Below are 71,681 nucleotides of genomic sequence, written 5' to 3'. Positions count from 1 at the left end.
ATGGGAAAGACTAGAGGTCTCTTCAAGAAAATTAGAGATACTAAGGGAACATTTCATGCAAAGATGGGCTCGATAAAGGACAGAAATGGTATGGACCTAACAGAAGCAGAAGATACTAAGAAGAGGTGGCAAGAATACACAGAAGAACTGTACAAAAAAGATCTTCATGACCCAGATAATCAAAATGGTGTGATCACTCACCTAGAGCCAGACATCCTAGTGTGAACTCAAGTGGGGCCTTAGGAAGCATTATTACAAATAAAGCTAGTGGAGGTGATGGAATTCCAGCTGAGCAATTTCAAATCCTAAAAGATGATACTGAAAGTGCTGCACTCAATATGCCAGCAAATTTGGAAAACTTAGCAGTGGCCACAGGACTGGGAAAGGTCAGTTTTCATTCCAATCTCAGAAGGCAATGCCAAAGAATGTTCAAACTACTGCACAGTTGCACTCATTTCACATGCTAGTAATGTAATGCTCAAAATCCTTCAAGTTAGGCTTCAAAAGTAGGTTGAATGAGAATTTCCAAATGTACAAGCTGGATTTCGAAAAGGCAGCAAAACCAGAGATCGAATTGCCAGTATCTGTTGGATCAAAGAAAAAGCAAGGGAATTCCAGGAAAACATCTACTTCTGCTTCATTGAGTACACTATAGCCTTTGACTGTGTGGATCACAACAAATTGTGCAAATTCTTAAAGAGATGGGAATACCAGACCACCTTACCTGCCTCCTGAGAAACCTATATGCAGGTCAGGAAGCAACAGTTAGAACTGGACATTGAACAACAGACTGGTTCCAAATTGGGAAAGGAGTACATCAAGGCTGTATATTGTCACCCTGCTTATTTAACTTATATGAAGAGTACATCATGAGGAATGCTGGGCTGGAATAAACACAAGCTGGAATCAAGATTGCCAGGAGAAATATCAGCAACCTCAGGTATGCAGATGACACCACACTAATGGCAAAAAGTGAAGAGGAACTAAAGAGCCTCTTGATAAAGGTGAAAGAAGAGAGTGAAAAATCTGGCTTAAAATTCAACATTCAAAAAAACTAAGATCATAGCATCTGGTCCCATCACTGCATGGCAAATAGATGGGGAAAAAATGGAAGCAGTGACAAACTTTATTTTCTTGGGTTTCAAAATCACTGTAGATGGTGACTACAGCCATGAAATTAAGAGACACTTGCTCCTTGGAAGAAAAGCTATGACAAACCTAGACAGTGTATTCAAAAGCAGGAGACATCACGTTGCCAACAAAGGTCCCTCTAGTCAAAGCTGTGGTTTTTCCTGTAGTCGTATGAGAGTTGAACCATAAAGAAGGCTGAGCACTGAAGAATTGATGCTTTCAAATTGTGGTGCTGTAGAAGACTTTTGAGAGTCCCTTGAACAGTAAGGAGGTCAAATCAGTCAATGCTAAAGGAAATCAACTCTGATTACTCTTTGGAAGGACTGATGTTGAAGCGGAAGCTCCAATATTCTGGCCACCTGATAAGAAGAGCTGACTCATTGGAAAAGACCCTGATGCCGGGAAAGATTGAAGGCAGGAGGAAAAGGGGTTACAGAGGATGAAATTGTTGGATGGCATCATCAACTCAATGGATATGAGTTTGAGCAGACTCTGAGAGATGGTGAAGGACCACGAAGCCTGGTGTGCTATAGTCCATGCGGTTGCAAGTGTCAGACACGACTGAGCAATTGAACAAAACAACAAAGTTTCCACGTCAAGGTGCTTCGCTGTAAGTGACTGGGCTACTGCTTTTCACACTATTCTGTTAGCAACCTATAAAGCAAAGAAGGAACCCACAACTGGACTTTAAGAGAAAAACGAATTTGGACATAGTTGTTTAAATCAAATAGTTTCAACTTGTTACATTGAAATAATTTTAGACACATAGAAAAGTTGCACAAATAGTACAGGGAGTCCTGTTTACCCTTTATCCAGCTATGCCTAATATTCACATTTTATACAACCATAGTACAATGATTGAATCCAGGAAATTAATGTAGACACAATACTTTTAGCTACTCTAAAGACTTAATTTGAATTTTGACTGTTTCCCCACTAATATCCTTTTTCTTGTCCAGAATTCAGGGCAAGAGCTCACATTGTCATGTCTCCTGCTGCTAAGTCACTTCAGTCGTGTCTGACTCTGTGCGACCCCATGGATGGCAGCCCACCAGGCTCCGCCATCCCTGGGATTCTCCAGGCAAGAACACTGGAGTGGGTTGCCATTTCCTTCTCCAGTGCATGAAAGTGAAAAGTGAAAGTGAAGTCGCTCAGTCCTGTCTCCTCCAACAGTGACATTCTTCAGTCTTTCTTGACCTTAACACTTTTGAAGAGTACTATCAGTTAATTTTCCTCAGTTTGTCTGATACTTTCTCATGATTAGATTGAAGAAATTTATCTTGGATAGTATACTGATGTTGATATGTGTTATTTATAGGTGACTCAGATGGTAAAGAATCTATCAGAAATCTGGGTTCAATCCCTACGTCAGGAAGATCCCCTGGAGAAGGAAATGACAACACATTCCAGTTTTCTTGCCTGGAGATTTCCATGGACAGAGGAACCTGGCGGGGTCCATGGGTTCGCAAAAGAGTCTGACACGATTGAGCAACTAATGTTTCCACTTTTTCACTTTTCACTAATGCTAACTTTGATCTCTTGGTTAAGGAGCTATCAGGTTTCTCTGCACTAAAGTTACTATCTTTCCCCTCTGTAATTAGTAAGCATCTTCTATGGAGATGCTTTGAGATTTTGCACGTATCCGATTTCTTATCTTTTACCGATTTTAGCTTTCATCAATAGTTGTTACTCTTGCCTGGAGAATCCCAGGGACAGGGGAGCCTGGTGGGCTGCTGTCTGTGGTGTCACACAGAGTTGGACACGACTGAAGCGACTTAGCAGCAGCAGCAGCAGCAGCAGCACTTATTATGATGATGTTTGCTTAGTGGTGATTAACTAATTCAGTCTCTCCTTTTACATTTTTTAAATTGAAATTCTACTGTAGTAAGGCTGTCCCTCCTTCCCATTTATTTATTCACTTATATATTTATGTTAGTATGAACTGGTAAATATTTATTTTATTGTATGGGTTATAATCCAATACTCATTATTTTATTTTGCAGTTCAAATTGTTCAAACTGAAGCCTTTGGGAGTTCTTTTAAAGTCTTCTCCTATATCCTTCAACAGGTCTTATTGTTTAATAAGTAATAGCATAATTAATGGCAACCCACTCCAGTGTTCTTGCCTGGAGAATCCCAGGGACGGGGGAGCCTCATGGGCTGCTGTCTATGGGGTCGCACAGAGTTGGACACGACTGAAGTGACTTAGCAGCAGCAGCAGCAACATAATTAAGATGTAATTCACATAAAATTTATCCTTTTATAGTGTACAGTTCAGTGGCTTTTTGCATTTTAACAAGATTGTGAAGCTATCACCACTGTCTAAGTCTAGAACGTTTTAATCACCCCCCCAAAAGAAAGCCCACAGCCATCATCAGTCATTTCACATTTCTCCTTCCCTCAGGCCCTGGCAACCACTGATCCACTTTTTCCTTCTGTGGACTTGTCTATTCTGGACATTTCGTATAAATGGGATTGTACAGTATTTGGCCTTTTATGTCTGTTTTCTTTCACTTAGCGTAGCATTTTTGAAATCCGTCCATGTCATAGCATGCATCAATTCTTTTTTATAGCTGAATAACAGCTCAATATATGAACATAATACAAGCTGTTCATTCACTTAGCCAGGTAATGAACATTTGGGTTGCTTCTACTTTTTTGCTGTTATGATTAATGATGTTATGAGCATTTGTGTACAGCCTTTTGGGTGAACATATGTTTTCAGTTCTTCTGGTTATACACCTACTAGTAAAATTTCTGGATCAAATGGTAGCTCTATGACTTAACAGTTTGTAGAACTGCCAATTTGTTTTCTGAAGTAGCTGTACCGTAAATCCCCTTTGGTAATGTATGACCATTTCAATTTCTCTACATCCTTGCCAACACTCGGTATTATCTTTTTTAGTATAGCCACTCGAGTGGGCAGGAAGTAATAGTTCCTTGGTGGGTTGGATTTGCACTTCCCCAGTGATTAATGATGTAGCATGTGGGATCGGGTTCTCTAACTGAACCTGGGCCCCCTGCATTGGGAGCATGTAGTCCTACCCGCTGGAACACTAGGGAAGTCCCTAGTTATTTCTAATACTTTTGTCTTTTAACCTCTGTCTTAGAGGTAACTGGTTAACCTGCCACCATATTATATATTATAGTATTCTAAACTTGAATATATACTTACCTTTACTGGTGTGTTGTATTTTCATATGTTTTCACATTAACTAGCATTATGCAAACCGAGAACTGCTAGATGTCCAAGCTGGGTTTAGAAAAGGGAGAGGAATCAGAGATCAAATTGTCAACATCTGCTGAATCATAGAGAAAGCTAGAGAATTCCAGAAAAACATCTACCTTTGTTTCATCGACTACGTCAAAGCCTCTGTGTTGATCATAATAAACTATGGAAAGAACTATGGAAAGAGATGGAAATACCAGACCATCTTACCTGTCTCCTGAGAAACCTGTATGCAGGTCAAGAAGCAGCAGTTAGAACCCTGTATGGAACAACTGATTGGTTTAAGAGAGAGAAAGGAGTACAACAGAGCTGTCTGCTGTCACCCTGTTTGTTTAATTTGTACGCTGAGCACATCATGAGAGATGCCGGGCTAGATAAGTTACAAGCTAGAATCAAGATAGGAGGAAGACACATCAACAACCTCAGATATGTGGATGATATCACTCTAATGGCAGAAAGCGAAAAGAGCCTCTTGATGAGGGTGAAGGAGGAGGGTGAAAGAGCCAGTTTAAAACTAAATATCAAAAAAAAAAAAAAAACCAAAAACTAAGATCATGGCATCTGGTGCTATTATTCCATGGAAAATAGAAGGGGGAAAGGTGGAAGTAGTGACAGATTTCCTCTTAGGGCTCTAAAATCACTGTGGATGGTGACTGCAGCCATGAAATCAGATGTTTTCTTCTTGGCAGGAAAGATATGACAAACCTCGACAGTGTGTTGAAAAACAGAGACATTACTCTGCTGACAAAGGTCCATATAGTCAAGACTATAGTCTTCCCAGTGGTCATGTACAATTTTGAGAGCTGCACCATAAAGAAGGCAGAGAGTGGAAGAACTGATGCCTTTGAACTGTGGTGCTGGAGAAGACTCCTGAGAGTCCCTTGGACACCAAGGAGATGAAACCAATCAATCTCAAAGGAAATCAACCCTGAATACTTGTTGGAAGTACTGATGCTGAAGCTGAAATTCCAGTATTTTGGTCATCTGATGTGAACAGCTGACTCATTGGAAAAATCCCTGATGCTGGGAAAGATTGAGGGCAGAAGGAGAAGAGGGTGTCAGAGAATGAGGTGGCTGGATGGTATCACCAATGCAATGGACATGAACTTGGGCAAACTTCAGGAGACAGTGAGGGACAGAGAGGCATGCTGCAGTCCATGAGGTCACAAAGAGTTGGGCATGACTGGGCGACTGAATAACAACAGCATCTTTTAATTTCAGCTTAAAAAATGCCTTTCAGCATTTCTTATAAGGCAGGTGTAGAGGTAATGAATTCCTTTAGCTTTTGTATGTCTGGGAAAGTCTCTTTATCTCTCTACTTATGAAGGAATGTTTTTGGTGGATAGTATATTTTTGATTGACATTTTTTCTTCCAGCACTTTGGAATATATCACCCTATTCTCTCCTGATCTGTGAGGTTTCTGTGGAAAAATCTGCTGATAGCCTTATGAAGTCTCCCTTGTAAGTTACAAGCTTTTCTCTTCCTATTTTAAGATGTTCTCTTTGTCTTTGATTTTTGACAGTTTTATTATAGTGTGTCTAGAGAAGATAGATCTCTTTGAGTTTTTGAGGGTACCTAGGAGAAGGCAATGGCACCCCACTCCAGTACTCTTGCTTGGAAAATCCCATGGACAGAGGAGCCTGGTGGGCTTCAGTCCATGGGGTCGCTGAGGAGTCGGACATGACTGAGCGACTTCACTTTCACTTTTCACTTTCATGCATTGGAGAAGGAAATGGCAACCTACTCCAGTGTTCTTGCCTGGAGAATCCCAGTGATGGGGTAGCCTGCTGGGCTGCCGTCTATGGGGTCGCACAGAGTCGGACACGACTGAAGCGACTTAGCAGCAGCAGCAGCATGAGCTTCATGAACTTGGATATCTAAACAGCTGGGAAAAGAGCAAGGTGCATTCTCTCCCATCACCTCCTTTGTGCCCATGCATACATACTGAGGGCATCACACTCTGCACAAGTGTAATCACTGGAAGTGAGGACCTGCCCAGGAGGGGAGAAATAGGAAAAACTGCTTTAGAAGGAATTGAAACCAATTAAAATTTATAAATTATGTTTGCCATCAGTGAGGAGTATGTACACACATTGTTTTCAGCACTTTAATGAAATAGAAGAGAAATACTGACCCCATCTGGAGGCTTCCATATTTCTTCTGGCTTCCTTCCCCTGGGCTTTATTTGTAACCCTTCCTCATGAGTGCATGCTCAGTTGCTCAGTCGTGTCCGACTCAGCGACCTCATGGACTGTAGCTTGCAAGGCTCCTCTGTCCATGGAATTCCCTAGGTAAGAATACTGGATTGCGTTGCCATTTCCTCCTCCAAGGGATCTTCCCAACCCAGGGATCAAATCCATGTCTCTTGCATCTCCTGCATTGTAGATGGATTCTTTATCACTAACCACCCAGGAAGTCCCAAGGGGATCTTAATCCTCCCAGGTCCTCTCTGTGGAGCTTTCCAAATCTCCCCAAATTAACTCCAGTCTCTTACAGAATCTACAGTTGAAGCCTTTACGGAATGGTGTTTGAGATGCTTCCAGGAGTCTCCCCATCCTCTGTAAGGCTCAAAGTCAACTTACACCTCAAAAACTGCTACCCAATGGATAATTCTTCTTTCCTTTCTGGTATCTTGGTACTTAGATATTAAGATAGAGACCTATTTTCTTGGGGATGGTCTTGATCCCTCTTCCTATACGATGTCATGAACCTTCATCCATAGTTCTTCAGTTACTCTATCAGATCTAATCCCTTGAATTTATTTCTCACTTCTACTGTATAATCGTAAGGGATATGATTTAGGTCATATCTGAATGGTCTAGTGGTTTTTCCTACTTTCTTCAATTTAAGTCTGAATTTGGCAATAAGGAGTTCAGGATCTGAGCCATACAGTCAGCTCCTGGTCTTTTTTTTTTCCTGACTGTATAGAGTTTCTTCATCTTTCGCTGCAAAGACTATAATCAATCTGATTTTGGTGTTGGCCATCCAGTGATGTCCATGTGTAGTCTTCTCTTGTGTTGTTGGAAGAGGGTGTTTGCTGTGACCAGTGTGTTCTCTTGGCAAAACTCTGTTAGACTTTGCCCTCCTCCATTCTGTATTCCAAGGCCAAATTTGCCTGTTACTCCAGGTGTTTCTTGACTTTCTACCTTTGCATTCCAGTCCCTGTAATGAAAAGGACATCTTTTTTTTGGTGTTAGTTCTAGAAGGTCTTGTAGGTCTTCATAGAACCGTTCAACTTCAGCTTCTTCAGCATTACTGGTCAGGGCATAGACTTGGATTACTGGGATATTGAATGGTGTGCCTTGGAAATGAACAGAGATCATTCTGTCATTTTTGAGATTGCATCCAAGTACTGCCATTTCAGACTTTTTCATTAACTATGATGGCTACTCCATTTCTTCTAAGGGATTCTTGCCCACAGTAGTAGATATAATGGTCATCTGAGTTAAATTCACCCATTCCAGTCCATTTTAGTTCGCTGATTCCTAAAATGTCGATGTTCACTCTTGCCATCTCCTGTTTGACCACTTCCAATTTGCCTTGACTCATGGACCTAACATTCCAGGTTCCTATGCAATATTGTTCTTTACAGCATCAGACCTTGCTTCTATCACCAGTCACATCCACAACTGGGTGTTGTTGTTGTTTTGGCTCCGTCTCTTCATTCTTTCTGAAATTATTTCTCCACTGATCTCCAGTAGCATATTGGGCACCTACTGACCTGGGGAGTTCATATTTCAGTGTCCTATCTTTTTGCCTTTTTATACTGTTCATGGGGTTCTTAAGGCCGGGAGAAATACCAATAACTTCAGATATGCAGATGACACCACCTTTATGGCAGAAAGTGAAGAAGAACTAATGAGCCTCTTGATGAAAGTGAAAGAGGAAAGTGAAAAAGTTGGTTTAAAACTCAACATTCAGAAAACGAAGATCAGGACATCTGGTCCCATCACTTCATGGCAAATAGATGGGAAAACAGTGGAAACAGTGAGAGACTTTATTTTTGGGGGCTCCAAAATCACTGCAGATGGTGACTGCAGCCATGAAATTAAAAGATGCTTGCTCTTTGGAAGAAAATTTATGACCAGCCTAGACAGCATATTAAAAAGCAGAGACATTACTTTGCCAGCAAAGGTCTGTCTAGTCAAAGCCATGGTTTTTCCAGTAGTCATGTATGGATGTGAGAGTTGGACCATAAAGAAAGCTGAGTACCAAAGAATTGATGCTTTTTAACTGTGGTGTTGGAGAAGACTTTTGAGAGTCACTTGGTCTGCAAGGAGATCCAACCAGTCCATCTTAAAGGAAATCAGTACTGAATATTCATTGGAAGGATTGATACTGAAACTGAAACTCCACTACTTTGGCCACTTGATGCAAAGAACTGACTCATCTGAAAAGACCTGATGCTGGAAAAGATTGAAGGCAGGAGGAGAAGGGGATGACAGAGGATGAGATGGTTGGTTGGCATCACTGACTCAATGGACATAAGTTTGAGTAAACTCCAGGAGTTAGTAATGGACAGGGAGGCCTGGCGTGCTGCAGTCCATGGGGTTGCAAAGAGTTGGACACAACTGAGCGACTGAACTGAACTAAACTAATAGAAACCTCTCCAAGGTCAACCCACTGGACCACTTGAGAGGCCCCCCCCCCCCCCCATTCACATTTTATTCTACAGCTTCTTCCCACCCCCACCTTTGGAGAATGTAATGTAATTACTGGGATCATGTCAAGAAATACAACAGACTGGTTCCAAATAGGAAAAGGAGTACGTCAAGGCTGTATATTGTCACCCTGCTTATTTAACTTATATGCAGAGTGTATCATGAGAAACTGAGGAAGCACAAGCTGGAATCAAGATTGCTGGGATAAATATCAATAACCTCAGATATGTAGATGACACCACCCTTATGGCAGAAAGTGAAGAAGAACTAAAGAGCCTCTTGATGAAAGTGAAAGAGGAAAGTGAAAAAGTTGGCTTACAGCTCAACATTCAGAAAACTAAGATCATGGCATCCGGTCCTATCACTTCATGGCAGATAGATGGGGAAACAGTGGAAACAGTGGCTGACTTTATTTTTCTGGGCTCCAAAATCACTGTAGATGGCGATTGCAGCCATGAAATTAAAAGACACTTACTCCTTGGAGTAAGCTTCCCTGGTGGCTCAGACGGTAAAGCCTCTGCCTGCAATGCAGGAGACCCAGGTTCGATTCCTGGGTAGGGAAGATCCCCTGGAGAAGGAAATGGCAATCCACTCCAGCACTCTTGCCTGGAAAATCCCATGGATGGAGGAGCCTGATAGGCTACAGTCCATGGGGTTGCAAAGAGTCGGACATGACTGAGCGACTTCACTTACTCCTTGGAAGGAAAGTTATGACCAACCTAGATAGCATATTAAAAAGCAGAGACATTACTTTGTCAACAAAGGTCCGTCTAGTCAAGGCTATGGTTTTTCCAGTGGTCATGTATGGAGTGAGAGTTGGACTGTGAAGAAAGCTGAGCGCCGAAGAATTGATGCTTTTGAAATGTGGTGTTGGAGAAGACTCTTGAGAGTCCCTCGGACTGCAAAGAAATCCAACCAGTCCATCCTAAAGGAGATCAGTCCTGGGTGTTCATTGGAAGGTCTGATATTGAGGCTGAAACTCCAGTACTTTGGCCACCTGATATGAAGAGCTGACTCATTAGAAAAGACCCTGATGCTGGGAAAGATTGAGGGCAGGAGGAGAAGGGGACAACAGAGGATGAGATGGTTGGATGGCATCATCGACTTGATGTACGTGGGTTTGGGTGGACTCCAGGAGTTGGTGATGGACAGGGAGGCCTGGCGTGCTGTGGTTCATGGGGTCGCAAAGAGTTGAACACAACTGAGCAACTGAACTGAATTATATTAAAATTTTTTTTTAAACTGAGTTAGAAATTAGTGTTTTCCTTAAACTGGAAAAAAAATCTGCATTTTAAGATAAATTTACTAATAATAATGAAAATAGGTAAGATTTACTGAAGATTTGTCATATGCCAGACACTATGCTAAGCTTTACTTACTTCAAATTTCTAGTCCTCACAGCAACATTGTAATATAGATATTTATTCCCATTTTACAGATGAGGAAGCTGAGATTTAGGGAAGTTAAATAATTAAATTGTCTGTTCAAAGTCACATAGCTAGTAATCAGTATAGCAGGAATTCACACTCAGTTTCTGTTTTTCCGGAGCCAGGCCTCTTAATCGATCAGCATATTCTATGATTCTATCATATCATATATCAGTATATTCTGTCATAAAATATAAGTATCTTAATTTCTCAGCCCTGCCCTAGCTCCACACATATATGACACACGCACACACACACACACACACACACACACACGTTATTTTATCGGAGAGGACTTTTAAAGGCTATGCTCTCTAATAATAATTTTCATTTCTTCTGAGGGTCAATTAGGTTAATATAAATGGCTAACATCTACAAATAAATTGTCCAGCTTCCATTTAAAAAATTCTTCTGCTCCAGTAGAGAACACCTCTTTCTTTCTTTCTTTTTTTTCCCTTAATTTTCCTTTAGGTCATGGCACTGGCTTGAGTTTTCAAGCATGTTGTCCCCTTAACTTCACCCTTCCTCCAAAGAAAACCCGCAAGCTACTCACTGAGGATTGCAGAGAGAATAAAAACAAAAGAAGGCAAGAATTGTCTAAATTTAAAGTGCTGGAAAATCCAACATTTTATTTACTACATTTTGGTGACTACATAAATGCTGAAACATTTTAACACTGAAAAGCATGATGGCATCATCACTTGCTTTTTTTTCTTTTTTTCTTTTTTGCTTAGCAAACACAGCAGATGATATTGCACGGCATAAAGTGAGAACAGTAGCGAAGCTTAAAAAAAAAATGAAAGAAACCTTAATGCAGTACAGGAGATACTCATAAACAAACCAGGAAATGCCTAATGCATCACACTTTTTGTTGCTACACACAAAAATACAGAAGAAGCATTGGACAGAGAGAAAGAGAAAGAGACAAAATATTAGCAAACAACCATAACTGGGTACAATAATCATTTAGTCTGAAATGTAGATGCAACGTAGAAACTACCACTGCTTTCTAATTGACGAAGAAAATGACAGCAACGTTTGTCTTTTATCAAAAATCTTCTAAGCCCCTCATGGTTAGGTTTTAAAATTAATTATGTATTTACCTTTTTTTTTTTTTTTTCATTACTAAGGAAGAACTCCCTCTGCTCTTGGAAGATATTCTACTCTACTGATCTTTTTTTTTTTTTTTTTAATTTAATTTTTTTTTTTTTTACCTGATGATTGTCTTAGGCACCCTCCTTACATAATAAACCATCAAGCTAACTTGAACAGGGAAACTGAGTCACACTCAAACATGAGCTAAGGTCAAAGTTACTGAAAATAGAAGAGGGAGAAGGGACAGGTCTACATGAGTGACAGTTGGGCTGACTTTAGAAGGGACGAGAAACTCAGGGAGATATGAAGACAACTACCGAAGCAAGTGGAAGACAATGTTTTAAAGTTTATTTTGTTAAAAAATACTTGTCACTTGGTTCAGACGGCAAATGTCAAATGAGCCCACAATGATTATGTAATAAATGCAGAACATACCACAAAAAATTGAGACTAACACAGAAACAGAAAATACGACCTTATGAATACAACTCTGTTCAGCGTTTCATTGGTGATGGTGAAAGTCAACTCCCTCAACCATTTTCCTGGGCTTTCTGTAACTCACTACACAGCATTTGTATTAAAAACAAGTAATTAATCAATGCTTACCAATAGAGCACTGAATGATCCTGCAACTCAGAGCAGATTTATTGCCCTATTAAAATACATAACAAGTATAAAATGTTTCTAAGAAAATGTAACATTTGACCAAAAGTCTAAACCCTCCCCTTCCTTCCCCCTCCCCCAAACACCCCTGCAAAAGAAAATAAGGTAAAATTCTTATATTAGGAGAAAAAGTATTTACATCTATGGATTTATGTCATGTAGTTGAAGCAACTTACTTAGCAAAATTAAACAAAATAGTGGGCACCGGGTCTTCTGAGGACGCTCTGGTCAGCTGAGAATTCTGTGTGTGTGCTGATCTGAAGCAGGGCCAAGGGTATGAACAGCCTTGATTAAGGGGGTTTGGGGCAGGGACCCTCTTTAGTGTGGGCAAGAAAACTAGTGGGAATATGACCAGTGAGAAGAGACAGACAAGTCTGAAGTTCATTCTCCCCTGGGGCTGTGGCATTTGAGAATTCTTCTAATTTTTGTTGGGGGTGGTGGTTTGGGGAGGGAAAAGGGTAATTGTGGGTAGTAGATGCCAAGAATTAAAAAAACAAAACAAAACAAAAAAACATGAGGTGGAATCTGTATCTTTGAAACATTTTTCTTAAATTTGATTTCTGACTGGGGTTCAGCAATTGTGTTTTGCTTCTTCTGCAGGTTGGCTGGACAGGCAGGGGCCAGGTCTGCTGCTACCTAGCCTGACTTTCTCTCTAAGGTCACGGACCTGTGATGATCTCTTAGGTCTGCGAAAGGAACTGTCTCCAAGCCCTGCCCGCTGCCTTGAAGCACTTCAGAAACTTGGTGACACTTAAGAGGATTTCCAAATTCAAGTTAGCTTGTCTCTTTGAGTTTTTACACTTTTTACTTCTCATACCTGGGCAAATGTTTTTCTTTTTTTTTTTTAAAGTGGCAAAATATCTCACAAATGCCGGTGCTTTGAAACATTAAATAAGTCTTAAAGTCTTCGGAATTTCAGGTCTAACCTGCAAAGCAACCTTTTCTTAAAGAAAAAAAATAAAATATTGATAAATTAAAGGAAGAACATAAACAATGCCTTTCTTCTAAGTGACAGAAAAGACTACCTTGAAACACCCATTTTGGCATGTACAGATTTTTTGAGGGGGGAGCCTGGCAGTGTTCACAACACACATTGAAGTGCCTGCTAAGAAAAGCTGAAGATACACCCTGCAGTTAAGAGAAGTTCTTGCCTTCAGCTAATCTTAGCATAGAGAACAAAAAGATTGTAACATAAAGCTTTGGCCGTTTCCATTCTACTATATACATTTTAAAAACTACACAGTCATAAATTAACACAGTGATTAAATAAGCTCATATAAAATGTAATTTAAATTAAAAAAAATCACAGCACATTATAGAGAAAAATAGGAACCAGTTTCACAAAAAAAGATTATATATACTTCTTTACCCTGTGGAAACAAATTTACTACGAAAACACAAAAACTTCATAAGTAACCGTCAGAATGAAAATCATTTCTTATTCCATTCTTGCATTTTTACACAACCCTTCACCCACCTGGGGAACATTTCCAGAAATTAAGTCTTCCTTGAGCAACAGAGCAGTTCTTCTGAGAAAATAAACCCCGAACCAAAGTGGGGGTGGGGTGGGGGACATCCCAAACATACAAACTACAAAATAAATAAGAATTATAAAGTTTTTTTTTTAAAAGTAACCTTAACAATTATCAAACTAGTAAGTTCTGCCTTATCACATAGACTCTCTATACAACATAACCCTAAAATTTTATTACTATGAGGTATTTGGAGGAATTGGTAAAAGTGATGCACGGCCTGCCTGGGGAAGGGACTCGGTGAAGTTGGGGGGAGCTTTGAGAGGGAACCAGGAGGAGGAGCTTTGGTTTATCAGCAAGAAATTGGGGGGAAAAAGTCATCCTTTGGTATCAAAGAAAGTTTCATTGCATGGTTGCACGGAAAAAGCACCACGGTGATTAATTATTCCTTTTTTTTTTTTTTTTTTTCATTAGTGGCCTTTCTAAGAGGCTGAGGTATTCAAAGAGTATAAGGTGAGAGAGGTCAACAGCGGTTTAACACTTTGGTTCAAGCAAGGCACTCGTCCTAGGAGTTTACAAAGTTTGCAACATGTTTGCCTAGAGATTTACAAGTAGAACTAGCAGTAGTAAGAGTAGTATTTCCTAATGTTGTTGTTGTCATTATCGTATCATTATTATTAAGAATGAAGACAAGTTTACACACTGAGTGAAGAGTGAGGCGGGGAGAGGAGGTGGGGGGGGAGGGGCGGAGTTCCCTCTGCAGACCAAGGCCGTGCACGAAAATATCTTTGGTATTCTTTGGTATCATCAATGTGATTAAAATCACCAATGGAAATCGAGTGAGGTAGCGTCTTTGGTTCACACTATAAATAGTAGATCTTTACACATTTCTTTTTTTTTTTTACACGTGGAAGTAGCTATTTCTTACCTTCTGCTTCTTTGTCCTTACTATTTAGTAAATAGTTACCAAATGTACTGTAAAGCTAACCACACCACAAGAATAATCCAGAAGGCCAATCGAGTCTCAAAACGGCCTCTGGTGTTTGAATGCACCCTAAACTAGATAGGAAAGGGAGAAGTGCTTTCTCTTTGTTTGCTAAATGCATAGTTTTCATCCTTTATGTACAAAGAAGGGAGGCCCTTTCTTAGGGAAAATGTCTTTATAGCTCGTGTGAAAATGTCCTAGGACTCTTTGGTATAGCAAAGTCTGCATTTAACCTGCAAAGACCGGTTGTTCACCTGGGGTAGCAATAGGAGTGGCATGAATCTGAAAGTAATATAGAGCTTCATCTTTTTTTTTTCCTGGAAAATTAATTATGCTTTTGGGGGGTAGAGTGAGTGACATGTTCAGTTGGAACTTCTAAATTTCCCCACACATTTTCTTTGGTTTTTTTCTTTTGGGGTGTGGGGGTCGTCTATTCCAGGTGTATCCAGGAACTAGAATACTCAGTGCTTGACAAAAAGAATTCTTTTACCTGAACATTTACTGATGTCTGGGCTCTTGGGGTGTCCAGACATCGTAATTCCCACTCTTTCTCTTGGCCCCTTTTCAGGGAAGCTTCTAGTCATGAGAAGACCCGAATGATTTATGGCCAAAAACAGTCTAACTTCCATTCCACCAAAAAAAAAACACCAAAAACAACCCAAAACATGCTATTTGAAATACAGTTTTGGAATAAACATGCATACAAAGAAAAGAGTGCGGTATCTTTTTAGGTGATTTCACTAAAGGACTGAGAAATGATGGGTGAACAAACAGCACTGCTGAGTGTGGTAGGTGAAGACATTTGAGACGTAAATTAACGCCAGACTAAACAGGAATGGAAGCATTTTCTATGTGCCAAGTCAGAAGCAAGAAGGAATCAGTCATACATGATGTAATACATGTATTGCTTGTGAGAAGCTGAGTTTGTCCATTAAGATTTCTAAAAAGCAAAGGTTGTGAGTATGCCTAAATAGTCAAGTAAAAAAACTGCTTTTCAGGCTCTGATTTGTGCATCTGTTTATGAGAAAATATATCTCTAGGCCCTGAAATTGCATAATGGGTGCAAATTCAATGCTGGTATGAAAATTATCTTTGGTGTTAGCAAATAGGATCACTGGTTATTAAAAAGAAAATTATGGGGAAATCCATGGCCATCCAGTGGTTAGGACTTCATGCTTTCACTGCTGGGGGCATGGGCTCGATCCCTAGCTGAGGAACTAAGATCCCGAATGCCACAGGGCTTGGCCAAACAAAACAAAATATTGTGGTGGGAATATTAAAAGTGTAGCAATATTCCTTGAGACTGTGTCTATACTGTACCAAAATAATTGGTTGAAAATGTAAATCGCATTGGTCAAAAATGTAACCAACTAATCTGAGTGGGTAACATAGGGAAAATAAAGCAAAAGACACAGTTGTCTGAATTCAACTTTCGTTTTTCCTGGGGTATTGAATTTGGTAAGGTTGTGTGTAGACACAGCTTGAATTTCCCTGCATTTAAAACTCTCATGTTTTAAATAAAAAAGGCTTTCTTCCCTCCTAAGTGATAAATATATTGTATTGTATTATTTTGCCCCCCTCTTTTTCTGGAGAGAGAAAAAAATGTTCATCAGTTTTTTTCTTTTTCACTTACGTCATTGACAAGATTATATTTTTAGCAAATCTGAGAGGATGGCCATTTAAATGGTTTCTTTTAATAGCTGAACTATAATTGTGCCATATTTAGAAGGGGAAATTTAAAGATGGAATTTGGGGTGAGATTGAAAAAAAAGTCAAAGACAAAATGCGTCAAGGCAAATGCACAGTTTCATCCAAGGAAGAGTATGTCTTGGTTTCCTTTTCTCATCCCACAGCAGACATGAAGGAGACACTGATGGCTTGTGGGTTCATCTCTCCAGGTGCCTGCCTCTTCTAGGCCTGGACAAGATGCTCATATTTGATCCTAAGGAGTTAGGTTTTGTGTCAAAATGGTTCAATGTTTAATTTGGCATTTCAATGAGTCTCAATAAATAGCTTATTATTGAGATAATATTTAATTTTATATTTCTAGTTAGGTGTGGTGATTAAGAGTACCCAATTCTTTAACCTACTAGTACAAAAGGTATCCACTTACGTGCTTACAGTTCAACTGATCCCAAGAGGGTTTTTCTGGGAACCAAGTGATTCACTTGGGTACTACTAGAACAACTGTATTACCTTGGGTGGGTTTTTTGTTTTTTTTTTTTTGCCTTGATTTCTATAGCCCTGGTTTAAGTGATTTGGAAAAATAGAAATTTAAAATTTTGTATCTGGAAAATTTTCAGGTCTAGTTTTTAACCTGTCCCTGTTAAGAGGGTGGAATCTATGTTATAAAATTTCCAGCTTAATGCGGTAGCAAGAAAGAATGTAGTATGTTTTGGAGGCTATGCTTAGTGAAATAGATAGCTTAATACCTATGGAACCCAAGGTCTTACCTTCCACTATAATTCTTGCTTTCTCTATGCAGTTCCACAATTTCTTGGTTGCACATGTTATTTTTATTGGTGTCCAAGTCACAAAATTGGGATTGGCAATCAAATCAGCTTGATTATATTCTCAGGATATAATGAACTAGATAGTTCATTTTAATAATAATGTTAGTCTGCTTATTTTGTGTGTTTGTAAAGTATTTTAAATAGGTATTCTGTGTAAAATGGATAAGGAAAATTTTAGTCAAATTTACCTACGTATGGGGTGCTTCATTCAGTGGCATTTTACCAAAAAGAATGACTTTGAACAAATTTTCTAGTTTAGCTACCTGTCCTGTTAAACTTAGTTTTCTAAGTTTACAAATGGGTCCTACTTCGGAAGAATCACCAGGTTTTCTCAGCTGTGAACAGAGCATGGAGTCATGTCTATATGTTTACTTAAGTGACATTTATAGTTCCCGAAAGGGAATGTGCCATATGGATGTTCGTGTATACTGCACTGACCTCTCTGTTATGATATAAATTGCTTCCCTGAAGCTACATTCTTTCTTGCCAGTTCTGAAAACTAATATTTCAAATGCTTCAAGAGTCATAAATAATAGTCATGATTCTACGTGGTATGTGTATTACAGCTAGATCAGTTCATACGTATAACTTTACATAGTATCTTGTGTAAAAATAGCTTTGGTTATTAAAATCATTGCAATAAAATACCTGCACTATAATATTAAGTGTGTTCTTTGGTACCTAGGTGATTTTCTTTCTTTAATGGATGGACTCTTGTTTCATTTCTTAAAAAATATCTGAACATTCCTTAACAAACAAAGAGAATGCACTGGTTTAGGTGTCATTCAAATTTCTTTGCTGGGTTTGAATCTGCATTTAGGTTGTGGGCCTGGCAGGTTCAAACGCTAGGCTAGTTGAGCAAAATCAAGCTCCTAATCCCATGAACTCAGACAACCCCACACTATGTTGGTTGCACTCCTACAGCACAACCCTTCCTGAAGACCAGCCCTGCCTAAGTCCCTAACCACTGGTGGTGGTAGTGGTGGTGGTGGTGTGCATGTGTACGTGTGGGTGTATTCAAGCACACACCCACACACAGTACTGAGACACCATACACCTTCATGGTGCGGTGGAGTGGATGAGGAAGTCTGATCTTAAAGGTGTCCACTCGATGGCTCAAAATCACTATGCTCCAAACCACAGGACAGCCAAGCACAGCGAGGATGATCACGGACCGAAGCTGTGAGATCCAGTGGTGCCTTCCTGCTCATAATTTTTCTTGCCAAGTTGTCACCCGGCTGAAGTGTGTGTCTCCGAACAAAGTCAGAATGCAGGTGAGCTATGTCTTTGGTTTCTTTGGACTATAAATAACACTTTTTTTTTTCTTCAAATATTTCTAAGTATAAACCTGCTATCTTGAGGTCCTGGTCTTTAAAAATTTTTTCTTTTTATTTAAAGCTTTTCCACCGAGGTTTCAGTTCGTGGTTATTCCTTCATGCTTTGGTACAAGTGCTTGATGAAGAAGATGAGTTGCCTGAATTGGAGCCGCCCTCGTCCTGCCACTTGTCCAGACTCCTCCTCCTCGCATTCATGAAGAAGTTGCTGACGGTGCTCAGCTCCAACCCCAGCTGCTGGGAAATGGTGATTTGCAATTCTTTGGATGGACGCTTATTTTCCTTGAATATTGCATGTAGAGTTCGACGCTGGACATCTGTGAAGACCAACCTGGGCTTTTTGGGTGTGTTGCCTCTATCCTTCCCGTGTTCTTGCTCTTTCCTTTTGCATGCTGCAAAGAGACACAGAGGCTGTTAGAACAGACCGGCTGGGAGACTTGAGAGTAGAAAGGCCCAGCCCATTCAATCTGTTAGGCATTCCTCATGGCCACCTTCTATCTGCTGACTTCTAGTTTTAGCACCATCGTGGGCTGGGAGGGAAGTGTAACAAAGGCATAGAGAATGAGGAGGAGATAGAGTTTTGTGAGTAGTGGGCATGAGTCCTGGCTTTGACAAGTATCTGTGTTTTGTTGGTAGTAAATCAATTAACGGAGTGTGGACCTTGATTACTCATCTGTGGAATGTTGGGTTTTAGATAAATGAACTGACTATTGGAACCTTTTTTTTAATCACTATCTGTAAAGTAGATGTAAGAACATCTACCTTACTGGGTTGTGGTAAGAATATATGAAATAGTATGTAAAAGTTAACGTTAACTAGTGAAGTGAGTGAAGTCGCTCAGTTGTGTCTGACTCTTTGCGACCCCATGGACTGTAGCCTGCCAGGCTCCTCCATCCATGGGATTCTCCAGGCAAGAACACTGGAATGGGTTGCCATTTCCTTCTCCAGGAGATCTTCCTGACCCAGGGATTGAACCCGAATCTCCCGCATTGTAGGCAGATGTTTTACCATCTGATCCACCAGGGAAGTCAGTAACATTAACTAGAGGGCTTCACAAACACAAAGTCTTATCCCCTAGAAGTGGGTGTTGCCCTCAAAGGATTTACGGTCTGCTGCTAGTGGAATACTAAGAACCTAATTGAGGGTCTAAAAGCCAAATAAAAAAGGAATTGCATTTGTTCCCCTTCTGATTGTTTTTGTTTCCTAGGAAACAAACTAGGAAGAGTTAGTATGTAAGAAAACTCCGTAAAGAGTGTCCTACCATGCCCATCAAACAGTTTTCCACCGATTCTTTGGTGGAATCAGGACTTGGGGAGCAGGGATGAAGTGCACTTCGTCACCACTGGGGCTAAACTGTGACATTAGCCATGTTCACCTTTGGGGTGTCCCTGTGCCTCCTTTTTGTTCTTCACGTGAGTCTTGCTGTTGGAGTTGCCCTCTTCCCTCACCTCATGTCCCGCTGAGAAGGCCCATTTCCTGCCCATGCCCATACAGGCAGTTCCTATTTCATGAAGCTGCCTCATGGCTGCTAGAGCTATTCTGGTGCATCATCCCAATGTGGTCCTCAGGTCCCCAGGGTTTGGTGGTGGATCAGGGTCTCCTCACCTCAGATGCCATACTCCTGTTTCTCAACTAACTTGGCTCAGTGGCTTCCACCTGCCAAAGGGGCACTGAATTGCTAACGATGCCCTCCCCTCCCTCATCCGCCCACCTCCCCCATCAATGAATCCCCGCAGCCATCCCCACATAACCAGGCAACTGAAGTAACAACAGCGCTCTCTGGCTCTGCTAATTCACCTTTAAGACAAGGCTCCAGTGCTGTACTCCCAGTCAGTTTCCGGCCCCTTGCTGCACCTCCTCCCACTTCCTGCAACCTCCCCCACTCCCACCCCCCAACCCCATGCTGCCCACCCAGTGTAGAGGTTCCGGAGCAGCCTCAGTTATCTTCACAGCTGGCTAGTACACACTGTAAGGTGTACACTCCCACCACAGCAAAAGGCAGACAGGGCATCTTCCCGGTGGAGATGGGGCCTGCCTCTCTTTCATGTCGCTGTAGCCGGCTGCCCTACCTACTGCTGTCTCTTGCTCCCTCTCCCATCTTTCTGTATTCCAGGTTCCTAATTCCCTACTAGGTGGTTCACCACTTCTGGCTACGTGCAGCCTCTGTGCTCTCCCCAGTTAGCCCTGCCCTTCAGCCTGCCCCTACCTTTTGTACCCTGCTGTTCCACAAGGTGGATTCCCTTAAAGCTTTAGGTGTCCATTTAGCACAAATCAGTTGAGCAATCAGAGCAGCTAAAAAGCTATTGGGTACAGGTTGAAAAAGCCTCCAGTCTTCAGAGTGCAATCTAGGAGTCTCCAAGTTTTGTTTTTTTTTTAATTATGTGCTATTTAGTAAAGAATGCTTTGAGTATTACATTCCCTTGTGTTATTTCTTTATACATGATATGCATGTGTTACTATACAACTGTGTTACAGACATTATAAAGCAAACACAAAATATAGAAAATTTTAAAAGGGTAAAATAACATAAATAGATATAGAAATTCTTTTCTACAGTTGCATCAGCTTACTCAGGCCTCAGAGTGCATTTGCCTCACTCCAGCGCTCACAGGTCCATTATATTAGGAAATATAAGAACAAGAATTTCAGAATGGACATGAGGGATTGTTGTTTAGTTGCTAAGTCATGTCTGACTCTTTTGCGACCCCATGGACTGTAGCCCACCAAGCTCCTCTGTCCATGGGATTTCCCAGGCAAGAATACTAGGGCGGGTTGCCATTTCTTACTCCAGGAGATCTTCCATACCCAGGGACTGAACCCATGCCTCCTGCATTGGCAGGCAGAATCTTTACCACTGAGCCACCTGGGAAGCCTGGACATGATGGGAGGCCTCTCTTTTATGTCCTCAGTTATGAAAGAGAGATTTTAGAGCAGCCAGGTCTTCTGGTACCTTTTATAACACATTCTATAGATCACTGGCTCTGTCCTTTGCCCACCATGACAGGAAGCATCTACATAATGGGAAAGATTTATTAAATATCCAACTCCCTCAGAGCATTGAGCTGTATATCCTGAACTAAGTGAGAGAGTCCCTGCCCCCAGGGAACCCACAGCCTTCACTGGACAACCAGATTAAGTCCCTGAAAAAATAAGCTGACTAGACTAAAGTCAAGCCTAGTTAGTTTGTGTCAACCCAAGTAGACACAGCTTTACATAATACTGATGCACATGGCTGGTTGATTCATTCACTTACATTCAAAAACGAATATAACACAAGCCTTTCTCTTAAGGAAGTCAATCTAATGGTTATGTAACCTAATAACTGCAGGAGTATGACAAGAGCCTACAGGATATTATCTCTGCTTGAGGATATTAAAGAAGGCATCACACAAGAAGGATACTTATGCTAGGCCCTAAAGGATGAATAGGAGTTTGCTAGTGAGAAAAGCAGGAAAAACTCATTCCCAGCAGGGGGAGCAGCACTCGTGAAGGACTGATAAGTGTTAGTAGATTGGTGGCGGAGCAAGAGTGCACGCAAGGAAGAAAGCTGTGGGGGACAAGGCTTCACAGGTAGACCGAGATCAGAAATGAATTACCTTGTAGGTAAGGTTTTGAGTAAGTGTGCTGTGTGATTGAATTTTAGTTTAGAAAAACCCCTCTGGCAGTGTTGTGGGGGGCGAGGTGGAAAGCAGCAATTCAGGACATGTATGCTGACATGTGCTACTTTGACCTCCTTTAGGACACTCATTCTTGCACCTGTTGGAAGACGCTGGTGACTCTCAGCTGAGATCCATGCTGGGAACTGCCCTTGGCCAAAGGTTATGCCATCCCAGAGAGAAGCTGGAGGGCTAGACACATCCAGTGGGGGATTGGGGGAGTAGGGGATGGGAGTATGAGGGTAGAGGTTGAAGACAGTGGAATGAATTGGTTTAAGGCTCCCCCACACCAAACCCTTGCATCTAATAGGGACAACTTTGAAGCATTATCCAGCTCCAGAGTACCCTGTAGGATGGGTTGAGGCTATTTTTGCAACTTCGTTAAAGTTCAGCTCCATCTGCCTGGTCTTACTTCCTCCACACCCTTCCCCACTCGAAAAGGGTTAATCTCCATAGCCCTCTTTCTGCATGCAAGTCTCAGAGTCTGTTTCTCAGAAAACCTGGCCTAAGACAGAAGCCAATTAGAAAACCAGTGTAATGAGGACCCCAAGATAGACAATGGCAGTTGAAGATGGAAAAGAGGAAGCAAATTTAAGAGCTTCTTGGAAGGGAGAACCAAGAGGAATTAGTAACAACAACCCTGCTGGGAGGATGGAGTTCAGAACATCTCCCAGGCTTCTGATTGGATGGTAGTAAGGGGGCCATGAGGAATGCAGATGGAGGAATGAGTTTTATGAGAGCAGTTGTCACTTCTATGAGGGACAAATCCATCTGAAGTGCATGTTGGACATCCTGTTAAATATCTCCAATAGGTGGGTGTCCAGCAGATGGCAGAATACATGGGGCCTGGAGCTCAGGGGGAGAGATCTGTGTTAGGAATATAGACTGGGAGGCGTTAGATCTAGATAACTCTAGACACTTCCCTGTGCAGAAGCTGGAGTGGCTGAGTAAGAAAGTAGAGAGCTCTGTACAGTGAAGAGTGGACTAAATTACACAGAACACATACCTATGTAAAAATAAATAACTGAGCATTGGGTGCAGACTCTACTTATTTATCATTCAAAAGGCAGAACTAAGGGAAATCACAGAGATATCTATTTTCAACCCAACTAGGGTAACTGAGGGCTTTCCAGGTGGTGCTAGTGGTAGAGAACACACCTGCCAATGCAGGAGACATAAGAGACCTGGGTTTGATCCCTGGGTCTGGAAGATCCCCTGCAGGAGGGCATGGCAACCCACTCCAGAATTTTTGCCTGCAGAATTCCCATGGGCAGAGGAGCCTGGCGGGCTAGGTCCATAGGGTCACATAGAGTCGGACACGACTAAAGCGACTTAGCATGCACGTACACAGGGTACCTGAGTGACTTCAGTGTGGTCCTTAGCACTTGCAGGACTTGGCTGAAGCTACTCCAGAGCACCCTTTCCCAAATGGCATCAGAGGCATGATATTGTCTCAAACACGAGTTACTTGAAAAGATGGTTTGCAGGCCAAGTACTTTCAGAAAAACCTACTATACATAGCCTCTTCCTCAAAATGCGTTGTATGTGTTTAGCACATATAATTATGTTTCTCAAATTTATTTAATTCCAGAACTTTGTTTGGTAGAAACTGTCTATGTCTTATACAATACTAATTATGGGGAAATGCAGTTTGGAAGTTCCTGCAATGAGCTTTCAAGCATTGCAAATGTCACTATGTCAGAACCTGGGAAGTGAGATTCTCCTGGGGCAAGGAGCCTGGCCAACTCATTCTGTCTCTCCAGGGCAGGCTGCCATAGTGCTTGGATGTAAGGGGAGCCCAGTACTCATATGGGTACTGGATGGGGTGACTGTGATTAAATGTGTGTGGTTATATCTGGAAAGAGCTTTGTACAGAAGTTGGAGTGGCCAAATAAGAAAGTAGAGATGTCTATAGAGTGAAGAGTGGACTAAAGCTTGTTGAAGGTCAGTGTGTAACTTCAATGAGGTGCCCAGGAGAAGCAGCCCACAGAAACAAAATCATGCTTCTAGAAGCGTGTATAGAATTATAGTTGTGAGACCTGTTAAGAGAATATAAATGAAAGCAATGTTCTGGCATTTCCATGGAACTCATGTCAGGGTACACATTGTTGTTTAGCAGCTCAGTTGTGTCTGACTCTTTTGCGACCCTATGGACTGTAGCCTGCCTGGCTCCTTTGTCTATGGGATTTCCCAGGCAAGAATACTGGAGTGGGTTGCAGTTTTCTTCTCTAGGGTATCTTTCTGACCCAGGGATCAAATCCTCATCTCCTGCATTGGCAGTTGGATTCTTTACCACTGAGCCAGCAGGGAAGCCCCAGAGATTACCTAATATAAAGTTGAAAACCAGCAACTGGTCTATAAAAGTGTGCAGTGGACAAAGAGAGAGAATAAGAAAGTGGGAATAAAGTCTGACAACAGGAACCACTGCTTAGGGAACAGTATTGCATGTGTTTTATGGGAAAACTATATTTTTGTGTGGGTGTATAGTTTTCACTAAAAATAGAGTAGTTATCACAGAACCGGACTAAAGGGAAGAAGATTTCTATTACGTGAAAAAGGCAATACTGAAGAGGAAGATGACTCATCCCAAGTCACCTCCATGAAGGTGGGCAAGTAGATATGTTTGCAGGATGCAGTGGCCAAGTGTAATAGGGCTGTCTCAGGTGACTTTGATCTCTGGGAGCCAGGTCACCTACAGGCAGTACTGTATGGGAGAAAGAACCAGGTGTGGAAGATAGCAAAAGGCAGAGAATGATTTTGTGTATCACAAGAATAAAGATGATAAAGAATTGTTTTTTTAAAAGGCAATGCACGAGGATGTGGGCAAAGGACAAGCTTTCACCTCAGGCATGCCTGGGGCCTGTGCTTTGCCCAGAGTTGGCAGGAGAGAACCAAGGGTATTTCAAGAAATCTGAATTCTGAAAGATGTTGAAAGGCATTCAATGAACAATGAGTTTTGAAGTCAGGCAGTTTGGGAAATGCTGAGTTAATGATTAAGCAATCTTCTTTAATGCAGGACTTCTCAGAGCCTTTAACATGCTAATATGCACTGATACTTTCTAGCTTATGGGGTCTCTCAAACTTATTTGATTAAGCAACTCTTTACTCAGAGATTCTCTCAGGAATGGTGTTGCTTAGAACCATGTCTCTCAAAATCTGGTTGCCAGACCCATGCTGGTCTGTAAACTGTTACTGACCTGTAGCAAGATCAGAAATTTGAGAATAAACAATTAGAAAGTTTTATGGCAGTTTGACATTGCTCCAGCATTCTGTGATTATTGTTCTAGTAATATATTTTTTATTGTATTATCAAAACTATTGGTCCAGAACATATGGAAATCAGAGACAAACTTCACTACACAGAGTTGAAGAAGCCTTGTCTTAGAATATACTTTATAAAACATGGTATACAGTAACATCCTAGAATCAGCTGTCACCCAAGCATTTGTGTGTCAACATATCCATTTTCCTGATATAATGACACAAAGGACTTTACAACATCTAAACTGCTAACTGAGCTGTGCAAAAGTCTGCCAAGAATTTGTTTGGGAATAAGTAGGCACATTGCTGTACACCTGAAAATAACACAACATTGTAAATCAACTATAGTTTAATTTAACAATTACAACAAAAAAAGATCTGCTGTGCCATATTAAAAAAAATACATAGGTACAGACATGTGGGCTTGAGAGACATTTATAAAGCCAGACAGAATCATAATACAACTTCTTAAATGAACCTGAGCTCACAGGACACAAGCTCAAGTCCCAGCTCTGTGGCCACTGATAGATGTGTGATCTTGGGCAAGTTACTTGTCTTCTAGAGCCTTAGTATACCCAGCTGTAAGGTAGAGAACAGTGGCTTTCTTTCCTCTCAGGATTAGAATAAGCATGAGATAAGATAAGCTATGGGCTTCCTAGGTGGCACTAGTGGTAAAGAACCCACCTGCCAATGCATGGCACCCCACTCCAGTACTTTTGCCTAGAAAATCCCATGGACGGAGGAGCCTGGTAGGCTGCAGTCCATGCTCTAGTCCATAGGCTAGAGTCGGACACGACTGAGCGACTTCACTTTCACTTTTCACTTTCATGCATTGGAGAAGGAAATGGCAACCCACTCCAGTGTTCTTGCCTGGAGAATCCCAGGGACAGGAAGCCTGGTGGGCTGCCGGACACTACTGAAGCGATGCAGCAGCAGCAGCAGCAGCCAATGCATGAGACGTAAGAGATGTGGGTCAAGGGTTTGATCCCTGGGTCAGGAAGATCCCTTGGAGGAGGGCATGGCAACTTGCTCCAGTATTCTTGCCTGGAGAATCCCATGGACAGAGGAGCCTAACAGGCTACAGTCCATGAGGCCTCGGAGAGTAGGACATGACTGAAGCAACTTAGCATGCACACAAGATCTGATTGTTGAAATGACTGTTAAAATGACAAGTGCTTAGGAGATATTCTAGATGTTTACAAATTAATTCTCTGATCTTTTCTTCTCTGATCAAGATGCAGGTATAAACACTGAATTTACACAGCAAGTTTGGGTCTTCGCTCTGTCTCTAGCCTATGGTATAAACTTGGGCACATCACTTGATCTCTTTTTCTGCATCCTTTCAATGAGTATGCAGTGTTCTAAGGCCCCTGCAGGCTTTAGAGCCCTGTGAGTCAATGAATAAACCCATGCAGTATCTCTCCTGGTGTCCAAAGTCTTATATTATCTGTTAAAAAATTTCCAAGGTAACCTTACTCTGTCTTTTAGAATATATAGCCACTATGGTGACTCTTCCATTTTATCTTCTCCATCCTTTTGGCTTCTCAAAAAGAGAAGGTAATGGCTCTGCAGGGACACCATCCAGTTTTGCAAATAGTCCGGATCCATGTTTATTTGAATGCAGGTGATCTAATACAAACTCATATTCTTCACAGTGGCTTCAGACTTATGAGCTTTAGAGATGAAAATGATAACAACAGCAACAACCACAGACCCTGTGAACAGTTAAGCATTCTGAGCCCTTGAACAATAGGTACTTTATATTTTTGCCACTTTCTATTTTTCATTAACATTATAGGAAAATTGTCTGAACTTGCTGCTTGAGGTTCTTGGTATATCTGTCCCAGAGTTGGCTGCTTCACATAGCACAGAATTGTGGATAAAGAGGACGACCACTTCCTTGGTGGTCCAGTGGCTAAGACTCTGGGCTCCCGAGGCAAGTGGCCCAGGTTCGATTGTGGTCAGGGAACTAGATCCTGCATGCCACAACTAAGAGTTCATACGCTGCGACTAAGACCCGGTGCAGCCAAATACATATTTATTTATTTAATAAATTCATTTATTTATCAATAGATAGAAGAGGCTGTCTTCTTGGGGGCACTAGTGGGTGTTTCAGTGTGAACTTATGGAAAGTACACCAAGGATCCAAGTAGACTGAGGGTGTCCATTATATTCTCAGTCTATAAGGGAGGAAGGTTCTGAAAGGAGCACCGCTCTAGTTGTTGAAAGTTTTAGGTTCTGGCTCTGTCATTAATTAGTTGAATGGCTGGGTTAAATCCCTTAACGAGGCTAGTCCACGTTCCTTAACTGTATAATAATGAAAGAATTTGACTAAAAACTTTACAGTTCCTCCTGGGTGCAGCCCTATGACTTGACGTGTGTAAAGAGCTTTCAATATCACTCCAGGGAAAAGACATACAGTTCAGATTTCTATGTCCTAAGTGGGCACTTGGAGAAGTGAGAGGGTTGAACTGTTCACTCTAGCTGCCCCCCTCCCTGCCCTCCTCCCCTCTATTCTCAGAATATCCCCATGCCAGCACCATCTTCTCCCTCCTGGCAGGCGGTGGGGAGGGAAGACCTCTGGGCAGAGCACCTGCAGATGGAGTAGAAAAGGGACTGAGACGTGTGTGCCCAGTGAACAGTATCACTAGGTGGGACCAGAAAGCTGAACTTCATAAGTTGTAATGACAATTTGAAAAGGTCTTCTGGAAAATTTTCACTTATCTTAGCTACCCTAAGGAGGAATATGGAGAACTGTGTGTGTTTGGTGGGGGTTGTAGATGTACAAACGGACAAGTGACCAAGAAGCCACAGTATCTGCTAGAATAAGATGAGAATGGAGTCAGATGAAGGATAAGCTGTGTGTCTCTCACTTTAGAGACGTTATTTAATTTTAGCAATAGCTCGGTGAGGTATGACATTTAATAGGAAATTTGGGACTCAACTTGAGGAGAGAACAGTTTTGGCCTCAATGTTTGGATAGAGACCTCTAGACAGACAGGATGAAAGGACTTGAGGGGTGCCAAGACAGAACCAGGCTTGGCTGATTCAAATCAGACTTATTTGGTGATCTGACTCCATGGGACTGAGGAAGGAGACTGTATGCCTACAGCTTCCCCAATCACACCTGGGTTTTACCCTGAGCGTCCTTATACTATAGCCATGTACTTTCCGCCTCCATACAACTGCTCAAGAGTCTGCTGTCCTATTGTGATTGAGGAGAGGTGGGCCAGGGAGCAGAAAGGGGAAGGCCTGGGATTCCAGGGCACCATGAAAATGCACTGTCATCTCAAGACAGTGTGGTGCACTTTATCAGGGGCCTGTTAGAAACACAATGTCTTTCGCCTGAAGGCTGCTGACAGAACTGAAAACTGCAACCTGCAGAGCCAAGTGCTCTTGAACAGGTGAGCCTGCCATGTCCCACATCACTCAGGGAAGGCCTGGCCTGGAGCTGGAGGAGGGTCCGGGCAGCTGCTCCTCTCCTGCTCCAGGGTCTCCAGGACCAGTAGGGTATATGGGGAGGGCAAAAACACACACTGAAATTCCACCCAGATTCCTGATGGAGTCAGCAGGGATTTCCTTGCACATCCTGCTCAGGGGGGCTTGAGACTTCATGGGTAGGAAAAGGGATAAAAAAGCAGTGGGACCAGAATAGGCAAATCCATAGGGACTGAAGTAGTAGGTGGTTGCCTGTGGCTGAGTAGGTAGTGAGGGGTGTGGAATGCAAGGGTCTGCTAATGGGTACAGGCTTTCTTTTTGGAGAGGAGATAAAAAGGTTCTAAAATTGTGGTGAAGGTTGCACAGCTCTGTGAATATACTAAAAACCACTGACTTACACCCTTTAAATGGGTAAATTGTAGAGCATGTAAATTATTTTTTAGTGCGTGCATGCTCAGTCACTTCAGTCGTGCCTGATTCTTTGCAGCCCTGTGGACTGCAGTCCTCCAGGCTCCTCTGTCCATGGGATTCTCCAGGCAAGAATACTGGAGTGGGTTTCCATATCCTCCTCCAGGGGATCTTCCTGACCCAGGGATCGAACCCACGTCTTTTATGTCTCCTGCATTGGCAGGTGGGTTCTTTACCACTAGCGCCACCTGGGAAGCCCTTATTTCTTAGTAAAACTATTTAAGAAAGAAGTAGCTGGGCACACATACAGAGTGAGCCCTCTGCTCTCACTGCCCAGGAAACCTCTCCTGGACTAACAGGGATGGTGGCATTGCTGTTCATGTCTACTGAGCCCCCAAACACTGTCTCTTGACAGCTGAAGCTGCTTTTCAAAGTAAACTCTATAAGACAATACATGTTCGAGGAGGAAGCATGCAAATAGAACAAATTTCAGTAAGACAAGAATGGGTAACACACATGGTAAATCAACTATATTCCAATAAACATTCTTCAAAAAGACAAGAATGGGGGAACTATGGAGGTGAATATGGGAGGTTCTTGAGCCCATTTAACAGGATGGCATCCACCTTGTGGAGATCAGAGAGTCAGTGGGTGGGCCACACAACTTTAGGATTAGAGCTCAGACTGCAGGAGTGCTGGGTCATCATGTTATCTGCTTTGCTTTGTGTTATGTTACTGTCCGGCGCATATTTTTTATAAGCCAGGCCCCTCGCTGTTCTGGGGATGGGACAGCTCTTAAGCAGCAAATTTACCCTTCCCACAGTATAAAGTACAATTTGAAAAGCAACTCCAGTGAGTTCTAACTGATACAGCCAAAGACAGCCTTTACACGGGAAGGGAACACCTGCATGGACTATTTGGTAACGATGATGCCCAGGAGAGGGAGGTGGGGCCAGTACAACCTGCTGGACACAGGTGAGCTTTGCTGGTGTCTATGACTTTGTGGGTAGCTTAAGTACCTATGGAAGCTCTTCTGGGCATGCTTATGAAACACCTAATACAGACATGGAAAGAGCAGATGTTCCTGGTCAAGGATGATTGCTGTATCTTACCCCTGTACCATGCTTTACAGTGCTTAAAACACCTCCATTAAACCTTCCCATGTGATCCCACAAAACTCAGGGGAGGTAGAAATGGATAGTATGTCTTTTTCTGTAAGTGAAGAAACGCTGTTAAAGAGGTGAGGTAACTTACCTATGGGCACACAGCTGGTTAAGCTGGGGACCTCCAACTCCACTGTGCCCCAGAAGCAGATGCAACACAGGGGACACATCATGAAATCTTTCCCCAGGATGGTTAAATAGGGAAGGAGCAGCTGGTGAGGGGAGCCTAGGGAACCCAGAGCCATGGTGAGTGGAGCAGAAGCAGGTGGCTAGCCAGGCAGTAGGCCTATTATCAGCCAGACTGGTCTGGCGGAAAGGACTGCATTGGCCCACCCAAGAAAGTGGGTTGCATACAAATTGAGATGGAGGAAGCCCAGGCAATGAAGGGGATGCAAGACCCACGCTGGCCTGGGAGAGGGGCCAGAGTGAGTGTAGTCTCAGTAAGGGCACAGAAGAACACTAGAGGCTGTCTCTGTGTGGATATTGGCTCTGAGAGGAAGCACAAGAAACCTGAGCTGATCCAAAGCAAAGGAAAGATGGGTAGCAGCTAAAGTCAGGAGAGGTCTGCTGCACCAAACTCAGGTTGGAAAAGTTGCTCAACCCCCTCACCTCTCCACCCTGTTTGCTTCTATAACTGAGCTTTTCAGGACACAGACCTGCCTTCCCACCCATCTGCTGCCTGGAGTGCTCCAAAATACTTCCATCAATTTCTCTTCTCTAAAGAAGGCTCCAGAGCTGTAGCCCAAGAGGTTGGACTTTGTGACCAAAGGAGGGCAGAGGCTGGCTGAACCTGGGAGGGATGGAACAGAATTGACTGAAATGTACAGCTGCTGACAGTAACTGGTGGAGCTCCTCAATAGTTTGGGCCCTGATAATTGGAAATATGTGATATCGATGCCCTAGTTATGATGTTGATTCTGCAAAACAGTCACAACAAATGGCAGACCTGATGAATTACATGCTTATTATGCATTATTATCTCATGCAGGCCCATTGTGAATTGTAAGTCTTAGCTTATTGATCCCATTTCTTTAATTAATAGCCATATATAACACTTCACAATATTCACAGCAATTGAAAATTATAAAATGGAACTCCTTCAAAAATAGCCTACAATTTTGACTTTTCACTTGGTCATCAGACATTTCTTAATTTTAAATTAGTGGTTTTCCTTGTTTTCATTACTGGAAAGTCATCTGCAGAGTCAGTTGAAAATGCTATTCTTCCAATGACAGATGTATCATACAATTGGCCTCACAAGGGTCTCCAGAAAGCCTGAGAGAAAGCCCTTGGTGGCTGCTTCATCATGAGATTCAAGGACCTTGACATTCTGATCCCGACCACTGTTCCCACCTCACTTCCCACAGCTGCCCACCCACCATCCATACTAAATCACATTACTCAGAAGTCAGTCCTAAATCTACTATGAATGTTCACACTTCTATTCCTTTGCTCAAGCTGTTTCCTCACTCAGAATGTCCTTCTCTTTCTTTTCCCTAACTCAAGGCTTAGCTCAAGCATCTCACTTTCTATCAAGACTTCTCCATCCCCTGTCTCATATAGGGAGAACTGTGGTCTCCTGTGCCCACAGAGCTCCCCAGAAAATTACTTTACCTACCCATCTCTCTCACTAGGAAACAATGAGTTCGGGCCAAGTAGACTTCAGATTATTAATTTGGCATACTCAGCATCCTTGTTGGATAAATAAGTTGGATGTGGCTCCATAGAAAATGGGGAGCCATCCAAGACACAATCCTTTTAAATTCCCAGGTGATTCTAACACGTAGCCAAGGCTGAGAACCACTACTCTAAATCAGTGCTTCTCAAACTTGAGTGCATAAACTTGAGTCATTTGGACATCTTATTAAGGTGATTTGGGAGAATGGCATTGAAATATGTATAATATCATATAGGAAACGAGTCGCCAGTCCAGGTTCTGCAGGATACTGGATGCTTGGGGCTGGTGTACTGGGATGACCCAGAGGGATGGTATGGAGGGGGGAGGAGGGAGGAGGGTTCAGGATGGGGAACACATGTATACCTGTGGCAGATTCATTTCGATATATGGCAAAACCAATACATTATTGTAAAGTTAAAAAATTAAATTAAATTAAAAAAAATAAAAATAAAATTGAGATCAGAAAAAAAAAATAAAGTGAGATGCTCACTGTTTAAAAAAAAACAAAAAACGACCCCTGTGTGATGAAACTAAGACCCAGCACAGCCAAGTAAATAAATAAATATTTGTTTAAAAACAAAACAAACAAACAAAAAAGAAAATTCTGATCTGGCTGGTCAGGGCAGAGTCTGAGATTCTGCACATTTAACACGTTCCCAGTTGCTCACTACTCAGTCACTGGTCCAGGATGGTCCTCTGAGTGACCAGGGTCTAGAGTCCAGAGCAGAAACTGTAAGGTGTGGGTCAAATATATCAACATCACCTGGGAGCATGAAGGGGAGGCTTGTTCAAAGTGCACATTCCAGAACCCTATCCTAACCCTACTGAATTAGATTCTCTGAGAGAACTGATTCACAAACATACATCTTCCCAGGTTTCCCAGGGAATTTGGAATAAAGTTGGAGGAGATTCTGTCATTAACTGATAGAACTTCCTAATGCTGAAGGGCAGCAGGGTGGCAACTGTGGAGCTGAAGAGCACCCCCTCTGGAAAATGAGGGTACTTCACACCCATCCCTTCCTCTTCCTCCTGATTATACACCAGGCTGGCAAAGGAGCAGAAACAAAGAACTGGGGGCTTATCTTCTTTTATATCACACTTCCACACCCACGCTGACAAAAGGACCCTGATGAATTTTCACTGGACCTGTTTTATGTTTTTTACATTTAGGGTATTTTTAAAGTATTATTGCACACAATAACATGTTGGTACAAAGGTACATACACATAAACATATTATAAACCTGTTCCACATATTTCAGGCAGGGCTTCTCAGACTTTAACATGTTTTAGAATCACTTGGAGAGCTTGTAAGAACTCAGATTACTGAGCTCTTTCCCAGTAGGATTTCTAACAAGTTCCCAGTGATGTTGGGGCATATGTATGGGAGAAGAACTGCAAATGAATACTACAGAAAAAAATTTTAGCGGGTTTATTTATTTTATGGGTATGGGTGAAGCAAGTTTGAAATGATTTCGGATGTATTACAGAATTGAGCAAATGAGTAACTGTGCATGTGGGTTGGTGTGGTGGATAAATTATTGGGTAATAGGGTTCTCACTGTAGAGGAAGGGACATACAATTATGGAATGTGGGTAGGCAAGAAAAAATCCTATGGGGATATGTTACAGTTAGATGGGGAGGTACTTGTGCAAATTCATGATTTTAAAAATATGTATGTAAGCATGTTTATGTGTATGCGTTCATGCTCAGTCACTCAGTTGTGTCCGACTCTGTGCGACCCAAGGACTGTAGCCTGCCAGGCTCCTCTGACCATGGGATTTCCCAGGCAAGAATACTGGAGTTGGTTGCCATTTCCTCATCCAAGGGATCTTCCTGACCCAGGGATCGAACCCACGACTCTTGCATCTCCTGTACTAGCAGGTGGATTCTTTACCACTGTGCCATTTGAGTTCAGGTGCACATGTATATTATTTATGTATGAGTGCATATGTATGTTTGTGTGGTGTGTGTGCATAAATATCCATACATTTTTTTCCCTGGATTTTTCTGTGAGGGCTGGAAAACAAAATCACCCTGGTAGCCATGAGCACACTTAGTACCCAGGCCTTCTTGGTCTCTAACACCATTCCTCACCACAATAAACCATGGCTCACCAAAGAAGAGGTAGACTCCAGGACTTGGAACATCTTATAAGGAATGCCATAAAGTTTAAAGGGGGAAAAAAAAAAAAAAAGATAGGGAGAAGGAGGACGAGAAGGAGAAGGAAAAGACAGAAGCATGTCACAAGAACACATGAGCCAAATTAAAGGGGTTCTCACTCTAGTGTTCTTGCCTGGAGAATCCCAGGGACGATGGGGCCTGGTGGGCTGCCGTCTATGGGGTCGCACAGAGTCGGACACGACTGAAGTGACTTAGCAGCAGCAGCAGCACTGTCAAATCTGAGAAAGCTTGAGAGTACCAAAACAGGTATGTACAGAACTGAATTAGAAGCCACTGGGAAAGAAGGAATGTGTGAATCCACACCAATAACAAATGGGTAAGTAGATGAGAGAGAAGGGGCTCTTGCTCACAGAAGAAAGCCGAGAGCTGACTGTCAAACAAGGCAGGAAACCAGAGATGGAAAATCATTTTGAAGCCGTAGCGATGAAGAGTAGGTCAGGCAAGAATCAACAGTTGCTAAATCTGGGGGGAATTTTGATAAGTAGTAGGATATTTGCATAATCTTATCAATGGACAAAAAAGTGAACTGTGGCTACAGAGGAAAGATCTGTACTCTTGGAAATACATTCCTAAGTACATAGGAGTGAGGGGCCATGATGTATGTAATATACTCTGAAATGGCTCATGAAAACATTTCTGTGCATATAAGAGAGTGAGAGAAAGACAGACTGAGAGAAATTGGCAGAGAGAGAGCATAGGTGCACAAATGATAACACAAATGGGATAAAATGTTAACAATTAGTCAACTGGTGGGTAAATGGTATATGCTCTTTGCACTATTCTATTTTTGTATCATTTGAAAAATTGGAAATTTTCAAATAAAATCTTAAATCATGCTTTTGATTAATATTTACACTGAGATAAGTTCTATTGTTAACTCTTTATGAGCTTAATTTTGTGAAAAATTAAAGTTAAAAGTGTATTTAATTTATGTACTTTTAAAACCTAGAAGAAAACAAACCAAGACATAGACGGGTATCATTTCTGGGTTACAGAATTATGGATGACTTGATTCTGTTGTATTGTTTATAGTGTTTCATATTTTTCAAAGCTATTAGAGAAAACTTATTTTTGAAAAAGGAAAATATTCACAAAATATTATATATAATATTGCTGACTGTTATGTCATTGATTTCTAATAGCACACACAAAATAAAATAAAAAACCTGAAATCACTGAAATGTCCAATGACAGGAAAGGTTGTTGGAGAGGTTGTATAAATTATGATACTTCTAAAATATTAGTCATAAAATTTATGTTTGCCCAATCAATTTATGGAACCACCTAAGTATCCACAAATAGGGGGTTGGTTAAATTATAGCATAGCTGTAAAACACAATGTGCAGAATGTTTTCTGACCCAAACTGCTCCAGGAGTAGGGGGAGGGCTTTGACTCTTTGCCGTCTTGCAAACATCCTAGCTATACAAATCTGCTAAATGAGTAAGTGCTCAGTTCAGTTCAGTTCAGTTGCTCAGTCGTGTCCAACTCTTTGCAACCCATTATTCTTCCATGTATTTTCAAATGTTCTATCATAAATTTGGTAACAAGGGATTTTAATTTAAAAAATTGTAACATAGTATGTATGGATCATCCCATTGAGAAAAGATTGGAAGGATATTCACAAAAATGAGGATTACCTATGCTTATGGGTGATTCTTGTCACCTTTTTTCTTGACTAGTAGTAATACTTGTACAAAGAAGTTATGTTTTAAAAGCATTAGATGATCATTAAGAAGCCTATAAATACTATTGCTGGAGAGGGTGTGCAGGAAAAGGAATCCTCCTATACCGTCGGTTGGAAGGTGGGTGCAGCCACTATAGAGAACAGTATGGGAGTTCCTTAAAAAACTAAAAATACAGTTACCATGTAATCCTGCAGTCCCACTCCTAGGCATATATGCAGAGGAAACTCTGTTTTGAAAAGATACATGCACCCCTATGTTCACTGCAGTACTATTCACAAGAGCTAAGACACAGAAGCTGCCTAAGTGTCTAAAAACATGTAGTACATATATACAATGGAACATTACTCAGCCATAAAGAAGGAGATAATGCCATTTGGATGGACCTAGAGATATCATAGTAAGTGAAATAAGTCAGAGAAAGACAAATATATAATATTGCTTATATGTAGAATCTAAAAAAAATGATACCAATGAACTTGTTTACAAAACAGAAATCGACTCACAGACATGGCAAACAAATTTATGGTTACCAAAGGGAATAACAGTATGGGGGGGGGAATTAGGAGTTTGGGGTTAATAGATACACAATACTATATATAAAATAGATAAACAGTAAAGACATGCTGTATAACATGGGGATCTATAGTCAATGTCTTATAGTAACCTATAATGGAAAAAAACCTGAAAAGAAACACATATTTTCTCTACCTCTGCTGACAGTGGCATACAATCTGACCCTCATCATCTATTGCCACCCCTCCTAGTTAGTCCCTTGCTGCTGCTGCTTCTCCTATTGGTTCACACTGGGATGACTTTCAAAAGCACAAGCCTGACAACTTCACGCCAATAGAGGCCACAACTTCCTTCAGCTCCTGCTGTCACAAAGTCCAGTCCCTTGGACTGGACAGACATACCACTATGTACTCCCTTTCCAGTCTTCTTTCCAGTGTCCTCCCTGCTCCCACATAACTGTATTCCTACCTATCCCAGCAATCATCAGGGACACTGTAAGTAATTCTTTACCCATACTCATCCTCCTGTGAGCTCCTACAGGATATGACTTTTGGGCCCCAGCGCTTAGCCCAGCATCTTGCACATAGGAAAAGACCCTGATGCTGGGAAAGATTGAAGGCAGGGGGAGAAGGGGACGACAGATGATGAGATAGCTGGATGGCATCACCAACTCAACGGATGGAGTTTGAGCAACCTCCGGGGAGTTGGTGATGGACAGGAAAGACTGCTGCAATCCACGGGGTTGCAAAGAGTCGGACATGACTGAGCAACTGAACTGAACTTGCACATAGGAGGCGCTCCAATAGCATGAGGGCTAATGAAGGAGAATGGACCTTCTGAATGATGTGATGTGACCCTTGGTGACTTGAATGTGCACATGAATCTTCTGGGGATCTTGTCAAGATGCAGGTTCAGATTCAGTAGGTCCGGGGGGGGAACCTGAGAGTCTGCATTTCTTACAAGTTCTGCTGTTGTGCTAAGAACCACACTGAGTAGTAAGGACCCAGTGAACAGTAAGAGTTTTTCAGATAGAGGAAAGTATGGACACAACATTCCAATAGGAATATTGAATTTTTGAGTGAACTTTTGATCTCAAAAGAGATAAAATATCATAAAATGATACTAATATAATACATTATGTAATAATATTATGTGTCATTAAAATATATATAACTATAGAATTATATAGGTCATTCCAGAAAAAGGGTAAAATAAATAATAAAAGGGGCAAAAATAAAGTCATTTACTCTTAAAGTCTCAATATCAATACTCTTTTTTTAAACTATAGTTGATTTACAATGTTGTGTTAGTTTCTAATGTACACCAAAGTGAATCAGTTAAATATATATATACACACACATACATACACATATATATATATTCTTTTTCAGATTCTTTTCCACTATAGGTTATTAGAAGATATTGAATATAGTTCCCTGTGCTATATACGTTAGATCCTTGTTTATTTTATATATAGCAATGCTCAATATCAATGTTCTAATGCTCAACTTGGAGTTATATTAGAATCACCTGAAAAACTTTTTAATCGGCATGTATTTTCTTCCCACTTCTCTGCCAGCCGCCAACCTGATTTGAGGAATATGAAACCCTCCATCCACCCCTCCCCACTACAAAAAACTACAGCCTTGGAGAACACTTTTGTTATTGATAGAAAGGTACTGTGTCTCTCAGTTGTGCTGGGGGAGAAACAAGCTTCCAGTTATATAATAACTCACATCCGCTAAATCTTCTGCAAAAGGGTTGCAGCCAGGCTGTGCACAGATGCTGTTGTTCCCTCTGCCTGAAAACCTCTTTCTCTATTTCTGACCAAGTCCAATTTTTTTCCCTAGATCTTCAAAACTATCCTTTCATCACATTCCAAACCTTTTGTTTTGGCACAAAAATGCAACCAGGAAACAGCCATTTGTCTCTCTTCCCCACTCGACTATGAGTTCCAAAAACGTCTGCTGTGCACACCATCCCCAGTATTGAGCACAGTGTTGTTATGCTGGTGCTCAAACGAATAAAGAAAGAACCACTCTCCCCAGACCTAGTGAAGTTTCCTCTTCCACATCTTATGCCCTGTCCATAACCGGCCAAACCTAATTCTTAAGAGGGCTGACATTTAGTACAGGGCTAAGAACTGTGTAAATAAAAACTCAAATGTCCTGGGGTTGGTTTGGTTCAAGTTGTTTGGGTTGGGGAACCAGACAGAAACAATATTTTTCCTCCTAAAAGTTAAAATTACATAATATTTACCTCTTACAAATCATATATATTTAAGATAGGAAGCCCAGGAACAAAATGAACACAGGTGAAGGCAGACATGACGAAAGAACCAGAACAACTGGTGTTTGGGAAGCTACAACGGTGTCCTCTCCTTCCATCTTTGACCTTCTCCTATTGGAGGTAACCACTCAGGAACTTGAATTTATTATTAGTTTTCACCACATACTTATATATCTCTAAACCGTAAGTTGTTTAGCATTGCTTGCTTTTGAGCCTTGTAAAAACAGTATTGTTCTGGTGTGACCTTTTGTAGCTTTTTCTTTTTTTTTTAATTTACATTGTTCCTAAGACTCAACTATGCTGTGGTGTATACCTGTGGCTCATTCATTTTCATCACAAAATACTCCTGCATTAATATGAATATATCACAGTTTATTCCTGTGTTCCTCATCAGTGGACTTTTGGGATGTTTCTGGTTGTTTGCTCTTAGAGACAGTGCTGTTACAAACCATCCTTGTACTCGTCTTCAAGAGCATCTGTCAGCTTATCTAGGGTATACACCAAGGAGTAGACTTGATCCAGGCATGGGTTCAGGTTTATAATCCAAATGATGTTTTGAAGCAACGGTGCCAGTTTACATCCCCACCAGCAGGGCATGAATTCCTGGTGATCTGTATCCTCACCAACCACTTGTATTGTTAGGACCCAGGAATTGTATCCTTAAGTGGCAGCATTTTTGCACCAGAATGCAGTGTCCTGACTGGACAGGTGTTTCCTCTTGGCCATCTAATAGAAGGGCCTGATCTGAGACTCTGCCCAAGAGATGAGTGCCAGGGACTTACACCTTGTTGAATCCTGACTTTGGGACACAGCACTAAATTGAGATAAGAGACACAGTCATCACAGAAGTCAATGAATCATAGAACATGGATCTTGAAGGACCCTAAGGCCAAATACTTCATTCTATATTTAAGGAGACTGAGGCCCAGAAAGGTTAAATGACTTGACAAGCTCTCAGAGCTAATTAGTATAAGAACCTGTCTCTGGGGCTCTCAATTCTTAATTTAGGCCTATTTTTTTTTTGGTTTTTAAATGTGTTTGGTTTAGTAATTTAAAATGGTGTAGAAATCTATTAAATTAAAAATGACTGTAAATACTTAAATAACTGCCAATTTACTTTTAAAGGTAGTTTTTTGATGTAAGTGACTGATGAATTTGATATCTTCAGGTCCTTTCCTTGTGAACTAAACAGAAATAATACTGAATTTCAATGGGATAAATAGAGGAAAGATGCAATCTCCATAATAATGGTTTTCAATAGACAAATTTAACAGTTTTTAAAGACACCAATCGGAGAAGGCAATGGCACCCCACTCCAGTACTCTTGCCTGGAAAATCCCATGGATAGAGGAGCCTGGTAGGCTGCAGTCCATGGGGTCGCAAAGAGTCAGACACGACTGAGAGGCTTCACTTTCACTTTTCACTTTCATGCTTTGGAGAAGGAAATGGCAACCCACTCCAGTGTTCTTGCCTGGAGAATCCCAGGGATGGGGGAGCCTGATGGGCTGCCATCTATGGGGTCGCACAGAGTCAGACATGATTGAAGTGACTTAGCATAGCATAAAGACACCAATCTCCCAGGGAAATTAATCTCCAATTTTTTGACTTGTCACTCTCATCCTTGGATCATCCCCCCAGGCAAAATATAGGTTTGGGCTTAAGAAGCCATTTTGTGAGGAAGTGAAAAAGAGTGAAAAAGTGTTAGTTGCTCAGTCATGTCTGACTCTTCATGACCTCATGGACTGTAGTCCACCAGGATCCTCTGTTGATGGAAGTCTCCAGGCAAGAATGCTGGAGTGGGTAGCCATTCCCTTCTCCAGGCAATCTTCCTGACCCAAGGATAGAACCCAGGTCTCCTGAATTGTAGGCAGATTGTTTATCATCTGAGCCACCAGGGAAGCCCCAAACTTCAAATGCTGTGAAATTTCAATTCATCCTCCTCTTCTGAGTACTCAGAATTAAGCTGTTGTAGGAGGCTAGGACCTATTTATGGATATTACACATATCCATACAATGTAGTCCCAGTAAGCTGATGGTGTATAATCTTAGATGCCTTTACATGCGAATGTAGAAAAACTGAAAAGAGATTAATTTGCAGCTGAAGCTGTTATGCAGCTGTTACGCTCTTCAGAGTGTGCATAACAAGCATGGTGTGTGTAAAGGAATCTGTCCTCACATAAGAGGTAGTCAAAAGCAACTGGGGAGGGAGAAGGACTACTTGGTAGGAAAGGTGTTTGTGTAGTGGCTTCGAAAACCTGAAGTGGAAATTTTCATTCTGGAGTTGTTTACTTCAGAGATCCCCCCTCCCCCACCTCCCCTGCCTTGATCTTCTCTACCCCAAGAATCCATTTACCATTTGAAAATATCTTTTGGTTTAACAGTGTCTGCAGGCTGGCAATAAAAGCTTTCCAAGAAGCATCCCTCTTTTAATGTCAGGATAAAACTCAGGAGCTGCTTATTACTTTGGAGGTGGGGTGGGGGGGGGGGGAGGCTTGAAGGGAGAGGCCTTCAAGTAATTTTGCTAAGAATGCTGACCAAAGGGTACTTTGGTACTCCTGGATCAGGTTTTCCTCCCAGCAATCATTTTAATCAGCACTTCCCCTGTTTAATGAGCTTGTAGTGCCATTACATAATCACCCAGCTCACTGGATTAATGATGAAAAGAGGAACTGATTTTTCCAGTTGCATCATTTGAAGTAAATGTTAACTTTCTTTCTGAGTCCTTAGTTAACCGCATTAGTGTGACAAATATGTCTTTGTCTAGCATAAGTAATTAGAATTTAATCACTTTAACTGCATCTTAATTACCCCAAATGAATTGAAAGGACATTTAATAGCAAAGATTAAATTGCCTTAATGAACGATTTTTGTGACTCCATCAATACTTGAATCGCGCTAGCCACTCCTCTCACGCACTTCACCTGCAGTGAGCACAGGAGTCACTAGGTGGCGCGTTTCGCTCATTTATTTATTTAATTTCCCCATTGATCTGTTTTAGAAGACAACAGGAAAGAAAGTGAAAAGAACAGAGTTTATTATGTTCCTTTGATAACCTCTCTTTGGGACTATGAGGTCATCACCAGATGCAAAAACAAAAGTAGCGATTTCAGAAACTGTCGATTCTGAGGACTCTGGCGAATGCAAAGGGAGATAAGAAACACACGGATAACTGGAAGCTTGCAGTGGTTGAGGGAAACTGTAAGTTACCCTCTGGACGACTGCCAACATATATACAGAGTTTAAGTCAATTTATTATTTTTTAGTGCAGAGTCCTAAAACATGAGTAACAGGCAAGCTTTGGAATAGCAAGACAGGAACTGATGTGAAGCCAAGAAAAATAATTGTTGTGCAAGTGCGGATTAGAACACCAATGCCAGAAAGTATGGGAGGTTTGGGCCTTTGGGCCCTCCTCCAGGCTGGGTCCCAGTGGACCAGTCCTACCCACAGAACACATCTAATGAGATGGGTCTTGCCCATCAATAATTGTTTAAGTGAACAAATGGATGGGAGACTTGAGTTCCATGGCTAGCTCTGTTACTGCCTCACATTCCCTCTTTCTTCAAAGGAGCAATAAAAGATCTCTCTTATAAGTCTTAATAAAAAAAAGAAAGAAGTTTCCACAAGTATTTCTCTTTGAGCATCCCAGAGGGAAGACACACATTCTCTACTTTCAAGACCTTTATTATGCAGAGACTTTCCAGGTTGGTGTTTATGACAGGGGATCAGACATTTCCACATTCTTGGTCCACTGACCTGGTGAACTTGAGCCCGTAACTGAGGCACAGGGTGAAGGGTAAGGGGGTTCTGGGCTTTGAGCTGAGAAAGTTGAGCACAGGGTCTCAAGTGATTTCCAGCTCCGTTACCACAGTTAAGTAATTCAACCTCATTGAACAGAGAAGCCGGAAAATAATGGTAACTACCCCATAAACTAGTGGCTTCTAAACTTTGCCGCACATTAAAATCACATCAGAGCTCTTAAAAATCACAGTGCCCAGGTCATGCCTTAATACTACTAATGCCCAGAATATCTGAGATTTTAGCCAGGAATAATTTTTAAAAAGATCCCTAAATAAGTTCAAAGTATAGCAAGATTTGGGAGCACTGGTACAGGGAGAATTAAATGGTGGCTCAGACGGTAAAGAATCTGTCTATAATGCAGGAGAACTGGGTTTGATCCCTGGGCTGGGAAGATCCCCTGGAGATCCCCATGGCAACCCCCTCCAGTATTCTTGCCTGGAGAATCCCCATGGACAGAAGAGCCTGGCGGGCTATAGTCCATGGGGGTCACAAAGAGTCGGACACAACTGAGCAACTAAGCACAACACATATGTGCCCCGTAGAGTTCCTGACCAATAATAGGTACACAATGGACAGAAGCTCCTTCCTTATCAACTGACTTCCTTATCACTTGCTAAGACAAATCTGTGGGTTGAACTTCAGGGTCTTGTTCTGTTCAGCTGTTATCAAACTATCTCACCTAAAGGAGAGGAAAATTTCTGGAAGTTAATTTGTTTCACCTTTATGATCATGTTACATCTTTGGGGAGGAATACAATGTGGATGTTTCTACAGCCAGACCCTGTGGTAAAACAAATTTATACGATTGTATCAAAATAATCAGATTGTCCTGGTCATCTAAGCCAATTCTACAATTTCAGAATAAAATTAAGCTTCATTCATATTAGCATACTTGTGTTAAAATAAAAATCTATGCAAATCTATTGATAGAAGACAGGAATGTATGATTATGCATTAAATTAATTCACATTAGAAATCAGGTTTTTCCTTTTTACTAAACTCTATAAGGCTGACACTTTTCAGGAAATGACTTCTCTCAAAGGTGCTTAGCCATCTTATTTAAATACAAACAAAATGAAAACGGTATTTAATTAATACTTGTTGAATCCTTTATCCCAAGTTATAGGAAATCTATACTTTAACTATTATGACTTCAATAAGACCCTCCTTCTGTTGGTATCTTAGATTGGGGACCATTCAAATTTGCCAAGAGTGTGGAAACTTCTGTTTTTATGGGGGCTGAAATGAAATTAGAAATTTCTCATCCTGTCCATCTAAGCTCCTTGGCTGACTTAAAATATTAAACTGGTGTTCAACTATTCCAATATATGAAGTTTACAAAGAGCACTGAGCACTGTTACTTGAAGGGAAAGGCTTCTAACTATGTATTTTGAGGAGCAAGACACATGAGAACCTCCTTTTTAATTACCCACTTTCACTAGACTTGAGGATTTTCTTTCTTAAAAGGAAATAAAGAATAAATTTTACCGATATACTCTGCAAGAACTCTTTCTTCTGAGAACTTTGGGTAGCAGCATCTGTTTGATTAGCTGAATTTGCCATGAATGTGGAAATGATGACATCAAAACAGCTCATGTAACAACCTCCTTAAAGACCTCATAGATTAGAGATGACTATAGATTTTCCCCAGCACGGATCAAAGGGACTGAATTGAACGTTTTAGCTTAATGATCCAACCCCTGTCACACCCATAGGGACTCAAATTCCGATTGTATAAGCAGGTGTGCATGTGCACTCAGATGCACGCAGAAAGCTGCTGGGGAGGGAAGAAAAGATCAACCACCTGATTGACGAGGATAGGTTTGATCTTTTCCATTATTACTTGATTGTGCTCGTGGATACTACTGTCAGGGCCTCATGACTTCTCATAAACTTTGAAATATTAGCTGTTAATTTTTGTTTCCTCACCACAACTCTTCAAAGCCATCTTAGCCACTTTTCAAGGGCAAGAGAAACCCAGAAGACAGGACTGACTGGGCCCTGTCCAGGGTCCTGACGCCACACTGGGGCTTCAAGGCTGCCAGGCCTCCAAGCGTTCCTTCACACACCCCACCAGACAGCAAACAAAGAGCTTCAAGCTCAAAGCCTCAGGGCAGCCTTCCAACTCTGGTCAGTTAGCTGGAAGGCGAAACAAGAAAACAAAGGGACCGCTAATCCACCCTCCCTACACCCTGAGCCGCAATCTCCGATTTCAGACTGCCAGGGTCACCTTCTCTACTGTGACCCTGATATTCTCAACATTCCAGCAAAAGTAGAATTTGGATATAAATTCCAAACATGCTATCTTGTTTGGAGAGGTTAGAGTTGGGGTATAATTTGGGGGAATGGTGATTTTGTCTCACCAGTGGGGTCATACCCAGGAAGTGGGTAGGACCAAGACAGATCCACTAAGTATCCTTTCCTCCCTCCACTACACTCTACCAATCAAAACAGTTATCCGTTGAAAATCACTAGGACATCAGTGTTCTAAAACAAAGCCTCTTCTCTTCGCATTGGATTGAGGCACGGAGGTTTACTGGGTGCCTGGCCCTGCGGCCCGCAGGGGGCGCGCGCAGTTACTGGAGCACAGTCTGGAGCACAGTACGATCCCCTAAGCTACCGGGGGAAGGTGAGTCCAGATCGAGGGCATCAGCAAGGGCAGGAGTTTAGCTCCCCACCTGGCACTGAGCGCTGGAAGCTTGAAGATAAAGATGCAGCCTGGGATTTGAGTCGCTCTGCTGCTACAACACAACCTTGCTGTTGTTGGCACAGACTGTCCCAAGTGTCAAGTACAAAACAGCTATGGCAGGATTGGGTTTCTATTGACCCTGATTGCCCTCTGACTTGGGGCTGCGCCCGCTGGTGGGAGAGCCAACCGCCCTAGGAACAAGCCGCAGGGTTTATTGTCTCTGGCGGCCGTGCTCAATGCCCCGACACCAGGTCACCACACAACGACCAGCAGGTCTCCTCTACTCTAGTCAAACTATCTGCTGTGATCTTCACCACATGCACCCTTAACTCCATACATTCCCTCTTCTCCTCCCTGGAGTTTGTGCTCCCTAGTGGGGACTGCAAGGGAGAACTATTATCACAAGGCCTCTAGGACTCAGACATGGGCTGGGAGAAAGGTGCACGAAAAGCCGTCTGGTGATCGGACTCCAGAGCCAGACCTGTTCGGCTGGTGTGTCCGGGGTCCCAAACCAACTCCCCGGGAGCAAGGTGACCATTGGGCCTGAGTTGGTGAGGGGACTCTGCCTCTGCCTGACAACTGGCTGCCCCCAGGCCACGCTGGGAGGAGGCTATAAGAAAGCTTCGGAAGAGGCCCTCCTCCCCGGCAGCCAGCCCCCCTCGCCCCCAGGCTGCGAGGCTGATTCGGTCCGCCGCGCCCCACGGGCCCTTTGTTCGCGCCACAGCCGGCTGGGAGCAGCTGCACTGCCGGAGACCCGCGGCGCAGAGACGCCGGCCCGGGCGTGGGGGGAACTAGTCCATTTGGCACCTTCTCCTCCTACTCTTGGGCCCAGGAACCCTTCTGTTCCTGCATTCCGCAGCCCCAGTCCTGGCTTTTCTCCCGGCCTTCGAGGATTCGGGAAGTGGGGTTCCCCGGGCCCAGCATCGCACTCCTTCTGCTTGGCTCCCTTGGTCCAGGGAAATGAGGGGACAGTTGAAGTGTCACCCGCTGGGATAAATATTAACAAAAAGCAAATGGACTTGTGCGGGGGCCAGTTATCAATCAACCAGACCGCAAGGCCACTTATGGCAAACATGGCCCAGGTTGGCCTATGGGAGACTTTTCTCATGGCCACCTTCTGGCCAGACTGCCACCCCCTCACCCCCACCCCTGCCCTTGTCCAGGTGGCCCTGAGGCAAGTGCCAGCCTGGAAATAGGAGCAGTCCTGGGTGCTGCAAACCCGTGTGGCTCCCCGGCGCTGCGGTTTGGAGGTTTCTTCACCTCCACCTTCACAGGTTCCTCAAGGCAGGAGTCAGGCACCAGACTCCCGGCCTTGCCCGCTGGTGGGTGTGCACTTGCAGCCACTTATTGCACTGGCAGCTCCCCTAATGTGGCCAGAGTCTTCTGGAATCTTTAATTGGAAACTAATCTCCTTGCGTCTTAATAGGCGACCACGTCAGAGGCGGGCGACCACCCACCCGCACAGCCCAGCCCACTCTCCCCACCTGGGAGAAGACGCAACGTGAGCCTAGTTGCACTGCACTTAAATGGGGTAGCAGCAAGTACTACATTGAGGGAACATATATTGATTTTTTAAAGGTAGTTAATTTGGTGAAAATTTCCTCCTGTCTCTTGTCTTCCACCAGCCGATGTAATTTCGTGAAGAGAAAGCTTCTCTCCAAACAGGCTGCCACCTGCCCGGAACCTGGGGTACCAGGAAGGGCACGAAGAAGCGACTCTCCCGCCACCCAGCCAAGGAACCGACCTCGATGGGCCTTGCCTGGAATGGGGCAGAAACGAGTGTGAGGTGGCGGGGCGTGGGGGTGGGGTTGTCTTTGAATGAATGTAAAGGGGAGCAGAACTGCAAGTGGCACCTTCCTCTGTGCATCGGACGGAGCTGGGGGGTGGGGGTCGGCGATGTCCCATAGCTGGGGCCAACATGCCCTGCAATCTGTTTTAAGTCACCTGCAGTCAGAACCGACAAGAGATCATTTGAACGGCCCAGGAATCTGCCCCCCCCCCCCTTTTATTTTCCGTAAAAGAAATGTTAACAGGACGGCTCGCTGTTAGTTGGTGTCTTAAAAACAAGTCCTGGTTCTTCCTGCATAATGGGATTGATCCCGGCTGGCTCCGCAAGCACGCTCATCCCAGCCTGCCCCACCCCTTTAATGAAGTTAAAGAAAGGAAAATGGAAGAGACGACTCTCCATCCGGGTCTTAGGATGCAGAGTTCGCTGGGGGTTTGGCGCCAAACGCCTGTTCCGCCGAAGTCTCCGACTTGCCTTCACCACCCCCACCTCACGGAGGAAAAGGCCACGCGCCCCGGCGCAAGGGCTGAGCACGACTCTCTACTGGCTGCTGGGTGCCAGGCAGCGGCCCCTTTGATAACTCGGGTCCCCGAGAGCCCTGGTGGGTACGCCGCCCGCACCTCCCCAGGCCTGCCCACGCAAGGAGGTCAGAGGACGCTCCTGCAGGACAGAGCGCCAGGGCGGGTTGCCAGGGCTCCAGGGTCGTCTCTGAACCTAACTTCTCAGTCAGTCTTTCGAGGGGGAGATAGGAGGCCCTGGGGAAAGAGAGTCCTTGAAGTCCTGAAGAAGCGCCTTCACGAGGTAGGGGGTGTGGAGCGAGTTTTCCTGAGGGGACTTGCTTTCCAGCTGCACCCCCTCCTTGAATTCTCCTAACCCCACTAACTGAGGCTTGTGTGTACACTGCCTGGGTAAAAGGTCCTGAAGCCCGACTCGAGGGTGGCCTGGCGTGCGCGCGTGTGAAAAGGCACTACTTGGGCGCCCATAGAGGCGAAGCAGTCAGGGAGAGGAATAGCCTTTTCGGCCGTTCCTTCTAGGACTTCAACTGTCCTGGGGTCTCGGTCAACCCATAAGATAGGGGGCCGATCTGGTGGCTGCACACACAACTACAGAATGGAATTGCGGGAGCCCCAGAGGGTACCCGGTCAACCTTTTTTTTTTGCCCCTCCCGTCCCCTTACCCCAGCCTCTCCAAACTTCTGGGCGAAGGCTGCACGAGTCCTCCTGGGGACTTTGCTTGGAGCCTACGAGCGCGGGGTTGGGCTGGAAAACCTGGCGGGGGCAGAGGCTCAGGAGGCGAGGCGCTTTAGCCAGGCCACAAGAGCTCACACGCCAGGAGTGCTTTGAGTCCTCTCCGGCTCCAGTCGCAGGCTCGCGGGGACACCGGCACCTGCTCCCCTCTAGCTTCTCATTGGCCCGCACGATGTGGGGGAGGGGGCCCTGGCCTCTGGCTTTGATTTTAGACTGTGAAACGGCTCAGTGCCCCCGGCTCTGAGCGGATTGACTGTCTCTCGTACTCCAGGGACAAATTAATGGAGAACGATCAGTTAATTAACAAACCCTCATTCCGGCTTTTACCTTTTTCTTCGCCAGGACTCAGGCGAGGGCGCCAGGCTAAGATGGGGTGGGGAGCGGCAGCATGTACCCAAGAGTCAATCAACTCAGCCCCGGTCTCATCAAACCGAGTCCACCCTCGGCTCCCCTTGGCTCTACCTCTCCGCTTGTCCTTCGCCCTAGGGGGTGGCTGAATCTGCTTGAAGTCCCCCGTGTGATTCAGGCTGGCGTCACTTGTTCCCTCCGCCAGTCGGCCGGCCAGAGCCTTCCCGGTATCCTTGGCCTAGAGAGGCTGGGGGACCTGGGCGCTGTGTGTATGCAGTATCACCGAGACCTTCCCGCCCAACTCAGAAACACTAGTGCCTCGGGGTTTGGGGCCAGGAGACCTCTTCTCGAAGACTTGTTTTTTTTTCCTCTCACACTCCCACCCCCTGCATGGGGATTCAGACGAAAATTCATGCGGAAGAATAAAACAAAATGAGAAGTACTAAGCGAATCGGCAACGACAGCGGTCTCTGGGCTCAGCTAGAAGCTCCCTTGTTCCTTGGCCGCCCTCACCTGGACCTTGGCACGGTCTGCCTCCGTCTCAACAGTCGGTCACCCGCGCAAAGTGCGTGCTAAATCTTAGGAAGCATCTGCGCCACACACCCACCGCCGCGGTTCCATAACCTTTTGCTGAAACTCCCAGAGTGCGCTCCCCACTCCTCAGACCCCTGCCCTTCTCCGTGCCACTAGAGTGAGCGCCGGAGGGGGGAGTCAACGCAGCGAGTTCAGATAAACATTGGCAGGCAGCTCCTGCACGCTCCAGCGCAGCGCCCAGGTATGTGCCAGGGATACTGGTTGGCAGCATCTGCGCGCAGTTTCACGTATGCTTCGCCTCTCTTTCCCCAAACCCGAGTGCGAAACCCAGAAGCGACGCACAAATCGTATCCATCCAGGTGTGGGGATTTCTCTCCTCCTATGGTTGTGCGAGCTTCCTGCGCTGTCTCCCAGCACAAATGCGCCCCCGCGATCACCCAGGCCGCGCCGCTCAGCTCCCGGAACCTTCCACAGACCAATGCACTAAGTCCTGGAAGAGGCTGCCTGCTCCCGAGAGCCACGCTCTGGCTCTTCCAGGCCTAGGAACCCCCCTCTCGGTGAAAGAAGGACGGGATGAAGCGTGCACAGAAGGCTATCCTTCCCTGCCTCCTTGGGTCCCTTTAGCTTCCCCAATACCTTATCTGCTCTCGCGCCCAACAAATTGGCGGCTCACCTGCTAAGCGGAGCGCAGACATACGCTGGAATTCCGGCTCCTGCAGCCACTTCCACATTCTCCTGAAGGTCTCCCGGCCGGACTTGAGTTTGCTCCAGGGTTTGGGGTTGCGTAGCAGGTCCGAGAGGGTCCCTTGGGAACGGCAGAGCACCCTCTGCGCGAAGATGGCCTGTGGGATGCTGTAGCGCTTGAGCTCGGTGGTGATACGCTGCGCCACCTCTTTGGTATTGATCTCTTCCATCTGCCCTGAATTACTTCCATTGCTGACCTGCGCACCGGTTACCGAAGGGTTGGGCTCCCGGGCCGTGCCCAGGAGTTGCCCGTGGCCCTGGGCGTTCAGGTGGGCGTGGGGGTGGTGTGGAGGAAGGCCATTGATGGGAACCATGCCTGCCGAAGTGGGCGTGAGGTGCTGCTCCCCGTGACGACCGAGCATGGCCGGGTGGTGGGCTTCGAAGCCGTTGGGGGTGAGCATTTTGTCGGTGGGCATGGCGGCACCCGGGTGGGCATAGTGTGGGAGCCCTTGCTGGGAGTTGTGGATGCCGCCCAGACCGGAGCCGGAAAGGGGCGAGAGGCTCTGGCCCATGCCGGCCACGTCCTTGTGGTAGGGGGTATAGAGGTTATTCATCGAGGCCAGCCCGCGCTCGTCCCGCATGAGCGTGAAGCTACCGCTCACGTTGCCTGCCAGGCGCTGGTGGTGGTGCGGGTGGTGGTGGTGGTGGTGGTGATGGTGATGGTGGGGGAACTTGTCCGAGACGGTGGAGATGGGCGGCAGCGGCTGCAGAGGGGTTAAGGTGGTGTAGGTGGTGGGCATGCTCATACCTGGGGGAGTCTCGCAGGCCATGGTCATGGTGGGGTGCAGGGGGCCGGCCAGGCTGTGCTCGGGGGCCCGGTGGTGGTGGTGGTAATCGCCGCTCCCGCCGCCGCCGTCCAGCAAGGACGCCATGCCCATGGAGCGCGGGTGCGCCGGGGGCAGGTGGCTGCCGCGGTGCGCCACCGAGCTTCGCGCGTGGGGGCTGCCGCCCAGCAAGTCGGCAGGGGCCGGCACCGGCTCATGGCTCACCCCGTGCAGTTCCCCGATTGCCTCCATGGTCAGCTGCGCGTTCATCGTGATCTGGGCGAGCGGGCGGCGGACACAACATCGATGAGGCCGGGCAGAGGCGGCGAAGGGCGCACGCAGTCCGGTTTTCACATCGGCTGCTGGCGACTGTTGCCTTCCTTCCTTCCTCTCACTGTGGGGCTCTGTCTCCCTCTCAGTGTGTCTCGCCTTCCCTCTTGCCCCCACCTTCCCCTCTGCGTCCTCTCTCTCTCTCTCTTTTTTTTTTTTTAATATTAATTTCCAAAAAGGATTCGCGCCGTTGGGCGAGCGCGGTTCCCCCAGCCCTCCCGCCCCTGGCCCCCTGTCGCCCCTCTCCTTCTTAGAATTGTGAGGCCCCCGGCTCCCCTGACGCAGCCCGCGCGCCTTCCGCGGCTGCTGCCTGTCCGTGCCGCTGGCCAGCTCCAGCCATGGCTCGGTTACTGTTGCAGACTCTGTGGCCGCTGTTCCGCCGCCGCCGCCGCCGCGGCCCACCCTCCCGCTAGCCGGGCGCAGCGCGCAGGCGCGCCAATCGGCCCCGCCCCCTCGTCCCCGCGCTCTCGGTCGGTGACGTCCCCGTACAAATGAAGGTGGGGGGCCTCCACGCCTTACCAGCAGCGCCGGGTGGCGGGGAAGCGGCGGGCGCGTGCGAGTGTCTAACGTAGAGCGCGACCTAGGGTTGCTAACCCGCGCCGGGAAACTTGCGTCCCCCTTGGCTCCCTGGCTTGGGTGGGCTCTTCTCCTAGCCCCCGGCCGCACTTGCTGGGCTCGCATCCCGAGTGGCGCACGATGCCTAGAGAGCCATCGCCCCTCTCTCCAGTTGCTGCCTCCCGGTGAAGGTTACCCAGGAGCCTCAGCTGGTGTCATCACTTCTTCCACCCTGGCCTGTTTCCCGGGAGGGCCTTTGAGAGTCCACACTCTCCCAAGCTTCAGGTGTTTGACCTTTTGCCGGGGAGGGGAACAAATATTTTAAAGGCCTTGGTCAACCCAGTGGCTGTTCAGCCGACAATCTCTGTGCTCCCTAATACTTTGCCCACCCTTCCTCTTCCATGCTCTGCGAAGAGGCGCGCTTAGTGCCAAGAGTCCCGGCCGGGCCATACCTCTCTATCCTCAGCCGCCTGGGTCCTTCTCCGGTTCAGCTGATAATTAAGCGGTGCGCCGCTTCGTGAATGACTCGGCGTGTGTGTGTGTGTGTGTGTGGGTGTGGGTGTGTGGGTGGGTTCCTATGTTAACTCGTATGGGGCCGCAGAGGTTCGTGCTGTTCCTGCGGCTTCTTCATGGCCCTCCTGGTAAAGCACCCAGAGGCCGCTGCTTGCGGAAGGACTGACGCCCGCAGGGTGGACCAGGCGCGCCGGTCTCTGTTTGGCCCGTAGGGACGCCCTCTTCCCGGCGTCCCTGCGAGAGGCCTCCAGATTTGAAAATCAATTCAGCTTCGGGAGTAATTGTTCGCTTTCCACAATCACGCTCCAATCCGGAATCGAACCTGGTCCTTGGGCCTGGCTGGGGACGCGTGGGGAAGCCCCCAGTATGGGACGTATTCCCGGCTGCCACATGCCGGCTTTCTTTCATTTACAAAAGAAAGAAAAAAAAGTCCGTAACAAAAGGCAGAGCGTGTCCGCTTAGGTGCTTTCATCCCTCAGAGAAAGGACAGATGTGTCCATTGTCAGGCCCTTGGCAGTTACGACCCGGTCAGTGCCGAGCCTCAGCCCCGGGCGAGTGGTGGTCACAATGGGGGAACAACTCCTCCAGAGCCTGGGTGTCTATCCGGGCTGGGATATGAAATAAAGTGTTTGTGACCTGAGCAGAGCCGAACTCCAACTGTATTTTCCGATCAGAGCCCACCACTGGTGTCTCTCCTGGGACTGTTCCCAGACCCTAGGAAAGCTCAGGTTGGTTCGGTGCTAGTAATGGTGGTAGCTGAGTCCCTTAGGCAAAAGCTTGGGCTGGCCTATCCTTGGGGAGGGGGAGGAGGTGGGGAGACTTCCCACCAGCGAAGGCATAAGCAGGCCAACCTCTTTGCCCAGGTCTCTACCACAGCCCAGGAAACATGAAGATCAAGGTAGGTCAAGACCTGTGGGTTCACTCTAGCTGACTTCTTTGAAAGCTATCCTGTTCAGACATGGGTTAACCTGGTTGGTTTCATCACCACAGACACTCCTATTTTGTCCAAACAATGCCTATGGGGGGTCTATCTCCGTGGACTTAGCATCAACTTGAACAATGAATATTTAGGATTTAAAACCTCCTGAGGGTAAAAGGTCTTTGGGAAACATAGACTGACAAAAAGGAACTCAGAAAACAAAAATTAATTTTAAAATTACTTGTATCTACATGTATCTACATCTATTTATACATACATACATACAAGCATAAAACATATTTTCTGCCTAGTGGATCACAATATGTTGGTGGCAAGCTGAATTATTGGTTCCTTAATGTTTCTGATCTCGTTTCTTACAACACAGAGCATGTAGCTCTCGTATGAGACCAAACAATGGGTTAACATAGAAGGCAGACTTTGAGCTAAACCGTTTGCCTCCCCTTTGCCTCTCCCCCTTCATTCTAATCCTCTTGAAGTGATTGATTTGCCCTTATGACAACTCTGTTCCCAAAAGGCAGTTTGTTAAAAGAAAGAAGTAAATACCACCAAATGCACAAATTGTTCATGGTTTTCTCTTTGTGTAACTAATTAGGGACTTGATCCTAGAAACCTTTCCTCCTTTGAGGCTCCTGGTTGAACCTCTGGAGTCTACCTGAAGAGGGCTGGGATCAGGTGAGCTTAACTCTCCCTCCCCCCACCTTATGAAAGGGGGCCTGGTTCAGTGCTGGTCCCTAAAGGAGGAGCCAAAGTAAAAATCTGGGTAAGTATTTATATGGTGGACTAAAGTGTGTACAGGACTTGCTTGGGGAGGAAATCTTAATTTTTCTTGGTCATTTATGCCTTTTATTTAACCTTCATTTTCCTGGAGTTGACTGAATTACAGTGATTTCTCAGAAACATTTTTATTCTTACTCAATGTCTTGGAAAACTTTCCTGTTACTAAGAATGTATGTTGGGTGGGATGGGCGCTCTTAGGCCTAATTAGGGTGAATGCATATCTATGTGAGTGAGTGTGCATTCGTGTGTATGGGGGGAACCAGAGGACTGGGATAGATTCTTGTCATTTTGTCTCTCTCTGCCCTTCCACCTGCCATTGCCTAGCCTGGCACCCATCCGGTGCACTATGGACGATTAAAGAGCCCAAGGATGGGTCTCTTGAAATTACCTGATGGGTTTAATGTATGTGATTACAGGATGTGTACAGTTCTATATAATAGCCAAGAAGCTTGAGGGGAGGGCTCATTGTTAGCTGGTTAGATTTTGAGTAGCTGCAGGGAACTTTAAAAAAAAAAGTCAGTCACTACTCTGTTTCATACACTTATATATTTAAGAAAAAAGGAAACAAGACTATGGACTGGATGCTTGTTGCTGGCAATATTTTCAGTGTGGAAACAAGGATTTCAGACTACTTATTTTGTAGTTGGAGTGCTGCTTGGTGGTGGTCAGGCAGGTCCAATCCTTCCTATGCTAGGTGGGCTCGAGCTTGCCCGATGACCCCAGAAGGCTTAGAAGAGAGAATGAGAATAAAGTCTTTCCTCCAAATGCTGGCCACACAAGGTTCTTTGAGAACCTTCTATCAGTTTCAGAGTTGCTACTTTAGTGTGCTTTGTAAGTAACAGAGATGTGGCATATGACTCAGTCCCAGTTTTCAGTACCTTTCCAAAGAACTGTTTCCAGCCCCTCTGAGTCATTAAATGTTTACTTCCTGTTTGTAGACAGCACAAACAGCAAAGCTGAGTGTCAGGGTGGATTCCCTCATCCAGGGCTTCATGGCAAGGCTGGTAACTCACCAGCCTTTCTGATGCCTGTAGCAAGTCTAGAATTAAACTCTTGGTGAGGAACCATTTCTTTGGTGTCGGGTAGAGTTAGGCACTTGATAACTGTGGGTGAAGGATTTGATCCTGGGTGCTTCTAGCCAGGTTCTCCTGTCTTCCTCCCACCTCTGCAGATTTTTTTTTTTTTAATCCAGAAAACTGCTATTGGCTTAGAATAGGAAAAATTCAGAAGAGGGTGGCCTGTAATTCCCTACTGACAACCATTAAAAAAAATTAGTCAGTGGCTTCTCTCCATTTTATGAGGGCCAAGGAAGTGCTAATCAATTATTCTAGCCCTCTTCATCAATCTTTGACCTTCATATACTTCTTATTCATCTGTTGTTAGTTTTTTCCTTTTTAATGTAAATTATGTTTTGCACACTATATATAGTGTGAGTTCACTCTCTCCTTTGTGACATTTCCTACCTACACTTTCCAAATCTGAAAGAGAAGATGCTCTGGTGCAGAGCTCTTTGACAGTTCCTGTTAGTTCAGCAGACTCTGGGTTATAGGAGATGCCCAGGTGGTCCAACATTCCTTTCCCCATTCTTGGGCAATTGGGCCACCGAAAATAAGCTAGAGGCGGCTTTTCCTGGACTTAAATTCATCCCAATGGCTGCCAATTTTGGCTAGGGCTTTTCAAGATCTCTGGCTAAGAGCCCTAAAGGGAGAGGGGCTTCCTGATACCCTGGGGCTTTGGATGGGGTCCAAGGCTCCCAGGTGGAACATACTGTTTTCAAGACCCCGCTATGGATGCAGCCAGCTAGATTCCGGGGCAGGTGACCTTCTCTGGCCAATCCTTCAGTGGATTTTCTTTCCTAGTCTTTGTATTGTTGAAGTATATTACAAAGGAGACCTATCTGGGCTGCAGGTGCAGTGGAGCAATGAATTTACCAGATTTGGGGCAGTGGTAAATGCTCTTGCAGTGCTTCCTTTGTGGGGCTCTATTCCAGGTTAGCCGGTGAGCCCCTGATGTAGAGAACTACAGGGCTGGAGACTGGGGAGGACAGGGAGAAGGGGTCCTTTCACTGGAGCAGATCAAAGCGACCCAAAGTGAGGACAACTCCGAGCAAAAGGGTTGGAGAGAGGGCAAAGTTGGCTCACAATGATCTCCAGGTACACCAAGCTTCAGACCTGGTGGACAGGAAGGATGGAAGTCAAGGGTGGCAGTCCAGCCCGGAATCTGAGGTGGATGGGTGTGGACTAGCCCCCAGAGCCCTGGGCTGATTGCAGTCTCTGCAGCCAGGAGCATGGCCCATTTGGTGAGCTCCTCCGCAGCCTTGCAGTATCACACCGACCCACTGGAGAGCAGCTGCACTTGGGAAGGAAAACTCTTTAAACAAATCATTTTGGTGTCTAATCAATTAGTGTTTGCGAAGTCAAGTACCATAGATTTAACAGAATAATCGTTACTGCCCTTGTCTTTATTTGACCTGCAGACACCTAGAAGATTTAAAAATGAAACGCCGGTGTTGGTGTTCTGGGCTCCCCATTCCTTGCCTGTGCCTCCCGCCCGGGGTTGCGCCTGGCCATGTGTTTTCTTGAGGCTGGGCCGCCTTTTCCCCTCCCAACCTTCATCTTTCCTTTCCCCTTCACAGTTTCTACACATTCCCTTCTTTCTTTGCCCATCCGGCCCTGTTCATCTTGCAAGTCTTGGCCTTCTCATTCCTTCGTCCCTGCGGCTGACAAGAGAACCAGCCTTGGCTGCGTGACTCTTGGGCTCTGGGCAAGCTTCTGCCCCAGCACCATCTGGGCAATGGTGCCCAGAAGTCTTTTCCCCTACAATCCTTACCCTCTAACCCTTTTGCCCCCTTCTGAACCATCCAAGGCCCAAGGGGTCCTGTGCAAGCCCTTTAACATGAGTGGAGCTTGTAAAAGACCTTCACCTTCACTTGCTGGGAACTTCATGTCGCAGGGTCTTGCTCCATAAATGCAGTGACCCAGGGTGCAGGAGAGGGGATGAGAAAAAAAAAGCAGAGTGTGTGGTCTTAGAACCCCTCCCCCTCAACTGTGGGGGAGGGGGGGGCAAGGCGCCAGGGCCTGTGGGGAGTGGGCCTGTGGTTGGGTTGGGGTGAGGGGATGACTGGGGACCGTTATGTGGGGGATGTCTGTTGTCTCAGAGGCACACTTCCCAGGGCTGGGCCAGCACCCAGGCTGAGCCAGGACTGGGAGGGTCTCCAGGTGTCTCTCTCCCCAGTTCGTCTCTTTTTTTTCAGGTCTAACTGGTGTGGATGCATGTGGATGTACTTGTGTAGGCACACCAATGTGCTCCCTGCCAGGCCTCAGACCACCGACTGGGATGTGGGAGTTCCCAGCCTTAGGTCCCAAGCGGGTTGTAGGGATGGTCACCAGGGCCAATAGACCTGGAAGCCGGGCTAGGAGGGTGTGGGAAAATGCCTGGGGCCGGTGAAAAATTTTTGGTGTCAAGAATGCCTCCACTTCTCCAGATAACCCACTCTAATACTCTTGCCTGGAAAATCCCATGGACAGAGGAACCTGGCAGTTCATGAGGTTGCAAAGAGTCAGACGCAACTGAAGTGACTTAGCTTGTACATTTCTGTAGTCACCTACGCAGCTAGAGATTGAACCTGACATACCTGGGTAGTAGATTGGTTAAATAAGCCTGTAATTCTAAAGGAGCGGGAGGAAGAGCAAGCTGGGGTGGAGGGTGCCTTCTTTCTGCACTGCCAGCCCCTGTGGGCTCCCAGATGCCCCTAACTGGACCTGGATGTTCTTGAGCCCCTGGAAGTGCTTTACAGTCCTGAATCTCCAGCACTCACCTGAGAAAGGTTGCTCTCAACAATAGATGATTATAATGTACTTGACTAATGCCTGTATTTCCCTGTTTAACATACATTAATCCAAGTAACAAAAAAAAAATCAATATTGCTAACAATATTGCAAACAAATCCTAGTCTCTCTCACACAAACCCTTGTCTGATTCTCAGTCACTTTGACCCGCTTAAATTTTGTTATCTTTCCTAGCCCACTGGTAGCCCCCAGCTAGCCTCGAATCCAGAACTGGCTTTCAATAGTTTTTCTTTAAAAATTCTATTTCCCCCTCCTCCCAGGGGGAGTTGTAGGGGGGAGGACCTGGGACACTCCCTGAGTCCCCTTGAAAACTCTGAGTTTACCTAAAACTTTGTTCCTTCCAGTACCAGTGAATGTCCCAAGTCACTGCCACTGACTTCAGATTTTTTTGTTTTCTCTAACAACCCCTCCCCCTCAAGCCCCCCACAGGGCAGCTCTCTGCTCCTCTGAAAACCCCATATGCCTCTCTTCCAGCCAATCTGCCCCCACCCTTACCACCTTTAAACTAATCATAGCCAGTGGTTCTTGGGAGTTTATTGTGATTCTTATTTTGATTACTATTTTTTTTTAAATTGGTGTTTTCCACCTGGAAGGAACAAACCCGAGGGGCTGGCTAATGAAGGAACTTAGGTTTGCAAAAACACTGTAAATAATTTAGTATTGTATTTCAAGGAAAAAAAAAATAGCTTTCTTAAATCATCCCTGCAATATAAATTGCAGACTTACAGTATGGTCCTGGTAAGTCTAAATTTTTAAAGGAGCAATATTCAAAGAGACATAGATGTCTGTATTAATTATTTATTCGCCGGTGCCTTCCTTCGTTTCTAACTTATTATTAATTAGGCGCCTCTAGTCTTTCGCAGAGCGCTCCACCGAGCCGGTTGCAGCTTTAAATATGAATTAAAAGCAAATCCAGGCTACTGTAATGCGAAAATTATTCCGTGTCTTGCATGGCAGAGATGAATAGCCGCGTGGATCAATACCGTGAAACTCGGCTCCGAACGACAGGGTTATTGATAGCTTATATTAATGATGTTAATGATGGAAAAAGGAAAACAACGGCCCACCCGACTTAGAAACTTTTTAGCCGCTGAAACCCCGCAATAAAAACGGGAAGGGGGCAGGAATCGGGCTTAAGTGTAATAAGAAAATTATTTATGAAACCGGATAAATGACTTCAGAGCCTTGATGCATTTGAACCTAACGCTCTCGGCTCCTGGCGGCCCCGGCTCCAGCTGGGGAGACCGCGAAAACCCCAAGCAGCGGTGAGCTGGGGGCTGGGGGCGCTCCGCCAGCCTCGGCAGCCTCCGGTTTGCCGCCCGCTTTCCCCTCCGTCCCCGCCGGGAGAGCCCTCTGGGGCGCCGGTCGCAGGCACTTTTGGAAGTGGGATGGGGTAGGCGCTAAGCTGGTTCTCATAGTCCAGGAGGGGACAGTGAGGCGGTCAGCTGGGCTCCGTAGCATGGACTTTGGCCCAATTTCTTCACTGGTTCTCTTGGCAGCTGCTCCCAGAGACTAGTCCAAGGTTTCGGGCTTGAGGAGGACACAAGGCTAACTCCACACTGCTCCCCCTCTCACCCAAGGCTCTTTGAATTCCCCAAATGCAAAAGGGTGGGTGGCTGGTGTCTGAAGGGTGTGTAACACTTAGAATGAAGATAAATTGCTCTAAACAGGGCAGGAAAACTGAGAAAGATGCCCACTCTCTTCCTACATGCCTTAGCGGGTTCTTTACCAGGCACGGGGTTAACTGGGCCTTGGCAGTGAGCGCCGGGCAAGCGAGGGATCTTTGAGGCTGGGTCTTCTGGGTGTGGGGAGTGGAATGAGCACACAGGTTTGGGCTCCATCCTCCTGCAATCCTGCTTGGACGCCGCTCCCTCCCCCAAGCTGGCCCCAAATATTGACGCACTCTCCCTAGCCGGGGCCGCTGAGTGACCGGGGCGGGAAGGGAAGAGGGGCGGGGAGCGATAGGTTAACTGCTGACCCCAGAGGACCGCAGCAAAGGTCAGAGCCCTAGGGTCACTCGAAGGCCCGAGGTTCCATCCCCTTCCGCAGGGCATAGAACCATCAAGTCCCCTTCCCTTAGCCAGGGTCCTAGGCCCTTGGAAATTGGTGGTGGGGGTGGAGTGGGGTGGTGGTGACCTCTGCCATTCACTGAGGGGGCGGGGGAGGGGGGGTGGCTGGGGGAGTTGGTGGATGGTAGGCTTGCCAGTGGGTCCGCGGTCGGCGCTCCCTGAGTCCAGCCTTTTGGATTGGAGTGAGAGTTTCGGGGATTTTAATTTATGCTGGCGACTGTAATTTGTTCTGCATTTCAGGCGGGAGGAGAAACTACCCAGAACTATGGGAAAATTCCCACGTAGTCCACAGAGCAAACAATTCCCTCCAAGGGATGGGGTAATTTTGTTTTTTTTTTAGTAGGTCTTTTGAAATCTGTTTTTCCTTCTTTTCCTTTCTCCCTCTCCTTCACCATCCTTTTTACTTCTCTTTCCCCGTTTTATTTCTATCTTACCCTCTTCGTCCCGTTTCATTTTCTTCTCCACCTCTTTTCATTTTTTTCCCTTTCTTCCTTCCTCTCTCCAACTCATTCCTTTCTTCTTTGAAGCTTTCTCTCCTCATCCCCTCCCTCTTTCTCTTCCTTCTATAGCTAGGTGGAGGCCAGGCCCACTTCCCTGCACCTCAAGACTTTCACATGAAAGGTGCCAACACCATTTGGCATCAGCATCAAATATCACTTTGTTTTTGACAAAGGAAAGAAAGAACATCAGAATTCAGAGAAATCATCCATGCCTCTGAGCCCATTAGCAGGAACTTGCATCCCTTGCCACTTCTCTACTGGGCTTTTGCCCTTGTCCGAGGTCGGCCAGCTCAGGGTCATGTCCCTTTCCTAAACTTGGGGCTGCTTCGAGAGTGTGCTTTCCTTGCTAATGCTTCTCACGGTGCTGTCTGGGACCAATAACATCAAGATTTGGGGGTTGTTGGTTTTATTTTTATTTGATTTTATTTTGAAAAAAATTGCAGTGAAACTCTGAGGCCATAACTTCTAAAAGCACTAGCTGAGTCTTAAATCTATCCTAGTGCACCAGAGGTTGAAACCATTATCTCAATAACTAGACAAAAACCAAACTTCCTGCCACCCAGGCAGAACCCCATTTTAGCTATCTCGCTTCAAAGTCCACAATCAGCTACATGTTTCAGATAAGCACCTGCCCACTGGAGTGCAGTCTTAGAGCCACACCATCTACCAACAAACAGCTCTTCCTCAGAAAGGAAATAAAACAGACACTGCACAAAATCACTTGATTCTGGAAAAATCAATATCAAGATTAGGTTTATTGTCTGCTTATATGATTAAAAATGACAAAGTGTTGCCTTTTATTTTCATAAAAAGACAGAAGTCTGAACAAAATAATTTACTATTGAGTTCTTGTTTCATTTGCCTGGCAAAACCTGGAGGAGGCTGAAAAAGCAGTTAGGAGGTGCAGTGGCCCTTGCTGGGCACCGGTGAACTTGCCATCGGAGGATGTGTGCTGCTGTGTGTGCGAAGAGAGTAGTTTCCTAAGGTCCAGTTTGCCCTAAGGCCAGGCCAGCTGGGTAGTTCTCAGTTCTTCCTCATTTCAAAGAAATGCTTGATCATCTGTCACTTGCCCTTACTTTCTTTAGCTCAAACCTGGGTTCCAGGTGTTTTTCCCCCCAAAATAACTATCAGGATCAGGCTGCTTCAGTGGCTGCACGACTCTGGCAGAGGCAGCACCAGGGCCTTGCTGGCTCCTTCAGACGTGGCCTCCCAGATCCCTTTCCAGCCACCCTGGATCTTAGGTCCTATGAAGCACTGCTCTGCCTCTGTGTGCATATGCGTGCGTGCGTGCGTGTGTGTCCCCGACCCACTACTTGGCCCGATTCACGCTCCCTCTTTGGGGAGGCTCTCGGGGTTCCACAGTCTGAGCTGCAATCAGGAAAATGGGGTTTTCGAAACCACTGTGGGCTGGATTCTCCAAGTGTTGCCGGCGGTGAGCGCATTCGAGGGACAAGACGGCTTTGGGCGCGCGCGCTGGTTACACCACTGCGGGGGTTATCTATCTACGTTAAAAACAAAAAGAAAAACAAAGAAAAAAAAAATCCACTGTATGAATCCCAGCTTAAATTCCCCTCCCCTATCTCGAAACCCCTAAAAACCCACTTAGAATCTACTCTCATCTCTAGGCTGCTGCTCTTGGGCAAGAGTCCCGCGTGCTCAGAGCATGCTCCCAACCCGTTACTACCTTGTTCTAGAACAAGAGTGGCTCCCAGACGCACAAGGTTCATGGAGCGCGGTGCCCGAGAGAACAGTTTCACGCCGCTCATTTAGCACCATTAGGAAAATAACTACCTAGACGGTCCCTAAGAGCCCCAAATCCGCCTTCGGATTTGGAGTTGGAGCCGTTTGGCGGACTGCAAGCTCCGACTCATTTCTTAAACGCATTAATTTGCTCTCCATTTGTTCTGGAACCTAGTGGAAAACCTGGTGGTTGTGGAAATGAAACCTAACCAAACCATCTCCTCTACTGAGTCCCCACGGGCATAGCTTCTCCAAGGCCGTCCTGGCCTCCTCTTGGGGTGGAGGGCTTACGGTGTAGCGCCCGTGGATTACATGCTACTGGGAAATGTGACAAGCCCGGCTGGGCGCCGACGGCGGGCTAGCGGTGGTCGGGCCCCGCTCGCTGTCAGGCTTGACGTCTCTCTCTTCGCTGCCGGGGTGCCAGTTCAGCGCACCCTCGAATCGGAGCACTTTTCACGGAGACGCCCGAAGGGAGACCGAAAGGGCGCCTGGGTCCGGACAGGCTTATCTGAGGAAGCCACCTTGGGAAGGGGGAAGGCAGCCCGAGGGTTGAGAACTCGCCTGGCGCCTGCTTGGGGCAGCTCTGGACTCCTTTCCGCGTGAAGGCAAATTCAGCCACTAGCTTCTCGGGAAACAAGTCTGGTCTCTCCTTTCCTCTCCCGGACCCTCTCTCCAGCCTCTTTTCTCTACCTTCCTCCCTCTTTAGCCATGAGTACTCCGAAGCTGCTAGCCCTAGGGTCAAAGGTCAGGCCTTCACTGGGGGCTTGGGGGCGCAGGCGGCAGGGTTCGCCTTCTTCGTGCACTGGCGGGGAGCACGGGAGTCGCCTGGCTTGTCATTCAGGGCTGGACACCCATTGCCAACCAAAGAGAAAACAGACATTGAACTCAGAGCTCCCTCTTCCAGTACTTAGACCTCTTTGATGACAAGGAGAGTTGAAGGGGATGGTAGTTTAATTTAGAAAGTTGTACCCAGACCATAAAGTCACTCATCTGGATATTTTAGGAGTCATTTTTTTGGGGGAGGGAGTGGGTAATGATTTCCATAGGTGTCTCCATTGAGGTGGTTTTGAGCACAGGATTGACCTTTTAAGAGCAGGCTTTTGTTGCATCATTTCCCTTGCCCTAACCCTGGTCAGAGTTGGAAAGAAGTTGCCAGAAGGGCTCTAGGAGAGGTTAACGAATGCCCAGCTCTCCAAGTAGACAGATCTGTTCCAAAGGGACCGACCTTTCGCATGAGTAGGGGCAAGGCAGGCAGAGTAAAAAGCAGATCTCTATGCACATTCACGTGGCTTCATGTAATGAACACATCTCCATCAATTTCTGGAGGCAGAAGGCTCAATTTACTTGGGTTTTAGCCGAGGAATGTTCTTAGCCTCAGCTCTGACTACAGAGGAGCCTAGTAGTTAGAATTCTCTCTCCAACGAAAGCGATGGTCAATAGAATTCTCGGTATCAAATGAGCAATAATTTGCTGTGGCTACATGCTGGATAATGAAAGATGTTAGTGGGATCAATAAAAAATGAAAACACTTTTACTTACATCTTGAGTTACTGTTTTAAGTGAGCAAGAGGGATGCAACAAACCCAAAGCTAGGCTCAGATCCTCTGCAGACCCCCTCAGACTCACAAAGCTCTTTTACCACCGGAGTCTTTTTGCTGCCAGGACCTCTAACTTCCACCTTCTGTGCTCACAGGCAAGTGGGTTATTTATATCAAATTAACCCCTGGGAACCTGGTAATAGTTTAACTGTCAGGATTTTACATTTTTTCCTTTTTTCTGCACCCCGAATTAATTTTAAATTGTTTTGCATCAGAACTAAACTGTTTGTGGTTTACAGAAAAAGTAGGAAAACATCCCAAATCTGATTTGTCCATTGAAATGCTTATAAATGTGCACTCGACAGACAAACCCAGGGGGGCCTGTGTTCTTCCATTGTGTATGAAGAAAACACAGGTAAAAGGATAGACTAAATTCCTTTCAATTTGTTATTTGTGGCCATGAAATCTGGAAAATTCAGACATTAAAATCGTTTTTTTCCAGACTAGTTAATGCCCTCATCTTCATTCATAATCATTTCTTCTGTTCAATGTGTTTTTAATTTGCATTGGGTTTATTTATACGTTCCAGGCAGCTTCTCTCACCATTCAATCCCAAACACCTAGGAACATATCTGTTCCTTAAGAAACCTATTGCAAAACCATCCATAAAGCATTTAATATATATATTTAAGATACAAGACTGAAAAATATCCCAAGTGCTCTGCATAAAACAGGCTCAACGAAAAAGCTCGTTGTCAGACAGCTTCCAGCACCCGAACCGATATAAACAAAGAACATTGGGAAATGTGTGTTTGGTTGCTTCTGTGGATTTGAGAAGCCTATATTTTCTCACCATTAAAGGGTGCGGTGGGTGGGTGGGGAAAGACACGAATTTAGCCGCCGCTTTATGCTCTCTGACCAGAGGAGCTCGTTCTTCCATCGAGATAATGGTCAGTGCTGCAAGGACAGTGGCCTGAGATAATCCTGAGTACGTTTGTGTTGGATTTGCAGAGACAACAAGCCACCTGGGAGATTTAGAAAGCGGGAACCAGCCTAGGGAAGTGTAGACAAGTTTTAACTCGGGGTTTTCCCCAGGTCAGTGACCCTGGCTATCTCCATTTCTACGACTCGCACGGATGCAGGCGCAGTTCTGCCGCCGCATGCGGCTTCGCAGGAGAACCGCTCATAGACCGCAGACGCGCGCTCGCGTACCCTCCACCACGCTTGGCACGCCTGGATATTTACACCCTATTTGGGAGGCCTCCTTCCCGCCCTCATTTGCTACTTTAAATTTGCCAGGAGGACCTGTTAGCGCCGAAGCTGGGTGGGCAGGGTGGGAGGGGGGCGCCCTCGCTCGGCTCCCTGACCGTGACGCGGCTTCTGCCCTCCGCCCTCGGTTCCCACCCTGTCTGTGTGGCTACAGGCTCAGCAGTGGACCAGCGACGCCGGGCCCCTGGAGCCCCTGCCCCGGCCTGTCCCCCACCCCCACCTCCGCACGCGCCAGTGAGAGAGGCTTACCCGGGTGGGCGAGTCGCGGCGCATTAGCGGATTTCATGGCAAGTTGCTTCTGTGACAAGTGATCAGGTTCACGTTTGAGGATTTGCCCCCTAGGAGGGAGGAAACGAGAGTCAATCTGCATAATTTCAAATGAGAAAGAAAGCGGGAAACTGGGGAGCCTAACTTCTAGCTTCCTAATTCCCCCCTCCCCGGGATCCTATAAGCCCCCCACCCCCCACCCCGGAAACTGTAAGTACCCTCCGCTCCCGCCCCCGCACCAGTGCACAGTAAGAAAAAGTGATCCGCACAAGTCGCAGGTGATACCTTTTATTGCGCTCATTTTAAAGACAGGGACGGGATGGCTCCCTCCATGAAGCCTTTCTCGAAGCTCGGCCCCGGGGAGGTGGGTCAGCCAGGCCGCTTCAGGACCCCTCAGATTCCTGAAAGGTCGCGAGGTGAGGGGTGCGGAAAAGAGCGACCTCGGGCTTCGTGCCAAACGGCCCCCTTCAGCGCCCCGGTCTGAGCTAGGCGCGCAAACCCAAATTCCCTCCAGCGCCTTCGGCTCCATCTTTAAGTCCAGGCAAAGATCAATTCTCCCTCTCTCTCGCACGCACACATTTGCAGCCATAAATAAACAGCTCCCAGCTAAATCAGGAACCCGAGAAGAGAAAGAGAGAAAAAAGAAGAGAAGGATGAGATCCAAAGCACGGGTCTCGCTTCTCCAGAGCGCCGGAGGGCTCTTTTTGGTCCGGCTAGCCTTGCATTTGGGGTTGCAACTTGCATTTGAATAGCTGCCTGGGCTTGTTATGGACCCGGGAAAGCTCTGAAAGGGAATCACTATGCAAATTGTCCCAGTTACAATCGAAAGGTTCGATCTCCAGGAGCTGCCTGACGGAAGTTGATGTCAGCTATCTGTGCATTAGGGTTGCATTACCGCCTTCGCCGGCCTCCTCAACACCCCCGCTCGCGCCTGCCGGGGAGGCTTTTTTTTTTTTTTTTTTTTGCTTCTGTGTATATTTTCCCTCAGTAATTAAAAATAAAGAAAGAAAGGGGAAAAAAGGGGGGAGGGGGCTTAAGGTGGCGATGTAGTTGGCTCGGGCCTGGGAGGCCCACGGGCAGAGGGGAAGAGGTGAGGTGCAGGCGGGGAGGGGGGTGGTGGTGGTAGTACTTTTGCAGCAGGTGTTGATGGTGCGTTTGAAATCAAACATTTAGAAATGGTTTTTTAGCGTTTTGCAGGCCTAGGCGGCGGCAAGGGGGTGGGAGCAGCGATGTCTGCGTCCGCCCGCCTGCTTGATCCTACAATGCCGGCTGCAGATCAATACCTGCTCACTGTAATCCCAGTAATTGTAGGGCTCGCAGCTTTTATTTTAAAGAAATAGGACACTAGGGCGCGGACGAGCGGCTGAGGCAGCGCTGCTGGACTCTGGTGCCTCCAGGCGCCTTTTGGGGCTCCCATCTATTACCCTAGAGCCCTAACAGCTCCTTGCAATGGGGTAGTTTTGGGGCACCAGCGCTCGGAAATCAGCGTGGCTCGCGTGGCCTCCGGCCGAGAATGGCGCTCGCCCGAAGGCGCTCTTGGTGACTCAGGGCAGGCCGCGTGCGGTATGGGATCGGTCTTTTCCGGGCCTTTTCGCCGGCTCAGGAGGGTGGACCCACCTGGGGATGGGCATCTTGGGCTTGGACGCTGGCCTGTTTGCCTTAGGCCGCACGGACTCCAGACCTCGACGCTTGGGGCCCGCGGTTGTTGGAATACGGGCCTTCGACACTGAGGCGAGACGTTTTGTCCCTTCTCGGCTGCCTTCCGGGGCCCGAGGCCTAGATAAGGCCTGCACTGTTTGGGTCGCTCGGCCTGGGAGGCTGGTTAGGGCGCTAGGAACCGGCTATTTGCCCGTGCGACCACTTAGGCGCTTGTTTCCTCAGGGGGCGCGGGGCCACGCCTTTGGCCGAGACCCACCAAGCCCGCCGCTCCCGCGGGCCTCCTGCTGCCTCTGCTGCCCGCCCCTTGTTGGCAGGGCCGGGGCAGGACCGCTGGGGCCTGGGGCCGCAGCCCCTGCGCGGCTGGCAGCCCGCAGCTTCTGGCGCCCCCGAAGATGACCATCTGTCATTCAATTAAGGTTTCAGGGCAGCTGATGGGGGAGCCAGGGTCAGCGACCTCAGGACAAAACGGCCTGCTGCCTCGGATAGGAGAAGTTCAAATGTTAAATGCAGAACATTGTGCCCACTCCTAGGCCCGGCCCCTACCCGGCCTCAGGTCCGGCCGGTGGACAGCAGCGGGGTGAAGGGCAGCGGTCATTAGCACTTAGATTTCAGCTCTGGGCCGGGCTCCTTCTGTTGGGTCATTTTGACCAGAGAACCTTTAACCCTTTCACGCCAGCCCACCCTCTAGGGAAGGCCAGCTTGTCTGATGCAGGAAAGAAAGAGGGCAATCAGATGCACCCATATAAAGAGGGGTCACATTGTATTTCGGGTCACTTCTTAATTGGAGAAGAAAACCTACAAGACAGAAGGAAAACAGTTCATTATAACCAAAACAAACTATGAGGTCTTAATAGTTTAATTTTCTAATTTTTAGTTTTGGGGGAGAAGTGCATTCATCAGATATGATCAGGGAACTAACTACTGGGCCAGTATGGGGAGAATGGATTTGTTAAAAAAAAGTTCCAAACTTTCCACCCATATTTAACTGTATTTACCCAAACGTGTGCGAGTGGTGATGAGCTTAAGCCAGCCACACACAACTTCATTTAAATGTTGGTGATGAAGTTTCCACTGCAGCCAGCCTCATCTTCAGTTGAAAATAGATTGGACAGTTGGTCTTTCCCTTTGGGGACTTTCTCATAATAAAATGAGATTAAAAATAATTTTAATTGAATGGAATTCATAAAAGACATTAATTAGGCATTCACAGGCTATGGGCATTTAGGTGTTAATATTCCTGGCTTCCCTACACGGACAGAAGGAGAAGCAGCCACATACTTAGCAGTTTTCAATGGAAGATCCAACTATTCCTCTCAATTATTAACCGTGAAGCCTGAAAACTATTCTATTAGCAAGATATCATTTAAAGGCTTGGAAAACTAGGTCTTTCAGCAGGCTAGTTGGTAATAAAGGAAGGAATTGGGGCTTCTGGCTTCCAGCCCCACTTCTCAATATCAAACTTAGCCTTTACTTTTTGGAAGTAACTATCAAGAAATCAATGAATCAATCAGACATTCAGCATGGAAGCACCTTAGCAAATTTTTCATTGGATAACAATGAATAATACATGGCCCTCCAGTATATTGACTGTGGTAAATGGTCTTTAAGATAAGGTGCTGCAACAAGTATCTTTAAATAAAATCAAAATAAAAAGTTTACCACAATCATAATAAATTGTTCAGTCATCCTCCTATTGACTCACATAGCATCTTTCTTCAGGGGCATTTGGAGTTATTTTTTCCCCCTTACAAACAGACCAGAACAAATTGATGAATTGGGCTTTCACTATGCTAATTTAGACATTATAAATATTTAATTAACATCCCTAATAGCCAGTCATAGAGGGCCCGGCTCTACTTTACACTATTCTTAATCTAAAGTAAATGCTTTTCCCATTAATAGCCTGATGCCATATTAGCAGCTTCCTCGGTAAAAGGGCCCCACTTAGACTAAAAGGAGGCAGCATTGAGTAGTCTGCATTAGATAGGGGTTTATTCTTGTTTGTAAAGAATCCAGGGAATGGTATCAACTCTCTACAAATTCCACCTTTCCCAGTTCTTGCTTAGACTATTCTAATAGGGACAACCTTGCAATTTTACTTTTCTAGACAAGGTAATATTTTGAGTTTTTACTAGAATAAAAATGGATTTATTTTAGTAAGATTTATATTAAAAAGTGAATCATAGGTAGTGAATGACAAATTGCCAACTGTAGAATTTACTAGCCTTTTCAACAGAGTGGGGCAGGGGAAAGAATTCTGTACTAGGAGTCTTGTAACGCTTACTAGTGATGGGACCCTTGGGCAAGGCATTTAACCACTCTGAGCCTCAGTTTTCCCTTTTAATAAGTCACATAGTGCCTATGCCACAAGGTTACTTTAATGATTAAATGGGAGAATATATGTGAAATTACTTGGCATATAGTTCAGTTCAGTTCAGTTGCTCAGTCGTGTCTGACTCTTTGCGACCCCATGAATCGCAGCACGCCAGGCCTCCCTGTCCATCACTAACTCCCGGAGTTCACTCAGACTCACATCCATCAAGTCAGTGATGCCATCCAGCCATCTCATCCTCTGTCATCCCCTTCTCTTCCTGCCCCCAATCCCTCCCAGCATCAGAGTCTTTTCCAATGAGTCAACTCTTTGCATGAGGTGGCCAAAGTACTGGAGTTTCAGCTTTAGCATCATTCCTTCCAAAGAAATCCCAGGGCTGATCTCCTTCAGAATGGACTGGTTGGATCTCCTTGCAGTCCAAGGGACTCTCAAGAGTCTTCTCCAATACCATAGTTCAAAAGCATCAATAGATACTCAATATTGGGTTAATTCCTAAATGACTCCCAAATATTCATTAACCTTTCTCTCCCCTTATGTTTATTCTTGTCTTCTGTAAACTATTTTCTTATCATAATCTAACATTATCTTTGCAAATGTAGTTTGTCTCATCAATTCTTGGATCTAGTTTCTGTAACGTGAAGTGGGGGAAAACTGGGAGGCTTAAACTCTGACCAGGACACAATTTAAGAACAGATACTAGAATTTAGACTTTTTAAAGTTCTGAGTCATAAACTCTGATCACTGAAATGTCCTTACACAATAGTCCTTGTGTGGATTAGATAGATTCTAGAAGTAGCATTATATTTCCCAGGGGGTAGGAATCAGGCCAGAACTGAGAGTTCAAGAAATTAGAAACTCTCCAGGCTGATCTAACTCTGGGACTAAAATCTGCAGGTGCCAAATATTAGAGTAAAGAGCTAAAGAAAGAAAGTTTCAGACACAATTTAAATTTAAAACATTAAAAAGAAAAGCCATCTTATTCTAAGAGTATTTCTCAAAGAATGTGAAGAAAAACCAAATTGACCTGTTGGACATTGCTGGTTACAGAGACAATATAAACCCTGAATTATTCTTATTCCCTAGAACAAAATAAATACTGCTGAATGTAATATAGGCATTTATATTGATAAAATAGATATTTAGTCTGCTAAGTTTCGTCAGTCGTGTCTGACTCTGTGCAACCCCATAGACGGCAGCCCACCAGGCTCCCCCGTCCCTGGGATTCTCCAGGCAAGAACACTGGAGTGGGTTGCCATTTCCTTCTCCAATGCATGAAAGTAAAAAGTGAAAGTGAAGTTGCTCAGTCGTGTCCGACTCCTAGCGACCCCATGGACTGCAGCCTACAAGGCTCCTCCGTCCATGGGATTTTCCAGGCAAGAGTACTGGAGTGGGGTGCCATTGCCTTCTCCCATATTTAGTCTAGATAGAGTAAATATCCTAGTAAAATCACATCATTTGGATTTTTGGTATAACTCAGATTTTCCTTTTTATTTTTGGTTAGCAGTGGAAAATCCCAGATAGAAAGCTCATTGGGAAAGGGGCAAGGCATTGGCTGGGATGACTTCTCAAGGAAAAGACAGTAGTCAGGAGGTATAGGTAGATAGACAGCAGAGTCTGAAATTGGAGAGCTTTTTTCTCTTCCTTTAGCTGCTCTTTCTCCTCTCTCTAGAGGTCTTTCCTACCGCTGCCCACCCAACCTCACTTTCTCTTTCTGCTCTGTGATAATCCATTAAATAGAAGGGGAAATACTTTTTATTGTCCCTTCCACTAGATGTTTTGTTGGGCTTCCCTGGTGGCTCAGTAATAAAGAATCTGCCTGCCAATGCAGGAAATGTAGGTTCCATTCTTGGGTTGGGAACATCCCCTGGATAACCTGTGGCAGCATGAGAAGATGGGGGTTAGGAAAGCCAGTATAAAAATGACAAAACAGAAAAGCAAACCAAAACTAGTACTCATACTCTTGGTGTACATAAAGCCCTAATTCATTAAATGATTTTCCAAATCTCCATTTTTCTGACTTAACCAGAGAGAAATCGCAGTATAATATTTTATCTGAGGAGAATGTATAATTTTTTTTATGTTTACTATTACTTTTGGTTAATTTCCCCTTCTATTACAATAAGTACCCCTTACCTTTGCCTTTGAATCTTTTTGCTCTCGACTGAATTTGATTCGTATGTTTTGGGGAGACAACCATTGCCCCACGACAGGAAGCTTGTCTTTAGGGCAGTGTGAACTGGTCATATTAAAATGAAACACAAAGCAATTCAAAAAGCTTTGAAACATACAGTGGATCTTTACTATCTGTCTTCTTGAAAGTGTCTTAAAATTTGAACCACCTTTTTTTACTTAGCTTTTCATAGGCAAAACTTCCTAAATTTCATATCTTTAGATATCTCTTTATTTCCCCCCCAGAATTTCCCCCTTTTTTCCTCAGCAGTAAAACTCCTAGATTGTTGGGTGTAGCAATGTGCCCAAATGTGCAGCTGAATCTCCCCCTCTCTCTTGCAGTCAAGGAGAGTGGTCCATGAGTGGTAAGCATGTATCACATTGTGAGACTTCCAGGAAATCAGCTGGAATCTGTGACTGTGACCTTGGTCCTTGCCCCTCTCTTTTTCCTGATGCCTGGATCATAGACTTGATGGTTGG

General features: G+C 45.2%; 1 protein-coding gene, 1 long non-coding RNA gene and 1 other non-coding gene across 3 annotated transcripts; 1 reads left to right on the top strand and 2 right to left on the bottom strand.

Moving 5' to 3' along the window:
• Nucleotides 1–9,512: 9,512 nt before the first annotated feature.
• Nucleotides 9,513–9,584, top strand: TRNAC-GCA (transfer RNA cysteine (anticodon GCA)). The gene has a single exon. It is a non-coding gene; the product is annotated as a tRNA-Cys (tRNA).
• Nucleotides 9,585–11,623: 2,039 nt separating this feature from the next.
• Nucleotides 11,624–51,237, bottom strand: ONECUT1 (one cut homeobox 1). Its single transcript, XM_019968809.2, has 2 exons — nucleotides 49,861–51,237; nucleotides 11,624–18,903 (listed from the first exon to the last, which is right to left on the bottom strand). Exons 1-2 carry the CDS (start codon nucleotides 50,963–50,965, stop codon nucleotides 18,611–18,613), a joined length of 1,398 nt encoding a protein of 465 aa, XP_019824368.1. The 5' UTR covers nucleotides 50,966–51,237; the 3' UTR covers nucleotides 11,624–18,610.
• Nucleotides 51,238–60,948: 9,711 nt separating this feature from the next.
• On the bottom strand, nucleotides 60,949–67,078 carry LOC109564546 (uncharacterized). The gene is made up of 4 exons (XR_002181506.2): nucleotides 66,659–67,078; nucleotides 65,327–65,647; nucleotides 65,024–65,112; nucleotides 60,949–61,729 (listed from the first exon to the last, which is right to left on the bottom strand). It is a non-coding gene; the product is annotated as an uncharacterized lncRNA (long non-coding RNA).
• Nucleotides 67,079–71,681: the final 4,603 nt, after the last annotated feature.

This window comes from Bos indicus, chromosome 10 (genome assembly GCF_029378745.1).
Source record: "Bos indicus isolate NIAB-ARS_2022 breed Sahiwal x Tharparkar chromosome 10, NIAB-ARS_B.indTharparkar_mat_pri_1.0, whole genome shotgun sequence".
Lineage (NCBI taxonomy): Eukaryota > Metazoa > Chordata > Mammalia > Artiodactyla > Bovidae > Bos > Bos indicus.
This window is presented reverse-complemented; position numbering and strand designations above follow the sequence as displayed.

Coding starts and splice junctions, on each gene's coding strand:
- ONECUT1 (XM_019968809.2), bottom strand. CDS start 50,965: ATGAACGCGCAGCTGACCATGGAGGCAATCGGGGAACTGCACGGGGTG. Junction 18,904..49,860: donor GTCTGCGCTCCGCTTAGCAG/GTGAGCCGCCAA, acceptor GTCTCTTTGCAG/CATGCAAAAGGAAAGAGCAA.